The following is a 71,046-nucleotide window of genomic DNA, read 5'->3' as shown; positions in this document are numbered from 1 at the left end:
TGTGCAAGCGCTCCTACTACAAGGACAGTGGCAAGAGCTTCCCGCAGCCTGGGCCAGGCAGCATGTCCTCTTTGCTGGCATGTGCTGAGGACAGATAGGAAGGGGCATCACAGCAGCCCCCACTACTGTGGCCGCTTCGCCCACATGGGTGCAGCTAACTCAATTAAAGAGCGTGTCGGGTTAGTGGAGGTGTCAGTTCAAATCCTCGTCTCCCCAGCAGACCAGGAACCCGCAGAGGAGCGAGCTGTGTTCTCCTCATTCAATTAAGCAATTAGGCTCCCTCTCAGCATCTGCAGCCTCTCAGCCTGTGAACACCCTTGGGTCTCTCCCATCTTTAACTGAAGGCTCACATGCCCACGCACGCACGCACACACACACTCAAAGGCACACACTCTTTTGCATCCTGAAGCCGTTGGCTTGCAAACTCCCTCTCTTGCTTCCTCATCGTGGCCAGTTTATCATTTCCAACTCTCTGCACCTTATACTCTCCCCACGGCCCCCATGACTCCCATGGCCTGGTTCTATCCCCGAGCCCCCTCACTTTCCAGCCACCACCCTTGCATCTCACACCCAGCACAGCTCACACCAACTGTCCTCCAACATGAACCACTCCCTCTCCCACCTGGTCCATGGTTCCTCCACCCACCCAGGTCATCATGGCAGGTCTGAGCCAAGTAAGATAAGGTGGGGAAACTGAGGCCCAGAGAGGGGAAAAGCTTTGCCTAAAATCACTCAAGACTTTACCCAAATCCCAACGCTGGGTCTGCCGTGGTTCTTCTGTTGGTTTTTGGTGCTCACAGATGTCAGCTCCCAGGCTGAGTATAGTTGTCAGCTCATATGGTATTGGGGTGCATCACAACTTCATGGAACTGTGGGGTTCCTCTGGTTAGAGGAGGCTGTGTGGGTGTGGCCCATGCAGCAGTCTGGCCCAGGTAGATCTGCCCAACCAAAGCCCTCAAGGGAGGATAAAACTCTTCCCCTAAAGACCACCAGTTCCCCGGTGGGGTAGTTAACCTGGCTGGCTGCTTCAAGAAGTGGGGATACCAATGTGAGCAAGCAAGTGAGAAAGCACAGTGCTAGGGTTTTTCCCAAAGACCCCACTCCCACCACTGAGCCAGCCAAGGACGGGTCATATTCTGAGCTGATATGTACCCAAAACAGTGAGGGTCAGAGACATGGGGCCTGGGCTTCAATCCCAGTTCTACCACTAAGAGTTTCTCGAGCCTCAGTTTCCCCTACTGAGAAGACAAATGGATTCAGTGATAATCTGGGATGTGCAGGCTCTTTACCTTTTTTAACTTACATAACTGCCCTCTTCCCTCTGCACTTGGCCTGTGCACCTGATGGCCTACCCGAACGGTTAGCATCCACTGGGATGGAGGTCAGGCTCCTCATGGGGTCATCACAGACTGGAGCCTCCTTCATGGAAGCCCTTGCCCTTCTCACTGCCTCTCCAGCTTTCAGTTTACTGTCCAGGTATTGTGCTCCCCACTTAACCAATAGGACTATGGGTAACTGAGCCTGCGGTCCTCCCTCTGGCTTCCTTGCACCCCGCCCACCTCTCTGTAAAGAGTCCTTTATTAAGCTCTCTTCATTACACCATCTTGCGGGCACCATCTGTCTTTGCTGAGCCTTGCCTGACTCATGCAGTCCTCTCCAGCTCTCTGCTCCTGGTCCCTTGTTAACTCAAGCTGTCAATCTGGAGGAAAGTGGTGAGCCTGGATCCCCAGGAGGGAACTGGCCTGTGGGGACCATTCTGGACTAAAGGTTCTGCTTCAGGGCCAGGCCTCGGGGGGCGTGGGTTTAAAGGGCCATATTTAAGGGACCTGAATCTGCACAGTGGCCGACCTGAGCATCCCTTTGTAGCTTGAACAGTTTTTCTGCACCCCACTGGCCTCACAGCATCCTCATCTTAGAGGGAGGCCAACATACCTACTGAGCATCCAGTACTGGGCATCAGCTTCCCATCCAGACTCTTAGGAGCCGGCTCACCATCCCCACAGGGGAATGGACCCTGGACCGTCCACAAGCTGACCAGCCAAACCCACACCCTCTGCCCTTCTCTTCTGCAGCTGCTCTGTCTATGCGGAGAAAAATGCTGAAATTTACTGACGATGCCAGTTAGCACAAAACAAAGCAAACAGACAAAAATCAAGTCCAAACCATGGGGCACAGTGCTGGCAGGAGCCCCCCACCCCACCACGAGGCATGTCAGGATCAGTTGGGACTCTGTTGCTGGCCAGTCAGCTAAGGCTATTGGCGGCTGCTCACGGAAGGGAGGCAGAATTAAGTAAAATACAGTCAGAAATAATTGGCCCATCAGAGAGAGGCAGGAAAAAGCCACTGAAAAGCAACTTATCAAGGAATCAATGAAGAAGGTCTAAGGGCTGAAGACAAACCTTCTAGAAGCATTTCTCTAGGTTTAAATGACCATTTCCTCTCTGAGGTGCCCCAAACAAGCCAAATGCTTCCTTATTGATTCTTTGATAAGATGGTGCAATTCACTTCTACAAATACTTAATGAGAACTTATTGTGTGACTGCATTTGAGCTTGGAGCCCTGGGAGAGCGGACCTGAATTTGGGAAGGGCTAGTTCCTTCCCTTTCTTCTCCCTTCCCTCCATATTCCTTCCACTCCCCACCTTCTGTATGGGAGGCTGCTTTGGATATATACATATGTTCTTCCAGAAAACTTCTCTGACTCCTGACCTATAGGCCCAGGGTAGCTGGAGGCTGCAGGGGAGACAGGCCAGAGGTTGGGCTGTCGTTGGCGAGAAAGGTAAGTGGCCTGACCCAGGCTGGTCGTGGTCAGCAGGTGGGCACAGGAAGGGGCTGGAGAGTCGCTGTGGGGAGTGCAGGTTCTAGGCTGAGGGACAGGGAGTCCAGCCCTGGCTGGGGCAGGGACAGGTGAAGCCCTTGGGGAGACTTGAGAGGGAGACCTCTGGGAGGCAGTGGGGCTAGCACCCAGGCCTGGTTTTGGGGTAATAAAGACAGAGAGAGCTGGATTTCAGGGCAGGGAGAAAGAAGGAAAGAGAAAATGTGAAACCGAGGATGGGGAAAGAGAACATGGTCAGCTCAGGAAGCAGCCTCACTGTCCCCCAAGTTCTGTGACTGATGTCATGAAGAGAAGGCCACCCTCAGTTTTAAATCCAATCCTGCTCCTGTGTACAGTCCATAGGCTTCTCTCTCTCTCTCCCTTTCTTCCTCTCTCTTCCTTCCTTCCTTCCTTCTTTCCTTCTTTCTTTTGAATCAGGCTAGCTATTAGCCTAGGCTAGCCTTAACCTTGAAATCCTCCTGCCTCTACCTCCACAGTGCTGGAATTACAAGCATGAGCTACCATACCCAGCTCAATGGTTTTTTTGACCTGACCTTTGATAGGGAACCTGAAGTTTCCTCAAAAGACTTTTAATGATCAACTTGTGTAGTCTTCCTGGTGGGGTGCTATGTCCTAACATTCTTGTCCTGTTCTGTAATTCCTTGCTGTGTGACCCAGAGAGAATCACTCACCCTCTCTGGGCCCCAGCACCCAGCTCTGTGACTGACAGGGGAGCTCCCACAGCTGGAAGGGGAGGAAGAACAGATATTTCTGTGCAGGGATCAAGTTAAAACACATCATAAAGAGACTACAGTTGAGTTTGGGTTCCAAGCAGCACAGTGTGTGTGTGAGGTGGGGAACAGGGGTCAGCTCAGGCCAGGTGTCCCTGTTGTCCATCCCTGGCTGGAGCCTGGCTGCAGACAACTAGGTAGGGCCTCCTGGAGGTGCAGAGAGCGTCGCCATAGGAACAGGCTCGCACAGTGCAGTTCAGCGGAGCCAGACGCTTGGGGGAGGTGGCAGTGGGGGTGCTGGTTGTGATCCAATGCAACTACTCCCCACATTCATAGTGTAATCATGGGGACCCCTGATCTGCAGGGAACTAGGTGGACACTGCTGCAGCTTTGGGGGCTCTTCCTTCCCAAAGGCCATTCTGGGAAGGGGGTCAGCAACCTTTGGAAACCAAAGATTAGAGGTGGCAAGAGGACAGTGGTAGAAAGGACCATGCGACTGTGACCAGTTGCTAGGACACAGAATCTTTCCGAGGGGCCCCTGGTAACCCTCAGAGAACACTTTGTGTCTCATTCATTTATTCATTAATTCACTTAATCCATGAGCAGCTCGTGGGCAGGGCTGCAGGCCCCGACTTCTTCAGGGCACAGAGCTGAACTTGATACTTCTGGACTTACTGGGGTTAGGCACACGTGAGAAATCAGTTAACACCAGGTGGGAATATGTGCTCGTGTGGAAGATGATGCCTCTGGGTTCACTCACTTCTGGTCCTGAGCCAGGACCCACGGAGGGCAGGCTGGTAAGGGGCTGGGGATGGCTAGTGCTGAGGAAAAAGTAGCAAGTTTGTGCTGTCTCCTCTATCTGTCCTACTCCTCTCCATGGGAACAGGGATGGGGCCACAGCTTACTTCTTTTCAGGAGATCCCTAATACCTCAGACACAGTAGCACACTGAAAACATTACAGTATTTTGAATATAACTGAATGAAAATGGAAGTGCTTCCTTACAAATAAGAGAATGTAGTACGCAAACATCTTAAATTCCTTGAGAGCTGTGTTTTCACAGCCTTAAACTTGACAGAGCTTTCTGCCAACACCATACACTCACGCTCCCTTTTATAGACACAGACATGGAGAGGCAGCCCAGTTATGGTTCTGCCCTGGTCACCCAAAAGCGCCTGGTTTTGGGTCAGGATAAGGACTCTCCTTGCAAGGACTGTGGGCTTGACAAGGTGATTCTTATCTGTGATTAAAGGCGGGGTTTCTGCGTGATTGCTGGGGCCCTTTGCCCTGGGCCCCTTTGCTGTGAGGCTGAAGGGCTCAACTTCCCCCTGGGAAGGTGAGTGGGTGGCGATCCCCGGGATGGGTGTGTGGGTGGCTTGGCCTGATTCCCAAGACTCAGCATCAAGTCTGGGCATGACACATTTGTAGGTTGACCCTGGTATGTGAAAAGGGGGATCTGTGTTCTTTGGACTCTATTTGCTGTGGCAGAGGAGGTTGTAGCAACTTCAAGAATAGTTAAGACAGATTAACTTAGTTTGCATGGTCCCTCAGCCTCATTCTTTACCATGCTAATTCTGCCTTAACCAACTGGACAACCTACACTTGGTTGGTTGGTTTGTTTGAGATGGGGTCTCCCTATGCTGTCCAGGCTGGCCTCAGTTTCCCAAGTATTTGGATTGCAGACATCCTGCCTGGCTTGCAGCTTACACTCTAACCATCACACTGGTGTGCACGGGCACACACTCAGTCCCTCTCTCCTATGTCCATGCCTGCATACAGCTGTTCTGCCCCCTCCCCCCCCACAAGGCCCTTCCCATAGGAGCATCACTCTGCAGAAGTCCTATGCATCCTGCCCTCATCCCAAACCCCGTCCCCCACGTGCTCTAGCCCCCTTGCCTGCCCCTCCCCCAGCGCTCACACCCCCTTGGCCTCAGAGGTGGATAAGTGTTAGATCTCCCCTTGAACCCTCTGAGATGGGGTACCACCTTGGGATCCATCACTGCACCTCCTCCTGAGGTCCCTGGCAGAGCCCCAGGCACACAGTAGGGGCTCAGCCAATGCTGGACAGATGAAAGACTACATTTAAGGAGGTGAGCCTCCGTTTTACGGAAAATTAACTTCTGAGAATTTCTGATGAATGAAGAATTACTGTAGTCTTTGCCAAAGCCTGCATGAACAAGCGAAGTGATGAAAAGACTCCTTTTTCCTCTAGTCCCCCACTTCCTCCCTCCTGGTTGGGGGTGAGTTTACCTACAAGGTGTGGGGGTGGGGCAAGGAGTCACTATTAACCCTTCCAGAGACCCTAAGAGCTCCCCACATGCAGCATGACTCAGTGGCTTCCTTTGAGAGGATAATTTGATGACGTGGACCATTAGACTCGTGAACTTGACATCCACGTCGATTCCAATGGTGAGGACGGAAGTGAGAAATCTATTTTTGAATCTTATCATCGATGATGAGAAATTGGTGGCGTTTGGGAGAGGTGCCACCCTGCAGAAACCAACACTAAATATGGACACAGCTCCAAGAGTTTCCGTGCGCTCTCTGGTGTTTTTCCGTTGAAGCCCAGCTCTTTCTCCTCTGCATCACGCACAGACCTGTTCTGGGGACCAGGGATGCGTATGCATGCGGGCTCTGCACCCCTCTGCACCACCCCCCTGCAGCCCTGGAGCACTCTGCAGTGGGTCTGGGGCTGTCACAAGCTCGCCAGGCCCCACGCACGGGGCCCACCCGGGGTGTGCACCTCCGAGGCCATGTTCCCTGCTGGTTGAGCAAGCTGCCACTTGAGACTGAAGAGTCTTCCTTGTGATTGAACTTGAAACCATATCGTCATGTTCTTGAGCCTAACTGTATCTGGTGTTTGCATAAAGCCTTCACAGCGAGCAAGGTGGCTGAATCACCCCCTCCCACCCTAAGAGGGGACGCTGGGCTTTGAGTTCCTCAGGGCCCCATTCACTTTACCACTTTTCTCAGCAGAGAGCTCAGTAGTTGGATTGGAGTCGGCCCCGGGTTCGAATTCCAGCTCTGCTTGCTACTCCCTAGCCGAAGGCACCTGGAAGTCTTTTTAGTCTCAGGTGCTCAGCTGTGAAATGGCCTTGTAGCCTTGAGTGGCCCACGTTATAAGGAGCTCTGGTGAGCTGGTCTAAACTGGAATCTAAATGGAAGAAGTCTGAGGGAGGCAGTGCCTGTGAGCCCTTGGGGGTTCAGCTGCTGCTGGCTGACTGCTGGGTGCAGTTCCAGGACTCTAATAGGCACTGCCTCTCTGAGGAAGGACCCCATTTTGGGAAGAATAGCAGACAGGGTGTATGGTGTGTGGGAAGAAGGACAAAGAAGTCTGTGAGACCTCACTGGGCCTCAGTTTCCCTGTCTGTACAATGTCCCACTCACTAGGATTGGATCAGTGGGGACTCAGACACCTCCAGAAAAACCACAACTCAGGTTTCCAGACACCTTTTCCCTAACACCCAGTGTAACAGAAACAAAGCTTCTAGAACAGGGAAATTCTGAATGTCAGCATGATGGGGCAAAGAGGAAGGCAGGGTGTCCAGGTGGGGTGAAGTCCCCCAGCTGCCCTGCCCCCATTGTGCACTCCAGGAGAAACTTGCCTCAGACTTCCCTCTAGCTCCATCCTGCTGAGCTTCCCTGATCAGCAATTTTGTCTTTAATCAAGGGCCAAGTGATCTGGTGCAGGCTGGGGGTGGGGGGAGTAGGGGGTGGGTGATAGGGTTTGGAGAAGGAGGATGGGGGAGGGAGCGAGCCTGAGGGTTTTCTGGTTCCCTCAGAAAACTTTCACCCATCCCCAGCTCTTTTGCTGGGCTTCTGTGGGCCTCTGAGCAGATTCTACTTGCTTTCTTCCCCTGCAGCCTGGGGCTGGGGGCTGCAAACAGAGTCATTAGCAAGGAAACCAGCTCCAAGGAAAGAAGCCCAGGCGCAGTGTTCCAATGAGACCCAATAGTTGGCGGGTCTACTTCCTGCTATGTCACCACGTCACCACACCATGCTGTGGTGGGGTGGGCAGAGCATTTTCCAGAAAGGGGCTGCTGGCCTCCCTCTGTAGTCTGAGGCAGCTGCACAGGTTCTCTGTATGAGGAGGGAGGACACACAGACAGAGGAGGGGGCCGTGACTTTGCAGCCCCTAGGATTTGATGCAAACAACAGACTATGCCGACTTCTCCCCCAGGGACTGGATTGGCATTTTCATGCTTTCTGTGCAGCCTTGGAGTCTGTGACAGTCCCCAACCTCCCCTCCCTAATGCTCCTAAGCTACCCTTTCTCAGCATAGGCTTGCTACAAAGAAATCTTCAGCCTACAGAATTTAACAACTGCTTTATTGAGACCAGAGCAAACAACATAAAGCCCCTTGGCCTGTAGGTCCTGCCAGAGGGAAGTCCCTTCCTACCTCTAGCAGTAGCCCTGCCAGTGGCTCACGAAGTGGGCCCAGGTCAATAGGCCTTTACCTGCTCTCCTTTCAGACCCCTCTAGATGGCTGGGACAGAAGCCCATGTCTCTGTGGAGAAAGGGCTGGAATGGGCTGTGGTCTGGCCTCTTAAGCACAGAGCTTTTCTGCTTATAAAACCCAAGTTCCCTTTGGGGACAAGTAGGTCATCCCTGCACATAGTCAAGAAAACAGGGCTCAGAGAAGGAACTGACTGGCCCTGGGCCCGCAGCAGGCACAGGATGTAGCTGGGATTACAGAGGACATGCCCCTCAGCCAAGGTAGTGGCCTTTCAGTTGAAGCCTGTGACATTTGTACTCTGACTCTCTTGAGTGAGGATGTCCCCCCCCTTTCCAAAACTGGGGAGGGAGGAGGCAGGAAGGAACCTGAGTGGGGAAGAAGGAGTCTAGGTGGGGCAGCACACTGCCATTGGGGCCCCTTCCTGCTTTATGTAGTCCCCAACTTCTCCATATGACTTGGACAGGATCCTGGGGAGCCCTCACCCAGGGTGGCCCAGCCCCAAGATCCTTGGCCCTTCTCAGCTTCTGGCTGAAAAGCCAGCCATCCCAATCTGCCCATGGGATAAATGTGGAGGCTGAGATCAGGGACCTCAAAAGGAGGGAAGAGAGGAGGGAGGGCCAAGGAGACCTTCGTGATCAGTGCAGTGCCCAATGGATGGAACCTCACGGAATGGGTCTGAGGGCCACTGTCTCCCTCTCATTCTATCGAGGGGCCTTGGGCGAAAGACCTACTACGCCGGACTCAGTTTACTAACTTGAGGAAGAGGTTTGGGAAAGACAGTGGGGCCACAGAGATGCAGGGGCTAGTGGTGGGCACCCTGACTGTCCCTCCAGCCTGGCCCCAAATCACTCCTAACAACCCCCACTCATCTAGGTCTTCTGGGGGGAATGTCAGGGAAAGGACTTGTTCCACAGGGTGCTTCGGTTTCCCTCCAGCCTCCTCAGAGCACAGCCAACCCAGAGCAGCCTTGCGTCCATCCCCAATTTGCCTTCCAGAAGTACTAGCCCTGGGGGCTCCACTGGTGGGCCTTTCCACACCTATCCCTTAAGATGGCAAATGTGTCCTCAAACCTGCCAGGGTACAGTCATATGGTTCCCCCAAAGTACTCACCCCCAGGTTCAAAGAAGCAAAGACACCTTCCTCCTTACTGTGGAGAAGAGGAGGCTGTGACTGGGCAGGCACCAGCTCACTGCACTGCACCTGGGATCTATATGCAAATTAATCTATGCAAATTAATCATCCATGGATGACCCATCCTGAAATCCTGACCTCCTTCCCTGAGAGGTTAAAAGATGACTTTAGTCTCCCCCTCCCTCTCCCTCCCTGTCTTTCTGAGCATCTTGGGGGAGAGGGCTCTGTCCAAGCCATGGTCTAATCCAAGACTGGGGGCTGGTGGGGAGGGGCAATGCCTGGGAAGGCCCCTTCTCCAGGAGCTCAATAAAGGGGGCAAGTATCTGGCTGGGTTAGCGCCTCCCCTCTACCAGCCACCGGCTGTAAGCATCCCAGTGGGTCTGGAATACTGCCGAGTGCCTGGTGTGCAACTGTGTGTAAGCGTGAGTGTATTTGTGAGGTTGTCAACACGTATCACTGTGGACAAAGAAGGCTTCGAGTTTGTGTGTGTGTGTGTGTGTTGGGTGATTTTGAATGTTTCTCTAAGCACGTGACCAAGAATCTATGATTTGTGCTTTGGGGACTACGTAAAGGTGCTTGCAGATATCAGGTTGTACTTGTTGGAGAGAGTGTATGTGTTTATGTTCCAGTGTGACTAAGGCCCAGGCTGTGACACTGGCATGCGTGGGTGTTCCTGAATACGCAGGGCGTCAGTGCAGTTGCAGGCGTAGTGTGTTTGGGTGTGCATGTGCTCTGTTCGTGCTTCTGTGTGAAGTAGGACGTGACCGCATGTGCGGAGGATGCCCTAGGTTTTACAGCTGTATATCCGCTTCCTCGTGTCTGTGACAGGCCTGAGGTGCTGGGGGGTCGTGACCCGTGCCCCTTCAGTGGTGTGTTTGGGTTGCAGGGTGTGTCAGGGTTGTGGGGTGGGTGTCCCAACAAGTACGTCCTCACTCCCCGACCCCTCAATGGCCGGGAGTACCGAGGGCATAACGCTTTTCTTAGCTGCTTTCCTGGGTGCGTGTGTGGTCATGTGCGTCTTCCATGTCTTCGTAGTGTGCATTTGGGTTCTTCTCGGCTTATGACTCGAGGCACGCGTGCTCGGGACATTGGCAATGGGTGTCCTAGTGTTTTTGTGAGCGTCTCTGTATTCCGAGTGTGTGCTTGCGTTTTCCTGGGGGTCTGCAGCCTGACACGGGCTCCATTCCTGCCACTTGTCCTAAGCGGGCCTGCGTGGGCACGCCCGTGTACTGTCCTGTTGGGGAACGTGTGCTAATCGTGCGCAGGTACCCGTCTAGCCAAGAGTGCGCTGGGGTGCGTGAGCGGGCTTCCGGGCGCCGCAGTAGTGGGGGGCGGCCCTGCGAGGGGCGGGGGTCACCGGGACTGGCCGGCGCCGGCCCCGTGCGCACAAGGCGGGGGCGGGGGCGGGGGCCGCGCGGAGGGGGGGGGGAGGCGGTACGAAAAGGGCGGCGCGCGCGGCGGCGGCGGCAGCTCCTCGGCGGCGGCGGTGGAGAGCAGTGCGCAGCCCGGTGCAGCCCTGGCTTTCCCCTCGCCGCGCGCCCGCGCCCCCTTCAGCGTCCGCAACCAGAAGCCCAGCGCAGCTCCAGGAGCCGGATCTGCGCCCGCGCCGCTCCCGGGACCGCGACCCCGGCCGCCCCGCGATGACCGCGACCGAAGCCCTCCTGCGCGTCCTCTTGCTCCTGCTGGCTACCGGCCACAGCACTCATGGTGAGACCCCCGGCGGCCTGGCTCGCGCCCCCTCTGGGGAAGCCTGCGATGCCCCGCCAGCCGCCCCGTGCCCCGCGCGCCCCGTCCCAAGCGCCCCAACTCCCGCTCGCCTGTCCCGCCTAACCCTAAGCCTCGCGCGGTGCCTGCCTTACCTTCCCCGCCACCCTTGCGTGCCAAGCCCGGCCCTGGGGTCCCCAGGGGGCAGGGGAGGTGTGGGACCCCAGCCCCTATCAACCCTGCAGAAGTGGCGTTCGGAGGGGTGTCGTTGCGCGGATTAAGGAGGTATGAAAAAAACGAGGCGATGCTGGGAGGTCTTGTGTAAAAATGCTCTGGGGTGCAACTTTGGGGGTGTCCCTGAGTGCGTTTTCGGGAATAGGTTTGGGGGACCCTGGAGGGCTGACTTTGCCGTAGCCCCCAATTCCCAACAGGAGCACAGTCTGAGCCCTTCCTGCGTGGCGCGTTTATCTAGGTGAGGGGCTGCGACGCTTCTGTCTGCAGCGGCCATCTGTTTCTGGCAGCGGGAGAGTTGCCCCCTTCCCGCAGCGCCCCCCCCCAACTGCGCCAGTGCTGGCAGAGGGGCTGTCTGGAAGGCTGGTTGAGTAAATGCATACAGTAGGTGCCTATTAAAGCGTCCCTTAACAGTGTTGGAATCTCAGCCGCTCTGCAAAGCTCTTGCGTCGTTCTTTTACCTTGAAGTGCGGGGTAGGGGGATGGGGGAGATCTGACTTGATTGCTTGGTTTAACTGGGATTAACCTAAAAAAAAAAATCCAGACGTTTTACCTGTGACCCGGCCAGGTGAACCTGTCTGGGTTTTCCCAGAGCTGAACACCTCAAAATCTGCTCCCCCTTTTATCTCTCTTTGTAAAACTAAGGATTTGACTGAATGCCTAAAGGTCAAAGGTTTTCCCTGTTACTCTCCCCATCCCCACTTTTAGAGGATTGGAGGTTTCCTATTTTCTATGGGAAAAAGGTGTCTGTGTTGATTTTAGGGAAGAAAGAGTGTACTGTGGTCATCCCATAGCTAGGAACATGGCAGGGCATTTTTATCCATCCACAGATGAGAGGTGCCTACTGTGTGCCACATCGGTAGGACCCAAGAGGGTCATATTACCCATCTGGGGGGGGGCAGTTGGTCATTTGAGAGATGATGGGCTTTGCCTTGCTCCCAGGGCCTTGTGGGGTGAATTGTGTAACCTTTTTTTTGTGCCTCAGGAGCTGAATGCTTCCCGGCCTGCGACCCTAAAAATGGATTCTGTGAGGATGACAATGTTTGCAGGTAATGGACGCAGCTCGTGGGGCTGGGGCAGAGTAATGGGGAGTTGGGTGAAAAATGGATGCCTTGGCCACAAAACTGCGTCACAGCTTCCTCACTCCTGCAGAAAACTGGTGGGGGGAGAGAGGAGAAGAAAGGAGGTGGGGGGGGGGTGGAGAGCCTGGTGCAGGGTGAGACCACTGCGGTCCACTGCGGCAAAATGCAGTTCTCCTGTGCTCTTGGGGTCCCCTCTGTGCCTGCCCCTCAGTGCGTTCTCTGAGTTTTCTGTTCAAGTGATTGGTGTTTGCTTCCAGGACCCCTGGCCTGCCACTATATAGAGACCCCCAAGGGCTGCTGGTTCTACAGAAAGCAGCCTGCCTTAGCCCTCTCCGAACCCCTTCCCCTCTCATATGTCCCCATCTTTCTCCCTGTCCCCCCACCCCCTACAGGTGCCAGCCTGGTTGGCAGGGTCCCCTGTGTGACCAGTGTGTGACCTCTCCTGGCTGCGTTAATGGACTCTGCGAAGAACCCTGGCAGTGCATTTGCAAGGACGGCTGGGATGGGAAACTCTGCGACATAGGTGGGGACTCGCCCTTACCTGCCATCACACCATCACTCTGCTCTCTGACCTCCCCCAACCGCATATGCCTCCCCTCCCCTTTGGGCAGGACTTTTTGGGGCACAACTAGGGCCCTTTCTTGTAAGGGTCTGTCTGTGTGTATGTGTACTCCCTGCTGGTGCTGAATACCTACTCAAAGGTAGGGACTTAATTTTGCTCACCTCTGCATCCCTAGCACATTCAGAGATGGGGGTAGGGGGGCTCGGGGCTGCCTGTTGAATAAAGTGTCACAAAATAAACACACACCACACACATTGCCAAGTGGAGCAGTGGGACCACAGACTCAGGTGACCTATGTAGATCCCTGAAGTACTGAGATGGGAAAGGGTCTGGAGATTGGGGATCTCAGGACTTAGATGCCAGAAAAGAAGGGGAGCAAACAAACAAATGGGAGAGGGTGGTGCTAAGCGTGGTGGTGGTGGTGGTGGTGGTGGTGGTGGGGAGCAGGAGCTGAGTGAGGACAGGGCTGGGGGGGGTTAGGTGTGAGAAAGGCTGAGGGTGGGAGAGGCTGAGAAAGGGTTAAAGTGCAGATTGGTGTTAGCTGTTGATTTCATTAATTTATTCGATCTTTGTCATTCATTCCTCCCACCCCCTCAGCAATTGAGAGCTAGCTTTGTCAGGCTGCAAAAAATGTTCATCGCAACCCCCGTTCTCATTTGGCAAAACCTGCCCCAAAGTCCAGGCAAACTGACTTCTAGAATAATCTCCCAGCAGTAGCCTCTCTCCCCAACATTAACAAAGACCGTAGGTACAAATAGGGAAACTGAGGCCCAGAGAAGCAAAAGGGGCTTCCATCTTAAATTGTCTCTGGTCCTTACTCCCCCTCCCCCTAATACGGTGCAAGATTCCTTCTGTAACTGACTCATGCTCACTCAGGGCCACAGCTCTGCAACCCCTCCGAGCAGCAGCAGCAGCTCTGAGCTGCTTGGGCATCCAGGACATCCCAGAAAAGCCACCTTTTGGGATCAGGGATAGGCTTTTAGCCTGAAGCCTACCCTCTTTGGTAACTAAACACAGAACACCACTGCTGGAGTTTTCCAGACAAAAGACTGTCTCCACAAGGCCCTCGGTATATTCTCTCCCCACCAGGTTGACAAAGGCTGCCTGCCTGGGGATGGATGGAGAGTCTGGGGTCCGGCAAGAGAATAGCTGCTGGGTAATTTCGCAAGCCGAGGACACAGCTGCTGTCCCAGCATAGACCCCCCCCCCCCACCAGCCTTCTTCTTGCAGCAGCTGAATGCACCCCAGCTTTGGGGTCTGAGGCTCAGAAGAGCTGGTACTCAGCTCACCAGGCCTGGCATTTTAGGGAAAGGAGCAGGGCCAGGCCAGGGGTGGCCGCACCTCTTTAGGTTAAATTTAAGATTTTGAGTGACAGGAGAGCCAGGGGCAGAGAATTAGGGGCCGGCAGTGGTGGCTTGGTGTGCTAATGCTTTGCCGGTGCTATCCCAGAAAGATAAATCCTCTTTATGTTTCCTGGCTCCCATGGAGAGCCCATCAGCGTGGTGCTCAGGCTTTCCCTAGTTGATGGATTGCAGTCTCCCCTCCACCAGGGCGAGGATCTCTTTGAAAAAGGGAAAATATCTACACACTGGAGGGATCCTCCTCCCCTCCAGCCTGTCCCCCTACCCCTAGGGCTGCCTTCACTTGCTGAGTCTCTAGCCTGCCTGGGCTTTTTACAGTACAAGTTATAGAAAACCCTCAGGGATCAGCTAGGGATAGCCATTCCTTTTGTAAGGAGGGAAACTGAGGCACAGAGTAGGGAGTAGCTGAACTGTGCTGTCACATAGCAGCAGATTGGAACAGCCACTGGAAAGATCCCTTCCTGGCCCTGCTGGGGGTCTCCTTCATCAGAGAACACCTGACCTAGACCCCTTTGTTCAATTCATCCCAGGCTTGCTGATCCCGAATAACGAATAACGGAGTGAGTGTAACAGGAGGTATTAAAAGACAGTGGAAATATACCAGTGTTCATGGAAACCCACATGGACAGGAGAGTGCTGAATAATAGTTCTAATTTTCCAGCCTTCAAATGATCCTTTTATCCTGGACCCCTTTAGTTCAGAACCTGACAGTAGAAAGATCACAGGGTGGGAGACGCAATGCTGGGGCTAAATCACACCCCAGAAGGATGTTTGGGGGAAAAGTGTAAAGAGCGTGTGTGTGTGTGTGTGTGTGTGTGTGTGTGTGTGTGTGTTTCCAAGTGTCAAGTGTCAGTCTGGCCTAGATCCCCCGTGGTAAAGACTCCCCTCTCCCTAAGCATGGTAAGCCGGGTGGGAGGAGACAGGCCTTAGGGTATCTCAGCTTGCCTCGCTGTTTTTAGTGAGGGGCATGGTGTCTGCAGTAAAGGTCATGAGCAATTGCAGCACTTAAGGGGTGCCAGGACAAGGGTGCAGCTGTCTGTGTTGAATGTTGGTGACTGTTGCTTTCTGACGTGTGACGTGACACAAGTAAACTACTTTAGTTTCCCAACCCTCAGCTTATTCACGTCCTGGTTTTGGGGGGCTGGGGAAGTCACTGTACCTTCTTACTGTGAACCCCACTTGATAGCCACAAGCAGAGCCATTTGGGGTCCCTTTCACATTGGCCTTTGGAGGGAAAGCTAAGGTCTGTTTTTTCTCTGCCCACCCCCGCCCCCAGGTGTCCAGGCTTGCACCTCAACCCCCTGTGCCAACAACGGAACCTGCATGAACCTCAGTGATGGTGACTATGAGTGCTCCTGCATCCCTGGGTACTCTGGAAAGGACTGCCAGAAAAAGGATGGGCCCTGTGTGATCAATGGGTAAATATCTTTCCTCACCCTGTGGGATCAAATCAATGCTGCTTTTGAGGTCTGCTTCTCACCCCTAAAGATCCTTTCAGCCTGACCCTGTTGGACCTGTCCATGACAAAAGAAGTAAGTGCTCCTGGCAACCCCGGGCAGTGGGGGGGATGCTGCTCTGATGGGCCATTATGAAGGGAGGAATGCATCATTTCCATAATTTTTCAAATGATCCTGAAGGCAATTTCATATTCCCCTGGTGTTGCCAAGTCCTGATGTGTGTGAATAACAGTAGATTGGGGTAGGGAAAGAAACTCAGAGCTGCATTAATTTTTGTAAAGGCAACATGGTGAGGGATCAGAGTTCAGCAGAGCCAGGGTGTTTGTGAAACCCATTTACCATGTTGCAGGGGGCTGTTGGTTTGGGGACCTTGTGGGCACTGCAGTTGAATTTTGTGGGATGTCTGGGGAGGGAGCTGCCAGGTTGAGGAGGTGAGGAGAGAGGGGAGGGGGCTCCAGGACTCCTGGCCAAGCAGAACTTTCTAGCAGCTCAGCCACAGAAGGTCCTTAGGTCCTTATGTGTATAGCTGTGCAGAGCCCTGTACTTCTCACCCTTGGATGGGTCTTACACTGAGGCCAGAGGGGATGGCCACAGAGGCAGAGTCCAACTTCAAGAACCCAAAGGAGGGAACTCAGTCCTGGGTTACAGCTGGGGGCTATGGTGTCCTTCCAAAATGAGCTCATCTTGCCTCTGCTTCTAAGATGGCAAAGAGAACCCAGGAACCTGCAGAAGCTGCAAACAAACATGACCTTGCACTCTAAAGATTAGTATATAGAAGGGGGTCAGTCTAAGAGGTGACAACTGAAGCCTATTGCTACTTATTGGCAAGAAGGAAAAACAAACAAAAAATCAGATGAAACCTTTAAAATACTTTGCTGTTTTCACTAAGAGACTTGAATCAGTCTGTCAAAATAGAGCCCCAGGTCCGTGAAATTCCTTCAGAGCTCAGCTGCAACTCAGCCTGGGCCCCTGAGCAGCAATGCTGATTTCTTGTGTTTACAGCCCCTTTCTTCCCTGGAGTTTGGGCATTTATCAGATGACAAAGGGCTTGCTCCTTTAACAGCACTTACATTAAATGCTCCATGTGCTCTGGTTTGCAAGCTGCACTTGGGTGAATGGCCCACTGTTAAACAGCCCCTAACAGACACCGCATGCCAGCATAGACAGAACCCATATTTCTTTCACTCGGAGAGTCCCCAAGGGCTTCCTTCACAATAGCCAGTAGTCCCACTCCTCTGGAAATAAAAATAATAATGGGGGTGGGGTGGGTTGAAGACATAACCTCCAGCAAGGGCAGCAGATCCATCTGGGAAATTGTGAGAGATGCTCCTCCCTGCTTGGTTCTGCCTCAGCAGCCTGGGGTCTGAGCTAAGGGAGGAGTCTTGCTCCAGACTTGAACTGTCACTTGATGATTCCTCTGCCAGGCTCAGTTTCCCCATCTGCCTAGTGACTAACCATCAGTCTTCTGTTCTGGCCAGTGAGATGAAGTAAGAGGTGGGAGAGGATGTGGGCTTCCCGGTATGGGAGGTCAGGTGCATTCCATATTGGCATCATGATAGGGTGAGGTGTGTACCCCATCCTTGAGCCCTCACAGTCAGAGTTTTAGTCCCAGGTGTGTTCCTGGCTGGCATTCTCCAGGTGCATTCCCTCACCTGACCTGTTGGGAGCACCGCCCTTTTCACCTTGCAACAAGAGGAGCCAAACCTCTGCCTCTCCCTCCCTCCCCCTGCAGCCCTGTCCTAGCCCAGCCCCCAGGGCCCTTTACCTTGTCCATTGTGTTGCAGTTCTCCCTGCCAGCATGGAGGCACCTGCGTGGATGACGAGGGCCAGGCTTCCCACGCCTCCTGCTTGTGCCCCCCTGGCTTCTCAGGCAACTTCTGCGAGATCGTGGCCAACAGCTGCACCCCCAACCCGTGTGAGAATGCCGGGGTCTGCACCGACATCGGGGGCGACTTCCGCTGCCGCTGCCCAGCTGGCTTCATCGACAAGACTTGCAGCCGCTCCGTGACCAACTGTGCCAGCAGCCCATGCCAGAACGGGGGCACCTGCCTGCAGCACACCCAGGTGAGCTACGAGTGTCTGTGCAAGCCCCCGTTCACGGGTCCCACCTGCGTGAAGAAGCGTGGGGCGAGCCCCCCGCAGGTCACCCACCTGCCCAGCAGCTACGGGCTCACCTACCGCTTGACCCCCGGGGTGCACGAGCTGCCAGTGCCGCAGCCCGAGCACCGCATCCTCAAGGTATCCATGAAAGAGCTCAACAAGAGTACCCCTCTCCTCACCGAGGGCCAGGCCATCTGCTTCACCATCCTCGGCGTGCTCACCAGCCTGGTGGTGCTGGGCACCGTGGGCATCGTCTTTCTCAACAAGTGTGAGGCCTGGGTGTCCAACCTGCGCTACAACCACATGCTACGCAAGAAGAAGAACCTGCTGCTTCAGTACAACAGTGGCGAGGAGCTGGCGGTCAACATCATCTTCCCGGAGAAGATCGACATGACCACCTTCAGCAAGGAGGCTGGCGAGGAGGAGATCTAGGCAGCGTTCCCATGGGCCCCTCTATATTCTCGGGGTTCCGCAGAGCTCACTATACGCGGTCTGTGCTAATCTTTGTGGTGGAGCTTGCTATCTTTTGTGTTGAATCTGGTGAACGCTATGCTTACATATATTGTCTTTGTGTTGCTGTGTGACAAACGCTATGCTAAAAGAATCCTCTTTCTCTCTTATTAATGCATGATCACAAATAACAATGAGAATAATAAGAATTTCATCTTTAAACAAGTAAAAGAAATAAGTATGTTATTCTAAACTCTAAATATCAAATATCAAAAAAATAATCAAAAGACAAAAAAAAAACAAGGTAACAGAACCAGGACTCTGGTGCCCGACGCCTCTCTTCCAGGGGTCTCGGCTACAGGGTCCTTGCTGAAACCGCAATGAGTTCTGAGCATGACCACCCACTGTGAAAGGGCTAAAATCTCTTTCGTTCGTTAATTCTCACACGCCACATCTGACTTGCACTCACATCCAGCCTCACATCGCAACCCTTAGATCTTTCCAATTGCTTTGCGACTTTACAGAGTGCAGTGGCTGTGTGATAAGCAGAGAGAGCCCCAGGTTGGCTGCGTGGGGGGGGGTTGGGACTTTGTCTCAGCCCTGCCATTAACTCGCTGTGTGATCCTTGGCGAGTCCCCATCCCAACCCTGGGCCCACCTTCTCACCCCTCTCAAGGAGGGGTTTGAACACCCACCATCTAGGTCCTCTCTGGCTCCAAATTTCAGAATTAGGAACGAGGGGTATGTACCAAAACACCTCCTGACCCTAAGATTAAGGATCTGATGGAGACTCAGTCTCATCCTGGGATCCGAAAGGTCTTGGCCTATCCTGGAGGCACACTTGATATTGAAATTGATACTAAAAAAAAAATTTTTTTTCAAAGTGGAGAGCCTCCTGGCTCACTTCCCTTTGGGAAAAATTGGCCCCTTTGAGTCATAATGTGCCATCTGGAGCTGCCACTTGGGCAGCAAGTCCCCAACCCCAACCCCACTCCAAACCCCAATACTATGCCTGCCTCCTACTCTATAGATTAGAGATGTCTTTTGAGACTTAACTGCACCTTGAACCACAAGTGCCCCTGGCAAAATCTGAGCAAGCAGCACCGCCCTCACCAAGGTTTTCACAGGGTTTAGTGGAAATTGTTGCTTGTGGGGCATTTTCTTGTTCTATGGCAAAAGTGGTATAAGACCTGGCCCACGCAGCCATGGATTTACCTTTGTGTTGCTGAGTTGATAATTCTCAGATCCTGAAAGACCTAACCAGCTTCTGAATTTTGAATTTGACTTATTTTTTTAAAAGAGAGCATCTATCTTTTGCAGAAATGGGAAGGGGATAAGCTCTGTGTAGCTGCCCAGTACTGTTTAGGTTGGGCAGCTACACAGCCCTTGGGTACCACTTAGGAATATTTTGCTGCTTAAATGATCTGGATAAGAATCTATAGTCTTAGCTTTTTAAAGTATGACCTGCCATTTTTACCTTGCTCCAAGTATTACCTGCAAGTCATCACCTTCATCATCTACCATCATTCAAATCACAGTCACACCACACAACTTCAGTCATTCGCCCATTGGTCCTGTGCGTCACCGTCTTTACAGATCATTGACTTCATCAACCCCCAACCGATACCCTGGGTCCCTTGTCATCTTCTCATTTCAACTCAAAGCCCGACTCAAAGCCTGACTAGCATTGCCCCCAAATTACCTACCCTCTCAGTTACCATCATGAGTCTTTGTCTATCATCACTCAAGCCCCTCCCCTCTCTGGTTACCCCAAGTCCCTGATCATCCACCCCCTGCCAAGTCCCTTCTACCCACGCCCCTCCCAGAGTCACCCTGAAATCCCTCCCCCTTTTACCCATCTCCTCCCCACCCTCATCCCCACAGTTCCCCTTAAGTCTCCAAACTCCAGCCACCTTCCATATCCTCACTGCCAAACCCCTCCCACCTCCAAGGCTCCTCCCCCTCTCCATAGGTCCTCCCTCCCCTCCTCACCCCAGCCCTCCCACCTCCCTGTCCCCAATCTCTGAGAACCCTCCCCCCAGGCCCTCATCCTTCTCCACACTACAAGTCGTCATCGCATCTCATTTTGAATTTGTTTGAAGAAAAAAAATACAAAAAAAGAATTGTTGGCATGTGTCAGGCGGGCGTCTGGTACACCCTCTGGCCTCTCTCAGCGTGAGACCTTGACCGAGACCGCTAACGATTCTGTTCCTCAGTTTCCCCAACGTGAAATTCTAAGATTGGACGAAACAATCAAGTTCTCTACTCCATTTTTTCTTTTCACTCTATGTGTTGTAGAGAATAGCCGAGTCCCCTGACGACAAAGAGGTCCGGCTATTTATCCTTGACAACTCCTCATCCTTTCACGGATTCATCATCCACCATTCATCTGATCAGGGAGCATTTCCAAGCACCTGCTGAGTGTAAGGCAGTGTGCGGGGAGCTGCGGGAAGCGCAGGCTGAGGGGGACAGTCTGGGAGGGGAGGGGACACGCAGGTGTCTCCAGGGTTTGCCAAGCGCAGTGCAGGTAAAATGCCGTGGGAGTGGAGAGTCCTGAACAGACTCCTCCCTTAGAGTGCCACCCTCACTTCCCCACGTGACAAACCATCTCTTACCAGCACACGATGAGGCCGCCCCACCCAAATTCCACAGCGTCCACCTGCACGCACCCACAGTGCGGTCAGAGCAGCGCTAGCAGCCTCGCCACGGTCTTCACGTACGCAGATATGGTCCATTCCATGTCCTTATGGCTTAACCAGATCTGCTGAGAGTGTCGGTATTTTTGACTGCCCATTCACACTTCGTGTGTTTGGTGTAGTGTGTAGTTTACGAAAAAAAAAACAAACAAACGGAGAAGCTCAAAGACAGCGGTTTGAGACATGTTCACTAATTCGGTCCCAAATTAAGAGAGGAGGAGGAGGAGGAGTTATAATTCTGTAACCAAAATGTTAAAAATGTCCTTAGCGCTCTTTTTAGCTTTTCCGTTTACTTCAGCACCAGACATGCAAAAAACCTTGTTTATTGAAAAATAAACAATAAGGGCTTCACTTAAAAACGGCTGTTTCTTCGATTTATTGTGTGTCTGATACAGTTGCTCCTTCTGGTGATAGCCTTAGACTCAGGCCTGGGACGTCAGGGGCCCTTGCTTTTGAGGGCCCTACCTTGGCCCAAATCCAGCTCTTCATACATGACCCGGGGACCCAAGGGCTAAGAGGTGAACCCACGGGCCCCTGGACATGGTCTCCCCTTCAGGACCACACTCTGGGAACTTGGAATCTGGGAATTTCCTGCCCAGAGAGCCCTGAGACCACCAGCAAGGCCTGAGGGCCCTTGACCCTGACTTCCTCCTTAAGTGGCTATTTGTGGGTGGCATGGCATGTGTATGGAGCTGGAATGGGGTGGGGGGCTGGGAGTCCACAAGTGACCACGTGAGTTCATGCACAGCCTCAGCATAAGCTGAAGGACAGGTCCTCCCAGGCACCAAGTTTGGGGTCAGAATTGGAGTCTGAGGACTCCGCACAGGCCTTCCAGGATTCATAGAGGGTGGAAGGTGGTTGCAAAGGTGAAGGGAGAGAATGCAGGTATGGGGTAGCTAGTCAGAGGGCCCTGGGCCTGTTAACGTTTCCATGGTTGATATATGGGCCCCAGTCATACTCCTATTTCAGGCTCTGAACATATTGGGGTGACATGCCTATCTTCTAGTCCCAGGGCTGTGGGGGCCTCATACCTGTGCAGTCAGTTCAGTAAGCCCACCCCTCTGAGTTCTCACATGGTGCCCACCACCCTCCCCCCTTCCTCCGGGCCAGCCAGTCTTAGGGACTGAGGACCTTGGCCTTGTGCTGAGGAGGTGGGGAGGTGGTCCTTAGTCTGAGGTCCCATCTCCACCTCCTTCCATGACCTATTCTTCCTGTTTCAGACTCTTCTTGGTAGATTGTTGCCACCACCCACCCAGCTGCCCAGGGACCTGGTGCCCATAAGACTCGTCCTCCTCCATAGCCCACCCCTCCCAACTCCTTCCAACCTTGGTCCCATGATGAGGGGTTCAGGCCCCCTCTTCCCTCTGTGTGTCTCTGGTCTTCCTGCCCTGGCCCACTCCACACTGAACCCCATGCAACAGAGATGAGGGTAGAGACAGAAGAGTAGAGAAAACCTCAGACACCAAAACCTATAAGAAAATAATAAGGTAATACTGAGTTGATAAATGTAGAAACTTTTATGTAACAGATGAGTTTTGTAGGAAAATATCAATCCCCAAATTCCTCAATGTAGCCACAGGAATAGTGCAATAACCAAGGTCAACCTGTCCTGGAGTTCTCAACATTCAACTCTTTGAAGGGGCAAGAAATGTCCAGGCTAGGGACACTGATGCAGAACAAGGAGGAAAAAACAAGAATCCTCTAAGTCAGGTGGCAAAGCTGGGACAACCAAATGCTGAATCAAAGGGAACCAAAGGAATCACTCTCCTTACCCAAGCAGCAAAAATCTTCTCAGCAGAAGCAGTCACATTTTTAAAAACTTCATGATCAAGTAGACCACTTTGTGGGAAAGAAAGTTTAATTGAATTTTAGTAGATGTATTAATGGACAGTGGATGCTGGAGTGGGCTGGGAAGGAGGCAGCAGTGAAAGTAGGTCACAGTTGGGGACCTGGGAGAAGAAACCCAGATGAAAGGTGCAGTGGTCTCTGAGGCCCCAAGCTGCCAAAGGGCTAGAGGCAGAGCCCAGGGCCTGGGACAGAGGGACCTTGCTGCAAGGGGCTTTGCATTCTACCTACAGCTTGGGGAACCACTTTGGAAAATCTCCAGGGCTTGAGCTTGGATCTTAAGCATTCCTCTAAGGCCTGTGTGTTAGAGGATGCATGGAGCTATCAGGAGGTGGTGAACCTGCAAGAGATGGGGCCTAGTGGAAAGTCCTCAGGTCACTGGGTGTGTGCCTTTGAAGGGAATCGTGGGACCCCACTCTCCCCTTACATTTCCTCATCTCTCTCCCCTTCCTTTCTACCACCTTCTCCTCCTCCCCCTCCTCCTCCTCTCTTCTTCCTCCTCCTGCTCCTCCTCCCCTCCTGCTCCTCCCCCTCCTCTCTTCTTCCTCCTCCTGCTCCTCTTCCTCTCTTCTTCCTCCTCCTGCTCCTCCTCCCCTCCTGCTCCTCCTCCTCCCCTCCTCTCTTCTTCCTTCTTCTGCTCCTCTTCCTCCTCCTGGTCCTCCTCCTCCTCCCCTCCTCTCTTCTTCCTCCTCCTCCTCCCCTCCTCTCTTCTTCCTCCTCCTCCTCCCTTCCTCTCTTCTTCCTCCTCCTCCTCCTGCTCCTCTTCCTCCTCCTGGTCCTCCTCCTCCTCCTCTCCTCTCTTCTTCCTCCTCCTCCTCCTCCTGCTCCTCCTCCTCCTCTTCCTCCTTCTTGTCTTCCTCTTCCTCCCCCTCCTCCTCTTCTCTTCTTCCTCCTCCTGCTCCTCCTCCCCTCCTGCTCCTCCCCCTCCTCTTCCCCTCCACCTCCTCCTGCTCCTCCTCCTCCTCTTCCTCCTCCTTCTTGTCTTCCTCTTCCTCCTCCTCCCCTCCTCTCTTCTTCCTTCTCCTGCTCCTCTTCCTCTCTTCTTCCTCCTCCTGCTCCTCCTCCCCTCCTGCTCCTCCTCCTCCTGCTCCTCCTCCCCTCCTCTCTTCTTCCTCCTCCTGCTCCTCCTTCCCTCCTGCTCCTCCCCGTCCTCTTCCCCTCTACCTCCTCCTGCTCTTCCTCCTCCTCTTCCTCCTCCTTCTTGTCTTCCTCTTCCTCCTCCTCCCCTCCTCCTCCTCTCTTCTTCCTCCTCCTGCTCCTCCTCCCCTCCTGCTCCTCCTCCCCTCCTCTCTTCTTCCTCCTCCTCCTCCTGCTCTTCTTCCTCCTCCTGGTCCTCCTCCTCCTCCTCTCCTCTCTTCTTCCTCCTCCTCCTGCTCCTCCTCCTCTTCCTCCTCCTTCTTGTCTTCCTCTTCCTCCCCCTCCTCCTCCTCTCTTCTTCCTCCTCCTGCTCCTCTTCCTCTCTTCTTCCTCCTCCTGCTCCTCCTCCCCTCCTGCTCCTCCTCCTCCTCTTCCTCCTCCTTCTTGTCTTCCTCTTCCTCCTCCTCCCCCTCCTCCTCCTCTCTTCTTCCTCTTCCTGTTCCTCCTCCTGCTCCTCATCTTCCTCCTCCTCCTTGTTCTTTCTTCCTCTTCCTTCTCCTTCTTCCTCCCTCTCTCTCCCCCTCCTTCTCTCTCTGCCATGTGATTCTTCCCTGATAGGCTGACTGACCACAAACTAAAACCTCTGAAACAGTGAACCAAAATAAACCTTTGCTTTTTATAAGTTAACTATCTTAGGAATTTGTTACAGTGACAAAAAGCTGAAGAACTCATCAAGCAGAGGAAGGGATACTGAGCAGCACCTGAACAGATGGATGGAAGGTTCTAGAAGGAGAGCTGAGAAGGCAGGAGGAAGGGGATCTGTCTGGGACGGGGAATAAAGAGGAAGCTGGGTCCCCTTGGGTTGGCCCCTGTGATCAGGAGCCAGTCCAGGCCCTTAACATAAAGCTGGCACCTGGGCCTGGAGGTGCCCGTTAAGTGACTAACACACGACTGCTTGTAGGCTCATGCATGACTTGTTTTTCTTTCCTTTTCTTTTTCATTGGCATAAGTTAAATTGTACATAGTGATGGGTTTCATTGTGCTATTCCCATACATGCATATGATATACCTGCATTGTCTTCATTCCCTCTTCTCCTTCTTCTCACTTCCCCTCCCACCTTCCTAGCAGTCCCCTTTTTGCTTTCATTACTTTGGGTCTTTTGCTTTGTTTTGTTTTCCCCTAGCTTCCACAAATGATAGAAAACAGGTGATACTTGTCTTTGTGGGACAGGTTTATTTCACTTAACAACATAATTTCATTCTTCCTTATGACTGAATAAAACTCTGCTGTACATGTATACCATGTTACCCATTCATCCACTGCTGGCATCTAGCCTGATTTTATAATTTGGCTATTGTGAGTAGTGCTGTAATAAACATGGGTATACAGGTATCTCTGGAGTAAGCTGATTTTGATTCTTTTGGATGCAGACCCAGAAGTTGGTATGCTTATATCATATGGAAGTTCTGTTTTTAATTTTTTGGGGGAAATTCCATGCTGATTTCCATAGTGGCTAGACTAATTTACATTCTCACCAACAGCCCTTCTGACTGGGGTGTGGTAGAATCTCAATGTAGTTTTGATTTTGTATTTCCCTGAAGGCTAAGGATACCTCCCAAATATATATTTCCATACATTCACTGGCTCTTGGTACTTCTTCATTTGACCATTTGTTGATTAGATTATTTGTTGTTTTGGTCTTTAGTATTTTTGAGTTCTTTATATATTCTGGATATCAACCCCCTGTCAAATGACTATCTGATGAAGATTTTCTCCTATCCTGTAGGCTGTCCCTTCACTTTCTTGATTGTTTCTTTTGTTGTACAGAAGCTTTTTAATTTGACACAATCCCATTTGTCAATTCTTGCTCTTATTTCCTAAGCCATTGGAGTCTGATTCAAAGTATCCTATGCCTGTATCTTGAAGTGTTTTTCCTGTAGTAGTTTTAAAGTTGAAGGTCTTACATTAAGGTGTTTGACCCATTTTGAGTTGATTTTGTACAAAGTGAGCAATAGGGGTAGTCCTTTACAAGTGGATATCCAGTTTTTCCCAGCACCACTTGTTAAAGAGGCTGTCTTTTTTTCCACCATCTTTTTGGTATCTTTGTTGAGAATCTGATGGGAGTACCTGCTTGAGCTTATTTCTGGGTCTTCTATTCCATTGGTCTAAGTGTCTGTTTTCATATGGCTGGCGTTCTTCAGTGACTCTCTCATACTGCTGAAAAAGACATTGCCCTCCATATCACCCCAGCAAGGACCTCGCTTAATTAAACCCACATCTGCTCACAGGAAGGAGGAAGTCCAGCTCCAAGTCATAGTTAGGGAGGAGGAGAGAAAATCCCTGCTAATTCAGGACTACTGTCTGCTCAGCTCACTGAGCAGTGTGTTTGGCTGTGCGTGCTGCTGCTCCATAGCTGTGACAAAGACGCAAACACAAGAGTTGAGCAAATTGCAACCCAGAAACAGGTCAGTAGAAAAAGCAAATGATGCCAATTTGATAGATGTCAGAGGGAATTTGATAAAATACATTCCTTTTTTTGTTTTTATTTTTTGGAGGTAATGGGGTTTGAACTCAGGGCCTCACACTTGCTAGGCAGGGGATCTACCACTTGAGCCACTCCACCAGTCTAAAATATATTCCTAATTTTTTTAAAAAAGTGTTAGTGGACTAGAAAAAAGTATGTATCTCCTAACTGTCGTAAAGATCTTCTATTCTAAATTAGTGTTCAGGAACTTACTGATGGATACAACAAAGAGCAAGTAAACTCAGGTGCTAAACAGCAGTGAAGGGCACTGCATTTGAACCTGGAGAGACCTGGCTTTACATTTTGGCTCTGTCCCTTGGGCCGCCTAAGGTCTTCATGTTTGCTTCCTCATGTGCAAAAGAGCAGACCTGAAAGTAATTACTATTACCATTGTCCTAGTGCTTCTAGCCAATGGGAGAAGACAAGAAAAAGCAAAACAAGAGGCATGGCTGTTGCCAGGGAGATTAATGGCTACTGCTATTGTTTGCCAAGAAACTCAGGAAGAAGTAACACAAAAAAGTCAGTAACATAGGACACATATTCCACAGAGGCAAAAACCTGGGTACTGATAACAACCCGTTACAAATGTAAAGGTGTGCAAATTAAGAGTCAATACTAGCTGGGTGCCAGTGGCTCACGCCTGTAATCCTAGCTACTAGGAGGTTCGAAATGAGCCAACAGTTCAAGAGACCCTACCTTGAAAAATCCTTCACAAAAATAGGGCTGGTGGAATGGTTCAAGGTGAAGGCCCTGAGTTCAAGCCCCAGTACACACACACACACACACACACACACACAAAGACTCAGTATTATAGTTTTGAATCATCCCTCAAATTAATTTGTAAGTTTAATGTTACCTATTTGCTATCTATTAGCTAGCTTGACAATACAATTCTGAAGTTTATCTGAAGAAATGAAACAGTGAGAATAAGTAAGACACAAAGTAAGACACAAAATAAGTAAGACAACTCACATCGTTGGATATTAAAACAAAAAGCTAGCCCGTAAAAGTGGTGTGGCTCAGTTCTGGCACAGAGCCAACAGTTCGAAGTGTTTTTCTGAATGGGGGAATAAGTGAGTGAACATGTTAATGATAGCATTTGAAGGAATCTTGCCTACTTATTTGCAAGTGTGGAAACAGAGGCCAAAAGAATGACGAGTCTAAGATTCTCAACTGAGGGCAACTGTTTCCCCAGGAGACATTTGGAGAATGTCTGGAGACATTCTGTATCATCAAAGCTGCACACGTGCTACTGGTACTCTACGAGTAGAGGCTGGGGAGGCTACCAAATAGCCTACAAAACTTAGGATGGCCCCACAGCAGAGAATTATCCTGGTTCAAGGGCTGGGGGTGTATAACTCAAGTGGTAGAGTGCTTGCTTACCAAGTGGAAGACCCTGAGTTCAATCCTCAATACCACCAAAAAAAAAAAATGCCCAAAGGAATGTAGGTGAACATACAAGAGAGAAACCTGCACACCCATGTTTACTGCAGCTCTCTTTACAACAGCCAAGCTATGGAATCAGCACAGACGATCAACAACCAATAAATGGGTAAAGAAAACATGGCATATATGCACAATGGAGTATTCAGCCACCAGAAGAATGAAATTATGTCATTTGCAGGAAAATGGATGGAACTGGAGATCATCGTGTTGAGAGAGATACTTGTCAGATAGACAAATATATGTTTTCTCTCATGTGTGAAATTTACATCTAAAAATATGACATAATTGCAAAAAAATTATAATTGCAAAAGGGGGATTGTTTGGGGGGAACCAATGGCAGAGGGGAGACGAGGGGGTTAAAAGGGGGTGCGTATGATCAAGGTACATTATACATATGTATGAAAATAGCATAATGAAACCCACTAAAAACTGTCAAAAGGGGAGGGAGGATTTAAGAAAGAGTAACTACTCCAGGTGCCGGTGGCTCACACCTGTAATCCTGGCTACTCAGGAGGCAGAGATCAGGAGGACTGCAGTTCGAAGCCAGTCTGGCCAAATAGTTCCCAAGACTATCTCAAAAAAATCCTTCACAAAAAAGTTTTGGTGGAGTGGCTTAAGGTGTAGTCCCTGAATTCAAGCCCTAGAACCACACACACACAAACACACACACACAAAGACACACACAAAAGTAACGGGGTGAATTTGATCAAAGTACATTACATGCACATGTGGAAATAACAATGAGACCTCTTTGTTCAATCAGTATGCATGAATAAAAATGTGGAAAAAATAACTAGACTGCCTCAAATGCCAATGATGCCTATATTGAAAGAGCCTGGAGTGAGGAGATGGAGCAGATGAGACTTAACAAGAGCACATACTCAATCCTGTAATCCTAGCTATTTGGGAAACAGATCAGGAGGATCCTGGTTTGAGGCCAGCCGAGGCAAATAGTTAATGGGACAACCCCCCCATCTCCAAAATAACCACAGCAAAATGGACTGGAAGCATGGCTCAAACAATAGAGTGTATGCTTTGAAAATGCAAAGCACTGGGTTCAAACTCCAGTACCACACACACACACGAACACATGCACACACAAAAGAGCAAGAGCACACAATCAAGTCAGGCATGGCACTGACACCATGTGTCATGCATCTGCAACACATGGGTAGGCACTAATGTCTTCTAGAGTTGCAGATGACAAAATTGGGGATCAGATAAGTAGGAACACATGCCCGAGATCACCCACCCAGAAAGAGGTAGGGCTAAGCCCCATCCAAATGCTGTGTCAATTTATTCTCGCTACCTGTTTCTGCCTTCTGGTTTTAAAAACAATTCTAAAAGTGCTGCAGTGTAGCTCTGCAGCAGAGCACCTGCCTAGCAAGCACAGGGCCCTGGGTTCCATCCCCAGCACTGCAAGAAAATAGAAAAGCAATTCATTGCCCAATTTCCTTAGCATTATGAGCTTCACTGGGAGCTTCTGAGAAACAGATAATCTAAGGCTGCATCACTTCCTGCAGGTCATTGATAAAAGCGGAGTTCAACAAGGTTCCTTCCATCTTGATCATTTCAGGTGGAGCGTCTGCGCTCACCTTCTGTCCCCTCCACCCACCCCTGCAGAGCAGCCCACTGTACCGCAGAGGCCCCCTGACCCTGGTAATGCCAAGCAGAGTCACTATGTCTTTTTTACCAAACTGATAAGGGCAAAATCAGACCCTTTGCTGCAATTAACAGCAATCATCACAGTCACAGTTAATAGCGATCCCAACAAATGCTGCTATTTAAATGTGGCAGCATTGCACTCAGCACTTTATTCCTAGCTTATCAGTCTTTTTCAGTGCTTACGGGATACTGGCTCTGAGCTAACATGAAATCCTGGAGACTCCAAGCATTGCTGTGGTTCTCGAGACAGAGCAGGGTCTTCCAGAAGTCAGGTAATAGGTGGGATCTTATTTGGATCTGTCTCACAATGGGCTCAGTGTTTCCCCCAATACACCAAGTGGTTATCTTCCTGACTCTGGACTTAATAATTGGAGTGGAGACACTCAGCAACTGTCAGAATCCTCTCAATGATTCTTTGGCCCATGGAGTGAAGTAAGTACGGTAGGAACGACCAAATCCAAGCTGCTAGAACTGCCTCTGTCTATGCAAATAATACACTAAAAGTAGTACTGTATTCCTGGAGGATGACAATGTGTTCCTGCTATGGTGTAGATGTAGTTTATCCTCCAAGAGTTCTTGTGAGAGGAGTTTGGTCCCCAGTGGTGGCATTGGGGTGGTGGAAACTTAGTAGTTACCTCTCACGTGTAGTTCCGCTGTGATGCCATCCACCATGTTGTAATGTAACCAGAAGACTCTCACCAGAGGCTGAACTGATGAAGACTTCAATCTGGGACTTCCAGCTTCCCAAACTATGAGTTAAATAGAGCTTTTTAAAAAAATAAGTTGTCCAACCCCAGGCATTTTGTTGTAGCAAGAGAAAACAGACTAATCCAGTGCCATCCAATTCACCTGTTTGGCCTGAGTGTGTGTGTGTGCAGATGAATCTTGGATAATGACAATGAATTATTAAAAATTTAGAGTTGGGGGTCTGGTTCAATGGTAGAGCAAGCACAAAGCCTTGAGTTCAAATTCTAGTACCATAAAAAATTTAATCAGCAGCTGATCAAGATGGGGCTCCAGTTTGGAGCTCACGCACATATCTCCTGACACTTGGCATATAGCTTCAAGTTGGTGAAGGCTTTGTCAATCCTGGCTTTAGTAAAGACCACAAAGAAAGTTTACTTCCAAACTGTATTGTTGGCAAAGCCAGCAACACATCATCACCACCTGCCTCAGGGTATATCCCCTCACCAGCACTCTGACACAGTCTACTCCCCAGGACTCTGATTGTCTCTCCCTTACACAGGACGTCCTGCTGGCTCACCACTCTGCTGATTGCACGTGGTAAGCGGGACACTGCTAAGACACTGCATGCTACAGGGTGAGAAATAAATCCCGCAAAAATTCAGGAGCCTTCTTCCTCAGTGAACATCCTAGGAGGGCACCTTAAAGTATCCTTCCAAGGTGAAGAACAAATCACTTCATCCGGGACCTCCTACCCACGTGAAAGAAACCCCAGCTTCTAGGGAACTTCTCTTGATTTTAGAAAGAACCCATACCTCCTCTGAGCATGCTACCCTGACCCAATTTATTGAGTGACCTAAAAACTTGCCAATTTTGAGTGGGACCCAGAAGAAGAGAAGGTTCTATAGCAGGACCAGGCTGTCCTGAAAGCTGCTCTGCTAGTTGGGCCACATGGTTCAGTAGATGCACAGGTGTCTGAAGTGGCAGTGGCAGGCAGGGACACTTTTAGGAGCTTTGGAAGATCCTCCCTCATCTGTGACTCGCAGTGCAGACCGTAGGATTTTGGAATAACATCCTACTATCTTGTCCTTGAAAGCCATTGGGAAACCACTTCTGATTTACTAGTAGCTTCCACAGAGACCAAACTCTTGACTGTGGACAACCAAACTACCATGATACCTGAGCTGTCCACATCATGGACTAAGTGTACCTGACCCATACATCCTGCCCTCAAGCTGGGTGGACATGGTAACACTCCATCCTCATGTGGAAGCTGTGTGTATACTGTCAGCATCCAGAAAATCCTAAGGCAAAAGTAAGCTGCACAAGGAGGAGTGACCCAGGTCCTCAGAGTCCCCATTCTTTGCCTCCTTGCTTTCTCTCCATCAGCCTGTAGTGATAGCCTCAGGTGAGGTCCCCGGTGCAGCTCCCCGAGGAAGAAGAATTTGAATCCTGGCTTTTAGTGAATTCTGCATGGAACAGCCCCAAAGCCCAGGAGTGAAGGGGGGAAGTCTACCAAGGGCCAGAATTTTGGTTGTTCATTTTGTCCAGAGGAGAGATAGCCAGAGATACAGATTCTATTGATTTGGGGGCTATGACTGAGAGGTCAGGAAACTGGAAAGATTACAGTTGAAAACTTGGTGAGGGTGATGGACTTTCTATACATGTTTAAGAAGGGGCCTGGGGCAAGAAGGAGAATAATGGAGGGGATGAACCAAACCAGTACAATAAATGTATATATGGAAATGTCACAACAAAACCTCCTATATAACTATCATATACTACTAAAAGAAAAAAAGAAAAGAAAATGGTGAGAAAGTCTGAGGAAGAAGTAAGTGGATAGACCCCTACAAATTGCACAGAATGAGCAATGTTTGTGTCCCCCAGGAATTGTCACCAAAAGACATCAAAGGGTGATCTCAGCAGAGGAAGACTTTATTAATCAGGTGGATAGGATGACCTGTCATGTGAATATCAGATGGCTTTCATTCTTTGTCACATGGGCTCATGAACAAAACATCTCTTTGGAAAGGATGGGTGTTAGGCATGGTCTGATCCCCCAGGCCACTGCTGAGAGCTCAATTTGCCAACAGCGGAGACCATCACATCCAGAGAGGGTAATGCTCTGTAGGGAGATCAGTCAATTACCTGAAGGCGGATTGGTCATGTTGTAGCACTTCCATCACAGAGAAGACAGTGTTTAGTCCAGAAGACTGTGTTCCTCTGGAAAGAGATATGTACTCTGCTTTCCCTGCCTTCAATGCTTCTGCGAAAAGGAACAACCATGGACCCTGCAAGTGCCTCCATTGTCAACACAAGTATTCTATGAAGTTGGAAGCTAAGATTGTTTCCTGGCCACTGAATCAACAACAAAGAAGGGGTTTGCTGGGCTGGCTGCAGTGATTGATTCTGGTCCTTCCTCATCAAGGAGAAATTGAATTGCTATTACATATTGAGGGTAAGGAGAGTACGTTTGGAATGTCAGAGATTCCTATTTCTTATTGTCTGTGTTTTCTTTCTCTCTTATCTCTTTATCATCTAGCATAAATGTTGTAATAGTCATTAACTTTCTTTTTCAGTATTTAAGGGGGAGTGCAACTGACATCGACCAGTGAACATCACCAAAGAAAAAAGAAGAGGGACTATGAATCCTCTTCTGGGGAAAGGGAAAGTGTTTTTTAACACCTATTAATTGTGTAATGGGTGAGAGTGAGATGTTGTCTAATATGCAGACACATGGCTTTATGCATATTTTTCATAATTTGGAGAATAAGTATGGCTTAAGGAGATGTACAGGGGTGCCAAGTTGACAAGGGTTGGACATGGTGGATTTGTAATGTGTCAGCTTGGCTTGGTTGAACTTTTACCCAGAATTTCCTTTCTGGTAGTTTCTGGTTAGGGTGGACACAGTGCAGATCCTGGGTGATTTGGAGGGTGAAGGGAAGCCACAGCTATTTGATATCTTCCACAGGTGGCTGCTGGCCAGCCAACCTGCCTCATGGGTATGAGACTATGTCCAGCCCACAACTGCTCACCTTCACCTGGGTCTTCCCCTCTGCTCTTTGGATTCTGAGCCAGGTGCTCTGCTCAGCTCTGTGACAGAATACCAGGAATTCTGCAGAATGGTCATGCCACCAACTGCAGAGGAAAGAGAACCAACCTGGGTCTGCTTGTCCCGGGGAGGTCTTGGCTCCACTGTGGATGTTACCTGCTCTTGATTTCCCCACCTTCCTCTCCCACTGGCCTGCCTTGTGTTCTTCAAGCTCCAGCTTCCAGTGGGAGCACAACAGACTTTCAGAGACTGTCTACTAGCCCCGCAAGTGTGTGTGAGGTCAAGTTCCTGGAACAAAGCACATGCCTGTTCTGCTTCTAAGCAGCTTCCCTCCTCTGGTCCACTTCCCAAGCTAGTGCTCCCAACTGCTGTGCTATTTAGACCAGCCATTAAAGTGGTTATTGGAAGAGCCCATGTGCTCTACCATGTGACAGGGTTTTACCTTCATGCCCTTAGGGAATGTGTCCTTGCCCCCTCTGGATGCAGTGTCCAGAGCTGGTGCTGGGGACACATCACACTCAATCCACGATCTGAGATTCTTTCCAGCATAGATCTTAAAAATGCCATGCAATTGTCAGAAGTTATTGTCAAAGTCCCAGAGGTCACAATCTTGTGCAAGCAACATTTTTCATCATTTTAGACACTGTTATCCAAAGGGTTTCATTATCCATTCATAAAAGAGTTGCCCTCAACTTTAACATCTGTCATTTAGCTTTTTTGGTTTTGTTTTGTACCACTCTTCTCTTCCTGCTGGCTGCTAGGAAAATGGAGAAGGAAGATTGAGTCACAGTAATTGTTGGGCATAATTTGTATGATTGTACCAAATGAGTGAAATTGCAATTGTTGCAGGCTGGGATCTCCTGCAAGTAGACTCTCGAGTGGAGATTTATGTGTAAGGAATTTGTTGACAGATATTCTTGAGACCACACCTCTGTAGGGGAGCCAAGGAACCCAGAAGGGACATGGAGATGAACTGAATTGTCATTTAGTTGCAACAAAGATCCAGGTGACCCTACATGGAGCTGTAGAGCAACATGGCTTCTCAGAATTGGCCCACACTGGGTCAATTCTGCCTCCACTCTGACCAGTTATGGGATATGGATTTCCCCAGAAAAGGAGCCTTGGATTGGGCAAGGAGGCTGCCTTCAGCTGAGGACATAGTACAAGGAGAGGTGGGGGTCAGCTTACAACACTCAGCAGCTGGGAAATGCACATTTCAGTCTCAAATAGTGGAGACTACAGTCTACTCCATGTGCTGCATAGAATAATTTTTTGGAGTGACCCTTTGGACATTCCAGTTTCTCTGGACCTCCTTTTCTGGGGGAAACTCAACCACAGCTGATCTTGAGACCATGGCAGACACTCATGGCTCCCATTTTTGCCACCCATCCTGAGGGTTTTCTGTATGTTGTACCCACAGTGACCTAGGTGACTCTTATGGTAAAATAATCCAGAACTCATCCCAGAGAGGTCTGAAGCCTCAGTTACCAAACAGTACTCTGATCATGGTCATGACACTTACCCATGTACAATCAAATTAGGCAAAGTATACTAAAAAGTGCCAAGAAAATAACCAGGGTGCCAAATGTGTTCCTTCTTATCTTTATCATTTAACAGAAACCTATTTCTTCCTGATGACAAGGTCAAATTCTCCTGCCCAAGTGGTGGCTCCTTCCCTTGTCTACTGATCCCTAGTATGATGGCCATAATTGAGCCTAAAGCTTAATGGGCAGAAAGGTGGAAGGAGAACCTCAGCAAATTCCATCTCAATGATAAAATTGGATGTGATTGCCACAAACAACCATTTCAGAACTCTGGAAACTCACCAAAGCATATAACAAATTGAAAGACAGTTATTCAATAAAAACTACCGAGCCTTGGTTTGTAAAGGCTGTGCCATTTTGATTGTGGAGCTGCTCCATCAGCCTCTGCATAAACTCTGAAGAGTCATGGCCATGAGACTCACAAGTCTTGCTGCTGCTGGAGGGGCTGATCTAATTTGGAGCCCCACAGCAAAGTGCCATGTCTGGGGATACTGTCAAAAGTAATTGTCATCTCTGTAACAAACAATTCAAGAAGGCCAAAATCATAGCAGCCTAAGGCTGTGATAATGACTTGGGGAGGCAGCATCCAGCCAAAAATTAGAGAGGGTGGGGGAAGGGAGGAAGAGAGAGAGAGAGAGAGAGAGAGAACTGGAAAATGAAATAGGCATATGGGGGTTGGTACAACCCCACCTATCATATTCCTGGGTTCTGGAAGGCTATGCATCATTCTGGACATATCAGAGGGGCCCTAGCTGTCTACCTGTCCCTGGGTGGCCAAGCAGCCTTGCATAAGCACAAAAGTAAAAGCTGGGACAGCTGGGCACCAGTAGCTCAAGCCTGTAATCCTAGTTACTTGGGAGATTGTGGTTTGAGGCCAGCCCAGACAAATAGTTCTTGAGATCCCATCTCCAAAATAAGCTGAGCAAAATGGACTAGAGATGTGACTCATGTGGTAGGAGTGTCTGTTTTGCAAGTGTGAAGCCTTGAGTTCAAACCTCAGTCCCACCAGAAAAAAAAAAAAGCTGGGACAGATGTGCAAACTGTGAAACTGTGAATGTATGTCTCACCATACCAGAGGGCAGATGCTACTGGTTCAGGTAGTTAAGCAAAACTTCTGATAGCTGTTGGTTAACTACAAAGTTATTCGTGCCCAGGGCCAACCTATAAAGTGCTAGGTTTAAAAATGAAGCCAAAAAATATTTTTAAAGGAAGCATGGATTTCAGTGTTTGCTCAGTGGAGAGGAACTAGATTCTAAGTAATTCATCCATCTGGCTAGGTATGGTGTTGCATTCCTGTAATGTAAGTACTTGGGAGACTGAGGTATGAGGATTAGCCTGGGGTACGTAGCAAATTGCAGACCATCCATGTGTAGAATGATACCTGTCAAAGAAAGAAAGAAAGAAAGGAAAAAAGGGAGAAAGAAAGACAGAAAGAAAGAAAGAGAAAGAAAAGAAAATTAGCTGGGCACCAGTGGCTCACGACTGTAATCCTAGTTACTCAGGAGACACAGATCAGGAGATTATGGTTCAAAGCCAGTCCAAGGAAATGGTTCTTGAGACCCTATTTGGAAAAAACCCTTCACAAAAAAGGACTTGTGGAGTGGCTCAAGGTGTAGGTCCTGGGTTCAAGCTCTGGTACCACAAAAAAAAAAAAAAAGAAAAGAAAAAAAAATTCATCCAGGAAAGTCTCTAGATAAACAAGTAAACACAGCAATAATCCTTGGTGGAGGCAGATCAGAATCCAGATTTGTTATAATATTTATCAAAGATGTCCAGCTTCTAAAAATAATTGTGAAACATATAAAGAAACAGGGAACTGTAGTTATGCCCAGGAGGACCCAGGAGGAGAAGTAGTCAATAGAACCCATCTCTTTGACTTGGTAGGTAATGACTTAAAATCAGCCAGGCACTGGTGGCACACACCTATAATCTTAACTACTTGAGAGGCTGAGATCAGGAAGATCACTGTTCTAGGTCAGCCCAGGCAAACAGTTTGTGAGACTTCATCTCCAAAAATAACCAGAGCAAAATGGGCTGGAGTCATGGCTCAAGTGGTAGAGTGCCTGCTTTGTAAGTGTGAAGCCCCAAGTTCAAACCCCAGTCCCACCAAACAAAAAAATCCAGCTATCATAAATGTATTATAAAGGATGTCATGTTTAAAGAACGAAAGCAAAGTAAAATAGCAATCACTTATCAAATATAGAATGTAAACAACAGATGCAAAGTATCCGAAGAACTATACAGAATTTCTGGAGTTGAAAAATATCATAACTGAAATGAACGTGCAGTAGAGGGACTCCACAGCATATTTGAGCTGGGAGGAGCTCCAGTAAGCACAAAGATAAAGTAATGGAAATTGACTGAACAGAACGTCTCAGAGACCTGTAGGACACCATCATGAGAAAAGGGCAATTTTTTTGAAGGAATAATAGCTAAAAATCTCTCAAATTTGATGTAAAAATATAAATATGCACATATAATAAGCTTAACAAGTAGAATGTCTTAATCTGTTTGGGCTACTTTAACAAAAGGCCATAAACTGGGTAGATTAAAAATAACAGAAAGTTTTTACAGTTCTAGAGGTTGAGAAATCCAAAATCAAGGGCAAGCAGATTCAATTTGGTGAGTCTAGTTCATAGATGGTGTCTTGTCACTGGCTCATAGATCATAATTCACATGGTAAAGGGGTGAACATGCTCCCTTGGGCATTTTTTTTTTTTAGTACTAGGAATGAAACTCAGGGCCTTATGCGTACTAGGTTAGCGCTTTACCACTGAGCTGTATCCCCAGCCCTTCTTGGGCCATTTTATAAAGGCTCTAGTCCTGTTCACAAAGGGCTCTGCCTTCATGACCTAATCCTGTCACCATAGTACCAAGGTACCATCTTCAAACACCATCACCTTGTAGTTAGAATTTCAGCCAATGAATTTTGGGAAAGGGGAGCAAATATTCACACAATAGAATAGGCTAAACCTAAAGAAATCCCCTCCTAGATGCATCATAATCAAAGATCATGGCAACCCATGCTGTCAGAGAAAGTCTTAAAAGCAGCAACAGTAAAGTGACTCATCATGTACAATGAGTACCACAGATACAACTGACTTATCCTCAGAAACAATGGGGCTGAAAACAATGCTATCACATATTCAAAGTGCTAAAACAATAAGCTTGTCAATCAGGAATTTTATATCCAGTGAAATTATCCTTCAAATGTGACAAGGAAACAGATAAGGACTGAAAGAATCTATTGCTAACAGACATTACTGCCTTACAAAGCAATCTAAATAAAGTCCTCAGTCTACAAAAAAATGACACCAGATGGAAACGTGACTCTATGTGAAAAAATAGAGCACCTGTAGAGATTATTATACAGGCAAATAGAAAAGGTATCATAAACGTATCTTTATACTTGTCATCTCTTAATCGAGGTAAAACACAACTGCATAAAGCAATAATTATAAAACCATATTGTTGGGTTTAAAGCAAGCACACCAATATGTAATTTGTGACACTATGAGCACGCAGGAGACGGCTGGAAAGGAAGGTTTTTTTGGAGCAAAGCTTCTATATCCCGTTGGAATTAAGTTACTATTACTCTTAAATAGATTGTTTTAAATTTAGATGCATATTGTAATTCCCAGAATTACCACTACAAAAATACTTTTTGTGGTGCTGTGAAGTCAATTCCAGGTCCTCATGCATGCTAGGTAAGAACTCTATTACTAAGTTACATCCCCAACCTGATTTTGTTCTTTTCTTTTCTTTCTGCTTGTGGTGCTAGGGATTGAATCCCAGGCTTCCTGCTTTCAAAGCAGATGCTCTACTGCTTGAGCCACACCTCCAGTCCATTTTACTCTGGTTATTTTGGAGATAAGGCCTCCCAAAGTATTTGCCTGGGATGGCCTCAAACCACTATCCTCCCAATCTCAGTCTCCCAAGTAGCTAGGACTACAAGCGTGCCTGCCTCAAGCCCTGAGTTTTTAAAATAGAGCAAAAAAAAGGAAATAGAACACTAGAAAATGTCTACTTCACACCAAAGATTATAGTAGCATTGAAAAGAGAAACAAAAAGACATGAAAAATATGGAAAACAAAATAGCAAAATGTCAGATGTAAATGTAACAGTATCAATAATTCCTTTAAGTATAAATAAATACTCAAACCAAAAGGTAGAAATTAGCTGGGCACTGGTGGCTCACACCTGTAATCCTAGCTACTTTGGAGGCTGAGATCAGGAGGATCATGACTCTGAGCCAGTTTGAGCAAATAGTTCACAAGACCTCATCTCCAAAATAACCAGAGCAAAATGCACTGGAGGTGTGGCTCAAGCAGTAGAGTGTCTGCTTTGCGAGTGTGAAGCCCTGAGCTCAAAGACACAAAGAAGTTGGATAGTTTGAAATGAAAGTGTAAGATCTACCAAGAAAAGAGTACAGTAAAAGAACTAGAGCAGGGGTTGAGGATGTAGGTCACTGGTGGAAGGTGTGTTTAGCGAGTCCTAGTTTAATCTCCAGCACACCACTAAAAATGAAAAGAAAAATAAAGAACTGGAGTGGTGAGTAGTCAGAATAATATCAAAGAACTAGACTTTCAAGACCAAAAACAGTTACAAATGACAGAGAAGGAGACATTTTGTAAGATGAAAGTGTCAGTTCACCAACAGGACAAAAAGATAAGCTATTTTGTACTGCAGATTTAGTTTAGCAGTAGAGCTCTTGCTTAGCAAAAAAGGTGCTAAACTTTTATGCAGTCAATGACAGAGCTTCAAAAGACACTAAACAAAACCTGGCATAAATCAGAAAATAGGTAACTTCCCACCTGTAGTGGATATTAACAGTCCCTTATTACAATATGAATGTGCCTCCCTCCAAATTCACATGTTGAAACTCAATAACAAGCTGGGCAAAATGGTGCAACCTATAGTTCCAGCTGGTTAATCAGGAGGCAGAGATGTGAGGATCACTTAAGACCAGGAGTTTGAGGCCAGCCTGAACAACAAAGTGAGATCCTATTAAAAAAATCAATCAATCAATCAAACAAACAAAATCCCCAACCTCCTAATTGTTAATATGATGGCAGGAGTGGGGGGTGTGGGATGATTAAGTCAGGAGGTGGAGTACTCATGGATCAGATTAATGACTACATAAGAGATATCTGCCCTTATCTCTAATTTTGTTGTAGAGAGAGTATAAGCAATAATAGGAAGGAACAAGGGTTTTTGCTGGTTGAGATAAGGATAGCTATACAGGGAGTTGACTCACATTGATTTCCTGAGCATGGGTGTTACCTTCTAGGTTAATTCTTCTTGAACTAACCTTTTCTCTAGTTCCTGGTCCCCTTCTCCTATTGGCCTCAGTTGCTTTAAAGTATCTGCTTTAGTTTCTCTGCATTGAGGGCAACAAATGCTAGCTAGATTTCTGGGTGTCTTACCTATCCTCACCCCTCCCTTGTGTGCTCTCGCTTTTATCATGTGCTCAAAGTCCAATCCCCTTGTTGTGTTTGCCCTTGATCTAATGTCCACATATGAGGGAGAACATACGATTTTTGGTCTTTTGGGCCAGGCTAACCTCACTCAGAATGATGTTCTCCAATTCCATCCATTTACCAGCGAATGATAACATTTCGTTCTTCTTCATGGCTGCATAAAATTCCATTGTGTATAGATACCACATTTTCTTAATCCATTAGTCAGTAGTGGGGCATCTTGGCTGTTTCCATAACTTGGCTATTGTGAATAGTGCTGCAATAAACATGGGTGTGCAGGTGCCTCTGGAGTAACATGTGTCACAGTCTTTTGGGTATATCCCCAAGAGTGGTATTGCTGGATCAAATGGGAGATTACTTTTGGGAGTATAGACATTTTTATTATGTTGATTCTACCAATCCATGAGCATGGGAGATCTCTCCACTTTCTATAGTCTTCCTCAGTCTCTTTCTTCAGAAGTGTATAGTTTTCCTTGTAGAGGTCATTCACATCCTTTGTTAGGTTTACACCTACGTATTTTTTTTTTGAGGCTATTGTAAATGGAATTGTTTTCATATATTCTTTTTCAGTTTGTTCATTATTAGTGTATAGAAATGCTAATGATTTTTCTATGTTGATTTTATATCCTGCTACCTTGCTATAGCTATTGATGGTGTCTAGGAGCTTCTGGGTAGAGTTTTTTGGGTCTTTAAGGTATAGGATCATGTCGTCTGCAAATAGGGATATTTTGACAGTTTCTTTACCTATTTGTATTCCTTTTATTCCTTCTTCTTGCCTAATTGCTCTGGCTAGGAATTCCAGTACTATGTTGAATAGGAGTGGAGATAGTGGGCATCCTTGTCTAGTTCCTGATTTTAGAGGGAATGGTTTCAGTTTTTCTCCATTAAGTATAATGCTGGCTGTAGGTCTGTCATATATAGCTTTTATAATGTTGGGGTACTTTCCTTCTATTCCTAGTTTTCTTAGAGCTTTTATCATGAAATGGTGTTGGATCTTATCAAAGGCCTTTTCTGCATCTATTGAGATGATCAAGTGGTTTTTGTCTTTGCTTCTGTTAATGTGGTTTATTATGTTTATTGATTTTCGTATGTTGAACCACCTCTGCATTTCTGGGATGAAGCCTACTTGGTCGTGATGAATAATCTTTTTGATGTGTTGTTGAATTCAGTTTGCCATTATTTTGTTGAGGATTTTTGCATCAATGTTCATTAAGGAGATTGGCCTATAGTTCTCCTTTTTGGAGGTGTCTTTGCCTGGTTTTGGGATAAGTGTAATACTGGCTTCATAAAATGTGTTAGGCAGTTTTCCTTCCCTTTCTATTTCATGGAACAGTTTAAGGAGGGCTGGTATCAGTTCTTCATAAAGGTCTAATAGAATTCAGCAGAGAATCCATCAGGTCCTGGACTTTTCTTTTTGGGAGACTCTTGATTGCTGCTTCAATTTCATTTTGTGTTATAGATCTATTCAAGTCATTAATTTCCTGTTGGTTCAGTTTTGGATGGTCATATGTATCTAGAAATCTGTCCATTTCTTTAAGATTTTCAAATTTATTTGAATATAGGTTCTCGAAGTAGTCTCCAATGATTTCCTGGATTTCCATGGTGTTTGTTGTTATCTCCCCTTTTGCATTCCTGATTCTACTAATTTGGGTTTTTTCTCTCCTCATTGTAGTCAGGTTTGCCAGGGGTCTGTCGATCTTGTTTATTTTTTCAAAGAACCAACTTTTTGTTTCATTAATTCTTTGTATGGGTTTTTTTTTTTTTGGTTTCTATTTCATTGATTTCAGCTCTTATTTTTATTATTTCTCTCCTATTTGTTTTGGGATTTGCTTATTCTTGTTTTTCTAGGAGTTTGAAATATATCATTAGGTCATTGATTTGAGATCTTTCAGTCTTTTTAATATATGCACTAATGGCTATAAACTTTCCTCTCAGGACTGCCTTTGCTGTGTCCCATAGATTCCGGTAGGTTGTGTTTTCATTTTCATTAACTTCCAGGAACTTTTTAATTTCCTCTTTTATTTCATCGATGGTCCATTGTTCATTAAGCAATGAGTTACTTAGTTTCCAGCTCTTTGCATGTTTTTTGTCTTTACTTTTGTTGTTGAGTTCTAGTGTTACTGCATTGTGATCAGATAGAATGCATTGTATAATTTCTATTTTCTTATATTTGCTGAGGCTTGCTTTGTGCCCTAGGATATGATCTATTTTTGAGAAGGTTCCATGGGCAGCTGAGAAGAATGTATATTGTGTAGAATTGGATGAAATGTTCTATAGACATCAACTAGGTCCATTTGATCTATTGTATATTTTAGATCTAGGATTTCTTTATTGATTTTTTGTTTGGATGACCTACCTATGATGATAATGGGGTGTTATCACCATGGGGTAACTCCCACAACCACTGTGTTGGAGTTAATATATGCTTTTAGGTCCTTCAGGGTATGTTTGATGAAACTGGCTGTGTTGACATTGGGTGCATATAGGTTGATAATTGTTATTTCCTCTTGGTCTATTTCCCCTTTTAGTAGTATGGATTGTCCTTCTTTATCTCATTTGATCAATGTAGGTTTGAAGTCTACTTTGTCAGAGATAAGTATTGCTACTCCTGCCTGTTCTCAGGGGCCATTGGCTTGGTAAATCTTCTTCCAGCCTTTCATCTTAAGCCTATGCTTATTTCTGTCAATTAGATGGGTCTCCTATAAGCAACAAATTGTTGGATCTTCCTTTTTAATCCAGTTCATCAAACGGTGCCTTTTGATGGTGGAATTAAATCCACTAACATTAAGTGTTAGTACTGATAGATATGTGGTGATTCCTGTCATTTAGTTGTCTTAGTTGTTTGAAGGTTTGATTGTGTGTGCCTAAGTTGAGGTTACTCTCTACTTTCTTGCTTTTTCTTTTCCTGTAGTTTGGTGCTGCCTGCCCTTTCATGGTTATGTTGGATTTCACCTTCTGTGTGCAGAAGCCCTTGAAAAATCTTTTGTAGTGGTGGCTTTGTGGTCACATATTGTTTTAGTTTTTGCTTATCATGGAAGACTTTTATTGCTCCATCTATTTTGAATGATAGTTTTGCTTGGTAGAATATCCTAGGGTTGAAGTTATTTTCATTCAGTTCCCAGAAGATCTCACCCCAAGCTCTTCTTGCTTTTAAAGTTTCTGTTGAGAAGTCTGCTGTGATTTTGATGGGTTTTCCTTTGTATGTTATTTGTTTTTTCTCTCTTACAGCTTTCAATATTCTTTCTCAGGTCTCTGTATTTGTTGTTTTAATGATAATATGCCATGGGGTAGATCTATTTTGGTCTGGTCTGTTTGGTGTTCTGGAGGCCTCTTGCATCTGTATGGGAATAAATTTCTCTAGATTTGGGAAATTTTCTGTTATTATTTTGTTGAATATATTTTGCATTCCCTTTGCTTGCACTCTTCTCTTTCTCCAGTGCCCATGATTCTCAGGTTTGGTCTTTTGATGGAGTCAATGAGGTCTTGCATTTTCTTTGCACAGGTCTTGAGCTGTTTAACTAACAGTTCTTTGGTTTTTCCTTTAATTACCATTTCATCTTTGAGTTCTGAGATTCTGTCTTCTGTTTGTTCTATTCTGCTGGATTGGCCTTCCATTTTGTTTTGCAGTTCTGTTTCATTCTTTTTTCTGAGGTTTTTCCATATCCTGGGTCATTTCCTCTTTAATGTTGTCTATTTTTGTCCTGAATTCATTTATCTCTTTATTAATTGTGTCCTTTATTTCACTGTGGTGTTTATACAGTGCTTCTATGGTTTCCTTTATTTCTTCTTTTGCTTTTTCAAATTCTCTATTTTTGTTGTCTTGGAATTTCTTGAGTGTCTCCTGTATGTTTGGTTGACCATATCCAGTATCATCTCTATAAAATTCTCATTGATTACCTGTAGTATTTCTAGATTATTCTTGTGGGCTTCATTGGGTTCTTTGGCATAGTTTATCTTCATTTTGTTGGGGTCTGGGTCTGAGTATCTGTTTTCTTCATTTCCCTCTGGTTCCTGTACTAACTTTTTGCTGTGGGAAAACTGGTTTCCCTGTTTTTTTTTGTCTTCCCATCATTGCCCTTGGTGTTGTTATTGTCCCTGTACTGTGTACAATTAAGTATTTTCTAGCTTGTAATAATAACAATGGTGATATTTAGAATGGAAGGGTGAGAGGAGAGGGAAAGTAAAGAAGTTAAAGAAAGAGGGAAAAACAAGTGAACAAACAAAAAAACCAAAACAAATAAACAAACAAATGAAAGTTTCAAAGATATAAACAGGGAGAGATAGTGTACTAATCAACAGTAAGCCGAACAGGCATTAGAGAGACAGAGAGAGGATTGAGAAAAAATAAATAAATAAATAAATAAAAAATTCAAAAATTAAAAATCTCCAAGTTCAAATGCAATAAAGTTTCAGTCTTAATAATTTTGGTGTTGGTCCCTCAGCCTCCAATCCTGGTGATGGTGTCTCAGAAGTAGTTCTGTCGTTGTCTCATCAAAGGGGAAAAAAACCAAATCAAACAAAAGAAAACGAAATAAAAACACCACAAAGTGTCCCAAGTTCAAATGCAATACAGTTTCAGTAAGTTTTTCAGCATTTAGGTGTAGTTCGGTTGTTGTCTCATCAAAGGTAGGGAAAAAAAAAGTCTGGAGACAGTTCTGTGAATGGCTATCTGAGGCTGTTGCTCACCTGCCTGTTGCTGTCAGCCTGCTGTTGCTGGAGGCGTTATTTATGCAGATCTCTGGGGTGAGCTTAACACTCACCTGGCCCCACAGGCTTTGTTTACTCAGAGTTCTCCTGTGCGCGAGCCACTGCTACAAGCTTTCCCCTTTCCAAGCACACTGGGGGAGGTGACACTGCACCTGCTTTCTCAGGCCTGCGTGTTTATTTACAGTTCACATGGGAAGTGGGTCTTCCCCCCTCTCCTGTGGAGTTTTCCTCCCACTGCCACTGTTACAAGCTTTCCCACTCCTGGTTGCTGGGCATGTGCCGCTGCTCCTGCCTTCTCCAGCCAGCTGGAGAGGGATTTCCCCTCCCCCTGCTTTGGTGCTCAGGGTGCCCTGCCCTCTTTGCTACGTGTCTTTTTTGTTATTATTTCTTATTATTCAGGTTTTTTTCCTCTTTTTTCCTTGGGTGGGGGTCAGTCTGTCCAGGGGGCTATGCTGATCTGGCCCAGTGTTGTCTGTGGGAGAACCGCGTGTCGCTTAGCTCACCTTGTCCACATCTTCCCAAGCCGTCTGGGCACTGCCATCTGGCAGTGGTGCAGGAGCCCTCTGGTTTCTCCATTTAATGTGAAGTGGAGATGCTCTGCGCAGGCTGGAGGTGTGGAGGAGTCAAAGTTTTGCCTCTTCTCGGTGGTTTTTCCTGTAAGGCGTATATCCAGTGTCTCTCCAAGATTTTACTTTAGAAGGCACGCCTTCTGCTTCCTCCCTCTAGCCACCATCTTGGAATCTCTAGGACATCCCTTTCAATAAATAATAGGACAGGTACATAGAAAGAAAACCAAACCACACTGTCATCCACTTTACCTAATAACTCTCTAGAACTCTCTGCCCAACAAAGGCAGAACACACATTCTCCCCAAGTAGATGCATTCTCTGGATTAGAGCATGTAATGGGTCATAAAACATTTCTGAGTGAATTTTTAAAAACAGAAATCATAAAAAGTATATTCTTAATCATAGTGGAACCAAATTGGAAAAACAACAGACAGTCATGGAATTAAAAGTATTTAAAATTGAATGAGACAAAAAACCCACCACATACAACATGTCCTGGATGCAGTAGAGGAGAAGTTCTAGGTGCCTATGTTAGAAGAGAAAGTTGTTTGTTCTTTCACTAGAGAATCTAGGAAAAGAAGAGCAAACTAAGCCTAAAACATGCAGAAAGGAGGAACTAGTACAGACTAGAGTGGAAAGAGTTCATAGCAAAGATAGTAGGAGGACCACCAAAACCAGAAGCTTGTTCTTTGGAAAGATCAACAGAATAGAAAAACCCTTAGCTAATTTGGTCAAGAAAAAGGAGAGAGTGTGGAGATGGCCAAAATCAGTTATGAAAGAAGGACACAACCTCTGACCCCTAAGAAGTAAAAAAGTTTTAAAGGAATACAATCAACAACTTTGTCCCAGAAAATTAGGCAACTGAGGAAATGGGTAAATTTCTAGAAGGACATAAGTCACCCAATTCACTCTGGAAGAAATAGAAAACTGAATGTAGTTATGATGAGGGGGAGGGAGACGGGGAGAGAGAGAGGAAGAAAGAGAGAGAGGGAAGGAAAGGGAGAGGGAGAGAGAGAAGGAGGGTGACAGAGAGAGAGAGAAGAGAGAAGAGAGAGAGAGAGAGAGAGAGAGAGAGAGATTGGTAATTCAAAGTCCTCCCATGAAATCAACAAATTTTATGGCACATAAGGGATCAAGGATAAAAACCACATGATCACTTCAACAGATGCAAAAAAGCCTTTGGCAAAATTCAGCATCCTTTCATGATAAAAGCTCTGAAGAACCGAGAATAGAAGGAATGTACCTTAACATGATAAAGGCTGTATGTGACAAACCTACAGACATTATCACACCAAATGGAGAAAAACTGAAACCATTTCCTGTAAAGTCAGGAACAAGACAAGGGTGTCCACTCTCCCTACTCTTATTCAATATAATACTGGAATCCCTAGCCAGAGCAATAAGGCAAGAGAAAAAAATATAAAAGGGATTCAGATAGGGAAGTCAAATTATCCTCATTTTCAGATGATATGATTCTATATGTAAAAGACCCTAAAGATTACACCAAAATACTCCTAGATCTGATAAACACTTTTGGCAACATAGCTGCATATAAAATCAACATACAAAAATCAGTAGCTTGCTTAGCAGTGCAAGGTCCTGAGTTCAACCCCCAGTACCAAAATAATAAAGAAAAAAAAAAAACCCCAAACAGTAGCTTTTCCATATACCAACAATGAACAGGCTGAGAAAGAAATCCGGAAAATAATCTCATTCACAGTAGCCTCAAAAACAAACAAACTAACAAAAAAATCCAACACACACACACACACACACAAAACAAAACAAAAGAAATAAAAGGCCCTAGGTATGAACTTAGCCAAGGAGGTGGAAGATCTCTCCAGTGAAAACTATAAAACTTTGAGGAAAGAAATTGAAAAGACACCAGAAGATGGAAGATACCAGAAGATGTTCATGGATTGGAAGAATTGATATTAATATTGTAAAAATTAGGAATTGAAAGTAATCTACATATTCAACACAGTATCCATCGAAATTTCAATGTCATTCTTCACAGAAATAGAAAAACCAATAGTAAAATTCACATAGAAACATAAAAGACCCTGAATACCAAAAGCATTCCAGAGCAAAAAGAGCAATGCTGGAGATATCACAATACTAGACTTCAAATTATACTACAGAGCCATAGTAACAAAAGCAGCGTGGTTCTGGCACAAAAAAAGACATGAAGACCAATGGGACAAAGGACTCAAATAAAACCACACAACTGCAGCATCCTTTGACAAACAACCCAAAGATGTACACTGGAGGAGAGATAGCTTTTTCAACAAATGGTTGAAATGGCTGGGAAAACTGGCGATCTACATGCCGAAGTTGGAAACTAGACCCCTATCTCTCACCCTGTACCAAAATCAACTCTAAATGGATCAAAGATCTTTACATAAGACCTGAAACATTGAAACTACTACGGGAAAAAAATAAGGAAAACTCTGGAAGAGACAGGAATAAGTAACTATTTTCTGAATGGGGTTCCAATTGCCCAGGAAATAAGAGCAAGAACTGATAAATGGGATGGAATCAAATTAAAAAGTCTCTGCACTTCAAAAGAAACAGTTACCAGAATCAAGAGACAACCCACACAATGGGAGAAAATCTTTGCTAGTTATAGAAGAGATGAGGGATTAATATCCAGACTATACAAAGAGGTCAAAAAACTAAACAGCAACAGAACAAACAGTCCAATTAATAAATGGGCAAATGAATTGAATAGACAGTTCTCAGAAGAAGAAACACACACAGCTAATAAATGCATGCAGATATGTTCAGCAACCTTAGCCATAAATGACATTGAAATCAAAAGTACAGTGAGGGTCCACCTTATCCCAGTCAAAATGGCTATCACCAAGAGAACAAACAAAAGGGCCGGCAGAGTGACTCAAGTGGTAGAGCACCTGCCTAACAAGTGTGAGGTCCTGAGTTCAAACCCAGTACCACAATAAAAAAGAAAAAGAAAACAACAAATGCTGGCAGTGATGTGGGGATAAAGGAACCCTCATATACTGTTGGTTGGAATGTAAACTAGTGCAACAACTATGGAAATGAGGATGAAGATTCCTCAAAAACCCAGAAATAGTCTGACCTTCTGACTCTGCCATACCATTTCTGGGCATGTATATGAAGGAGTGTAAATCAACATACAAGAGAGATACCTGCATATATCCACATTTATTGTAGCTCTCTTCATAAGAGCCAAAAAGTAGGTTCAGCCAAGGTGCCTAACAACTGACGAATGGATAAAGAAAATAGGGTATACATGCATGGACTATTACTCAGCCATAAAGAAAAAATGTCACTTGCAGGAAAATGGATGGAACTGGCAACCATCGTGCTGAGTAAGATAAGTGAAACTCAAAAGATCAAATCTTACATGTTCTAGCTCATTTGTGGAACCTACACAAAAAACGATGATGCTGATGGGTCACAAATGTATATGGGAGACTTTTCCCAGCAGAGGGGAGAGGGGAAGCAAAGGATGCTGAGAGGTGAGGACCTATACTACATCTATCCGTAAGAGGACGACATAATGAAACCCACAAACACTGTTTGAAAAGGAGAGGTTGGGGATGGGTCAATGGATATGTAATGCAGGGGTGAACTTTTAAAATGTATGTATGGAATTACCACAATGCAATCTGCTCATATTATTAATGTATAATAATTCAAAAATAAAATAAAATAAAAATTTTAAAGGTTTTTCCACAAGTCAAGCAGTGGTATATCATATCTGTAATCCCAGCTACTTCTGAGACTGAGATCCAGAGAATCATGGTTCGAGGCTAGCTTGGAAAAACATTCTCCAGATTCCATCTCAATGGGAAAAAAAGCTGGGTATGGTGGCGTGGAACTTGTCATCCCAGAGAGGGCAGGAAGCTTACAATAGGAGGATCTATAAGTGAGACCTTATCTCCAAAATAACCAGAGCAAAAAGCAGTGAAGTTGTGGCTCAAGCAGGACCTTGCAAGCAAAAAGGTCTGAGTTCAAACCCCAGCACCATCACAAACAAAACAAAACAAGTGAACAAACAAAAAACAAATGTCCTCTCACAAAGAAAAGTCCAGCCCAGATAACTTCACTCATGGATTCTGCTGAATGTTTAAAGAAATAATATCAGTATTTCACAAACTTCCAGAAAATAGAGGAGGAAGGAACACTTGTTAACTCGTTGTGTATGTGTGTGTGGTGCTGGGATTTGAACTGAGGGTCTTCACCTTGAGCCGCTCCACTGGCCTTTTTTTTTTTTTTTTTTTGTGGTGGGTATTTTGAGAGAGTCTCTCAAACTATTTGCCCAGGTTGGCTTTAAACTGTGATCCTCCTGATCTCTGCCCTCTGAGTAGCTAGGATTACAGGTGTGAGCTTGAAAGCTATTATCTCACTGAGGTCAATATTATGCTAGACCCAAAGCTAGGCAAAGATAATGTAAGAGAATAAGAGTAGAGATCAATACACATCATGTGCACAGAAGAAAAAATGCCTAATAAAATGTTACTTAAGTGGATTCAGCAACATATAAAAGCATGGCCAAGTGCAATTTGTCCCAGAATGTGGGCTGGATTACCATCCCCAAATCAGGGCTGGAGGAGTGGTACGAGTGGTAGAGCACCTGCCTAGCCAGTGTGAGGCCATGAGTTCAAAATCCCCAAATAAATTAATGTAATGAACTGTATTACAATACAGTTAAATACAATAATGAACAAAACCCACTACTTGACCATCTCAATAGACATAGAAAATACATTTGAGAAAATTCAATACGCATTCATGACAAAAAACAAATCCAAAATAGACAGGAACTTCATCAACCTGATCAAGAGAGGCTTACAAAAATTCTGTGCTTAATGTCTCGGTGAAAGACAGGGTGTCTCCTCAGGATTAGGAAGAAGGCAAGGAATTTCACTCCTAGCTGGGAGCCAGTGGCTCACGTCTATAACTCTAGCTTCTTGAGAGGCTGACATGACAGGGATTGTGGTTCAAGGTCAGCCTCAGAAAATAGTTCTTGAGACTCTATGTCCAAAAAATCCAGAGCAAAATGGACTGGAGGTGTGGTTGAAGTGGTAGAATGCCTGCTTTGCAAGTGCAAAGTTCTGAGTTCAAACCCCAGTCCCACCAAAAAAAAAAAATTCACTCCTGCCACTTTTATTCTGTTTTGTGTGTGGGTTGGGGAGGGAAAGTGGCTCTGTAGTACAGCACTTGCCTGGTATGCACAAGGTCCTGGATTCAATTCCTGAAACTGCAAAACAAGCAACCAAAACCAAAACAAATAAAATGAAACATTGTACTGGAGGTGTTAGACCAACCAGATGTGATAAAGACGTCCATATTAGAAAAGAAGTAAAACTGTCTTTATCCACATGGTGTGGTTTGTATGAAGAAAATCCTACGAGTCCATGAAAATGATACTTTATTTTTTTTGATAGCACTGGTGTTTGAACTTAGGGCCTCATGCCTGGAAAGCAGGCACACTACCACTTGAGCCACACTTCCAGTCCAGTTTTTTTTTTCATTATTACACTTAATAAACACATTTGGCAAGGATATAGATACCAGATCAATATACAAAACCAGGTAGCATTTCCACATGTTAGCAATAAGCAGTGTGAAAAGGAATTAAGAAGGCAGTTCTATTCAACAGCACCAAAAAAGAATAAAATACTTAGGAATAAATTTAATAAAAGGAGAGCAAGACTTGTACACTGAGAACCATAAAACTGCTGCAGAAAATTAAAGAGTATATAAATAAATGGATTAGAAGAATCAATATTGTTAAGACGGTAATTCTCCCTAAATTGATCTATAGAGCAAATACACCCTCTATCAAAATCCCAGCAGGCTTTTTCACAGAAATTGACAAGCTGATCTTAAAATTTGTATGGAAATGAAAAGACCCAGAATAGCAAAACCAATTTTGAAAAAACAAAACAAAACAAAAAGGAAGGACTTTCATTTCCCAGTTCCCAAAGTTACTTTATAGCTTTGGTAATGAAGGCAGCATTAGATCAACAGAATGGACATGCAGATCAGTGGGACAGAGCCAAGCCCTGTGTCTATGGTCAAGGTTGCCATACCAAGGTGCCAAGGCTGCTCAATGAGGCAAGGATAGGTTTTTTTCTTGGGAGGGTGGGACTGAGGTTTGAACTCAGGGCCTCATGTTTGCTAGGCAGAAGCTCTACCACTTGAGTCATTCTGTCAGCTCCAAGGATAGGTTCTTCAACAATGGTTGGACAACTGAATCTCCACCTGCAGAAGGATGAACTTGACTTCATACCATTCACAAAAACAATTTACTCAGAATGGGCTATAGCTCTCAATAGAGGAGCTAATGCTGTAAAACTCTCAGAGTTCACCTTAGGTTAAGCAAAGGTTCTTAGACTCAATACCAAAAGCACCAGATTTAAAGGGAAAAATGGTTAAATTGGGCTTCATCAAAATTAAACCTTTTTTTCACCTCAAAAGATGCCACTAGGAAAATGAAAAGATAAGTCACAGACTGAGAGAAAATATTTGCAAATCATCTATCTGAGAAAGGACTTGCATCCAGAATATATAGAGAACTCAACAAGATAAACACCCATATTTTTAAAAAATGGGCAAGAGATTTGAGCAAACAGTTCACCAAAGAAGATAAACAAATTACTAATATGCACTTGATGAGATGCTCGATGTCGTTAGTCATTAGGGAAATGCAAACTAAAACCACAACGAGATGCCACTTCACCCACTAGAATTGCTATCATTGAAGAGAGGCAATAACAAATGGTAGTTAGGATTTGGAGAAGTGGGCTTCCTCATCCATGGTCGGTAGAAATATAAAATGTAATGGCTACTTTGGAAAATGGTTTGCCTTTTTCTAAAAGAAAAACATGGCTGGGGGTGTAGCTCAGTGGTATAGCATGTGTTTCATATGCACGAGGCCCTGGGTTCATTCCCTAGCATCAAAAAATAGAAAGACAGAGCCGGGCACTGGTGGCTTACGCCTGTAATCCTAGCTACTGAGAAGGCAGAGATCAGGAGAATTGCAGTTCAAAGCCAGCCTGGGCAAATATTTTGCCAGATCCTATGTAAAAAAAATCCATCACAAAAAAGGGCTGGTAGAGTGACTTGAGATGTAGGCCCTGAGTTCAAACCCCAGTATCACAAAAAATATAGATGATAGATAGATAGATAGATAGACAGACAGATAAATAGATAGATGATAGGTAGATAGACAGATAAATAATAGATAATAGATAGATAGATGATAGGTAGATAGATAAATAGATGGATAATAGATAGATGATAGGTAGATAGATAGATAAATAGATAATAGATGAGAGGTAGATAGATAAATAGATAGATAATAGATAGATAGATGAGAGGTAGATAATAATAGATAGATAGTAGATAGGTGGATGAGAGGTAGATAGACAGAAACTTAAACAAAAATTTACTAATTTACCCAATAGTTCCTAGGTATCTAAGAAAAGTAAAACTTAATTCCACACAAAACTTTCATGAAAATGTTCATAGCAGCTTAATGAATTAATTAATTTGGCAGCACTAGAGTTTGAACTCAGGGCCTTATGCTTGCTAGGCAGTTGCTATACTATTTGAGCCTCAGCCCCAGCCCACAGCAGCTCAATTTATAAGAGTCAAAAAAGTAGAAACAACTCAGATGTCCATCAACTGTGAATGGCTAAACAACAACAACAACAAAGGCCTGTCCAGCTAGCTAAGGGAATACTATTCATCCATAAAAAAGAGTAGAGTACTGATGCATGCTACAATGTGGATGAACTTCAAAAATATGGTAGATAAAGGAAGCCAGACACAAAAGGGGATACACTGTGTGATTCAACTTATATGAAATGTCCAGAAAAGGCACGTATGGACAGACAGAAAGTAGGTTTGTAGTTATCTGGGGCTGGCGGTTGGAAGGGAAACTGAAAGCAAATGCAGAGGAAGGATCTTACTGAAATGATGGAAATATCCTAAAACTGGATCATGATGATGGTTGTAAAGCTTAGTAAGTTTATTGAAAATCATTGACTTGCCTATGGGTGAATTTTTATGAAGCAATGAAGTGGTTAAAATAAAGTGCAATGAGACTCTTTCTGTGTTGCCTGGCAAAAAATTCCCCTTTGAGAATGAGATTGCAAATTCTCCCAACAGGTCACAGGAAGGACTAGAAGCAGAGCCATTCCTGTTTCTGCTCCTCGTTTCCTGGACCTATAGATTTTACCCTTTAGGGGCAGCACACCACACCATGGTCATCGAGTTTGGGTGCACATATCTTAGAGGATAGCACCCATACTTGCAAACTGTCATCTGCAAGTGGTGTCTCAGCTGTGCCTACCACACAACATTCCATCTGTCGGTCCAGCAGCTTAAATTTAAGCGTAATGGCGGTGGTGGAATCAGCAGGCCCTGCTATGATGTGCACTACTGTTCCTCCTTTGCTTGACTCTGTGTGAGATCCCATGTTGGTGGTTCCAAAACTGTAATCTCTAGAGGGTTTGAAGTGGATGGGACAATGATAGGAAGCTGGCTGACACTCTGTGTCCAGGAAAGGCAAAACTTTTCCCCAGTGTGAAGTGTCAGCTTGGACAGGCCAAGCAGATTGATCTCCACAACATGAATGGGTCTCTTGCAATCAGGTGAGGGTTGGAATAGACATGACAGGTTTCCCTGAGCAAAAGGGGAGTCTCCAGTAGATTGCTTTCCAGACTTCTGCATCATAGCCATGCTGGGTCTCCATGCTGCTGGGCACACTGTAGACTTGAACTTGTCAACCTTCATAATTACTTGAGCAAATTCCTTATACTAAATCTCTTTCTGCATCACACACCTTTTGCTTCTGTTTCTCTGGAGAACTCTAATACACTGAATATGTGTCAACTTGAGTTAAGAAGAACTATTTCTTCTCCAGAGTGTTGGGGGGATCCATTGTAAGTCTCCTCAAAGGATAGCCATCTCAGAATCTCAGGGTAGGTCTCTCGATGGCAGGTGACATTTGACCAGTCCCTGAGGCCATATCAGCCTTGCTCAGTGAGTGGGAGGCCGTGCTGCTGGGTCCATGGTAATGGCAGCCACAGACCAACAGTGGCCAATGGCAGAGGGTGGCTGAAATCAGCTGACCAAGTCATGTTGTTGACAGCTCTGGTTTGAATAGCTTCTCAAGAAATGTTGAAATTTCATGGCCTTGTTACAGTGTTTAAGAGGTGACTCGGCCATGAGGGCTCTGCCTTACTGAATGGGTTAACACCCTCATAATGAGAGCAATTAGTTATTGCAAGAATGGTTCCTGGGGGCTAGAGGAGTGGCTTCAAACTTTGCCTAGAAGTGTGAGGTCCTGAGTTCAAACCCCTGTACTGCCTCCTCCCAGCAAAAAAAAAAAAAAAAAGGAAAGAAAGAAAAAGAAAAAGAAAAAAGAAATGCACTTAAAAGAGTGGGTTCCTGACAAAAAGGAGATCTTGGCCTGATTTCCTCTGCCTTGTCCAAGTTCACTTGCCCTTCTGCCATATTGTAATGTAGCAAGAAGACCCTCACGAGATGTGGCCTTCCATCTTGAATTTCCCAACCTCCAGAACTATGAGCCAGTCTGTGGTGTTCTGTAGCACCAGCAGAAAATGGACCAAGTATTCTCCTCAGCTGTACATGGCTTCTTTCATCCTGGGCACTCTCAGGTTGGCAGTATGGTGCTCTCACATGCCAGGCCCTCTCCTAATGCCTGCCCACCTGCTTATTTCTCATATCTCCTCCTCTTCAGCCCCCTGACCTGTCTCTCTCAAGGCCCTTGAGGAGCCAGCTAAGCCATTAGCCACTGCTGAAGAACCCACATGTGTTCTAACCGTGGGCCATTGTCTTTCTATAGCTGTAGAGAGAGGTCCACCGCTTGGGTGCTGCCCTTGGGGAGGATGTTGTCTCATGGTGGCAGTGACTAATAGGACATGGATAAGAAGTCAAAGACTGTTAGCTTCCGCCTGCCTCACCCAGAGCCATTGGGTGAGCAATGCAGCTACTCTGAAGAGTCTTTGTTGGATAGACCACATGGAGAGACCACAGAGATGCCCAAGGAGCACAGCTGTTCCAGTTCCCGTCTGTTGGTCTCCCCAGCCAGACACACTAGTGAGTGAGATTTCAGGTGATTCCAGCTCCAGCAGGGACCTCGCCATGTGGGATCTGCTGAGATTGAGACTCCAACCTCTTTTAAAGCCCTGTGATACTTATAATTAAGTCCTAGGCTAGAGCCTTAGCTTTTTTCTGCCCTCCAGCTGCAAGAGATGAGAGTCTCTAATTTATATGAGGTTAAGGAGACCCTCTGGTTATCTTAATTAGCTTTTAATTGGTGATTAACCACCCTCAGTCTTTGATTGTCTTCCTCCAATGCTGCAGTTGCCCCCAGCAACAGTCATCCAGCTCCACAGGCCACCTGATGAAAATTTCCCTAGTTTTTTCCAATACCCGATCCATTGGGCTCTCCTAAATGTTCTCTCCCATTGGTCTTAATTGCACTTCTACCCCATGCCAGGGACAATCAATGCACCCCTACTACCAGTGACAGAGTCCTCATTGCCAGCCATCTGGTGGCTGAGCCAGCTCCAAAATCCCCTTTCAGAGATTCTTGGACCACTACTGGTACCATCTGTTGCAGGTTGGGTTCTTTGGCATTTGGTTTCTGATATAAAATTTTGCATTAAGGTAGAGAAGAGTCCTTGAGACCAATCTATTAGGACAGGGGCTGAAGCAAGTAGGATATGGCAGAAAAAGTTGGGCAGCAATGGTGTCACAATGGTTCAGTCAATCCTGGGCTCTGGAGCTGGGATGACACATCAGAATTGTCCTACACTGGGGAGAGGGTGCTGAGCCTGTGGCCCCCATAGCTACTACTGTGATGTGTGGGCAGCCCCCAGTAAGGGAGTGTGCATTTGAGTGAGGCTGGTCTTTTTAGATGAGGACCATTCCCATAGAGGAATCAGCCAAGAGCTGTAAGTCAACAGCCTGTAGCAGGTGGGGAAGGATGCACATCTGAGATTGGTTGAAATTCAAGCTTGGAGTCTAAGATAGAGACCTAAGATATATTTGGGTAATTTCCTGGAAATCCCAGAAGAAACAGTGGTCAAAAGATTGCCATCTTGGTCATTAATCTTATTGAGCTCTGTACGCCATGTTTTGAAAGGTTGAAGTTTGCAGTTGTAAGGAAGAGATTTTGTTGTAATGATGTGAAAAATAAAAGTCTCAAAGTCCCACATCTAGGTGTCCCTAAGCAGAAAGAAATAGGAATGCTCTTTGGCTGGGAGCATGGCTCAAGTAAAAGAGTGCTTGCCTGACAAGCATGAGGCCCCAAATTCAAACCACAGTACCACCAAAAAAAGAAATAAAAAGTAATATTGTACGCATTATGTTTATCAAGCTCTGTATTCATTTGTTTATTAGTGAACACTTGTAAGCACCCACAGGTATCAGACGCTGTATGATGAGTGGAAAATATGCTCCCCGCTGTGTTATTTTGACGACTCAACATCCTGGTTTTGGGAAATCAGTTTTGGTGGAACTGTCAACAACAGATCCCTGCTCCCTCTACAACTGGGTAATCAAAATACTACTTCCCAGAAATGGTTCCATGCCCTAAGCTGCAAGTCCATGCCCATGTGCTGGTGTAGGGATGCAGGAGAAAACAGTCCCCTTCCATTTTCATTATTAATCTGGTTTAATATCAACATAGGGATCCTGGGGAAAGCATCTATAGTGTGTGTGGTGGTGGGGATAGGGGAGCAGAAATAAAAAGGAAAGAAAGGCCGGGCACCGGTGGCTCATGCCTGCAATCCTTGCTACTTGGGAGATTGAGGTCAGAAGGACCTCTGTTTGAGGCCAGCCAGGCAAATAGTTTGTGAGACCCCATTTCCAATATAACCAGGGCAAAATGGACTGTAGATGTGGCCAAAGTAGTAGACTGCCTACTTACTTTGCCAAGCGTAAAGCCCTGAGTTCAAATATCCTCCCACAAAAAGGAAAGAGAGTCGGGGGAGAGAAGAAGAGAAAGAAGAGGAGAAAGAAGAGGAGAAAGAGAAGGAGGAAGAGGAGAAAAAAGAAATAGGTTTAAGCCCTTGGATTTCACACTTTAAATTCTTGAATTCTCTTTCTTCCTTAAGCTAGTTTGTGTTGCGTTCTTGTTACCTGTAATAAGAATTCTCGCTGGAGTTCCACACTAGGTCTGCAGCTGATCCCAGCTGTTGGCTCCATGTATAGCATACAACTTCCAGTTAACCAGGAGCTCTCAGGTACCTGATCTCTGCCCTGCCCCTCCCACCCCCGTGGGGTAGAGCTGTAATGCATTTGTCTGCTTTTACAGATATGGACACAGGCTTTACAAGTTTAAGTGAGATTTAAGAAATGTGATGTATGGAGCCGGGCACTGGTGGCTCATGCCTGTAATCTTAGCTACTTTGGGTCAGGAAGATTGCAGTTCAAAGCCAGCCTGGACAAATAGTTCTGGAGACCCTATCTTAAAAATAACCAACACAAAAAGGGGATGACAGAGTGGCTCAAGTGGTAGAGTGCCTGCCTAACAAGCATGAGGCCCTGAGTTCAAACTCCAGAACTGCCAAAAGCAAATAAAGAGAGAGAAAGAGAGAGAGAGAGAAAGAGAGAGAGGGAGAGAGAGAGAGAGAAAGAGAGAGGAGAGAGAAATATTATGACGGATGGGAAATAGTGTTATAAGCAGGGAAGTACTGTTCGTAGGGGATCTGTTGTCACTTGCAAAACTGGGCACCTTGCTCAAGATGCAATCTGTGTACTTGAGTTTCAGAGCATGGCATTGGGTGTGCCTCAAAGGCAGGGATTGGGTTTTCTACTGTCCAAGAGCTGAGACGGGCTGGCACAGTTCGGGCATTTATCAAAATCATTCTGACTCTACTGAGTTGTTGGAGTCCAGTTATTGCCTGGGAACAGGGGTGAGAACCTGCAGTTAGAAGTGGTCACCAGATGGGCAGAAATGGAGGCAGAGAGGAAGGATAGAGGCTGTATGCTAGGGTGTCACACTCCATGTGTCTGTGAGCCTGACCCTTCACTCCATCCTCCCCCTGTGAAACAAGAGGGGGTTGCCATGGGTGCTGGTTCTGTCCTGATCTCCTTGGCTCTCACTACTCCCAGGGACATGGGCCAAAAGGCTCTGTGCTGTGCTGGACGCATTTCCTGGCTATTGGGGAATGTGAGAGAGGCTGGGACTTTGGGGAGAAAATAGCATCAGAATGTTCCTCCCCTTGCTCCTCCAATGGGACATCTCTGAGTCACCTTCCATACTGTCTCCTTGGGGTCCCCAGTGGGATGGAGCCTCACTCCATCCATGGATGCTCACAGTGTGCGGGGAGAGGGGAAAGCTGGCTTCTTCTGTCCAGTGAATGAGCTGTCCTTTGGACCCTTTTGAAGCAGAGTGCCAAGGCTCTTCAGAAAAGGGGGATCAGTTGACTGTGTACAAAATGAGGAGAGAAGTGTGTGTGTGTGTGTGGGTGGGGGACTGGAATGACTGACACAGGGCCAGTCCCTCTTCCAGATCTGCTTGATTCTTTCTGGCTTCATTCTCAGACCAAACTTCCTACTCCTTACCCAACCTTGGGTCAGACCCTTCCAGCTTCGATGTCCGTCTGATATCACAGTGCTAGCAGTGTGAGTGGATGACTGGCTGGGGTTGTGGACCTCTAAGAACCGTCCCCTACTCCAGAAGCAGGGCATCCCCTGGATGGCAGGACCCCATCACTGGGGTTTGCTGCCCTGCATACTGAAGGACTCAGAGTGGGGAGGGTTGATTTCCTGGAAGGAATAGGAAGGGGCTGAGCGTGCAAAGGCACCCAATGTCCACCCTAGCCTCTTCTGGCTTGAGCGTTTGCTCCCTTGCCTGCCCATTGACTAGTTCATTGAGTAAACATTTACCCAGCGAGCTGGCCTGTGTGAGACCAATGGAAATACACAGTGCACACAATCTAGTTGAAGACTGATGTACATGTGGAGGCAGCAGAACAGCAGAACAAACAGCCTTGGGCTCCATCACTTCCTGGGCACAGGTTGTTTGAACCTCTGATTTCCCAACCTTCAGATGGACAGTGACACATAAAGGAAAAGTTTCCATTTCTGTGCCCTTCCCTGCAGCAGGTGCTCAGCTCCTGTCCCCATTTTCTTCCCTTGGAACAATTTTTTTTTTTGGTGGTGTTGTTTTGATTTTGAAACGAACAGGGACAGGGTGTAAGTAAGATTTCCAAGTGGGTTGCATGGGGTACAGGGTGGCCTCTCTTGGGGACTTGTGAAGGTTTTCTGAGTGATGTGCCTCCAGCTCTGGCTCAATCCTGGGAAGTGCTGCTCTTCCCTGGGGTTGACAAGACTGCCTGCCACCGTGCTAATGAAGGTCCTGCTGAGCTCAAGTGTGTGTGTGTTGGGGGCTGGAGGGGGACACAGGCCTCCTCAGTACTCTACAGTTCACTCACTGCTCGCCAGGTTTTTTCTCCCCTTTGAAAATAACGAGCCAGTTCCGAGGTGCTCTGTTCTCATCAGAAGAAAATGAGACAGTCTTTCCACCCAGGCTTTAAAAAGAGCTCTGGGCCTCCTGTCCAGACACCCTTGAGTAAAAGGGAAAGAAAGAAATTGGTGAAATGTGGAATAATTTGAAGAAATTAGACCTGCTTTGTCCAAGATTAAGGATAACTCTTAATTAAACAGCCCAATCTTTCTTGCTGAGGGAAAAATCACTTCAGTCCTTAATTTTCTCAAGCATCCCCCTAAGGACGTGTGTGCAAAGGCTTCTGGGGATGTTTATTAGGTCATTTTGTTATAATCACTGGCACTGAGCTTGTCAGGAGACATTGCAGATCTTTTGGCGAATTCTCAATCAGCCACTTTAAAAGCTTGTCCAGAACCTTCTCCAGAAGTTCCCCAGAGAGGAAATTTCCATTTCTCTCTTTTCCTTTGGATACATCCAGCCCAGGAAGGCCCAGAACTGGGTCCTCACATGGTGGGGTGGTCAGAGACCCCTAAGTCCCCAACTCCAGGAAAGCATGGGAAGAGGACTGCCAAGGGCTGGGAGGAGCCCAAGAGCAGAAAGAGGGGAAGAACATTCCAGAAGTTCCCAAAGGAAGGAACAGGAAGCCCTTGGAGTGATGTGGCATTAAGACAGGCATCTCTGAGGAGGTGGCATGTTTGCAGAGATGAAGGATGGGAGGCAATGAGGTGGAGCGGGAGTGGCCTGGAGAGGAGGCTGGGGTGAGGCTCCAGCAAGTTCAACAACAGAGCTATTGTAGAGAGCTTGGGATGAAGGCAGAGAGGGCGAGAGTGAGGTGAAAAGTGAGTGGGGCTATATCGTGTGCAGTCTTGCAGGCTCGTTGGGACTTGAGGTTTTATTCCTGGGGTCTTATGCAGGGCAGTGACATGCTCCAATGCAGGTCTCAAAGTGCCCTGACAGCTGGGAGGAGCCCATGAGGAAGGAGTCCAGTGGGCTACCGCTGGAGCCCTGGGTGGGGATGGAAGGACATGGAGGCTTGGACTGGTCGCAGTTCCCCTGAGTCATATGAAATTGTCACATTGGAGGGCAGTGGAGGGGGGAGGCAAAAGTTTACCTCTGCCCTTATTTTGGGGGGATGGAGTGGGGGTTGGCTGGGTCTGAGAGTTAAATCGACATAAGACAGCTCAATAAGTGCAAAGCGTGCACATTTCTTTCACACAAATTTTTACATGGTGTGGGAGCCTGGCAGGGACATGAAGACCCAGAGATGAAGTTAACTTGGAACACACTACTCGGTTGGGCTATGAAAGTGTGACAAAGCGAAGGAGCTCCGGCTCAGTGGTTGACTATGTGGAGAAGTATCTCCGACAAGGGTCAGCCTCACACGGTCTTGCAGAATTCCTTCAGCCTGTTTCCAACCATGACAGTAAAGTAGTGCCCACTTCTGGTGGAGGGACGACATCTTTCACCTGGGAACACGATCTCCTGCTTTGAAGAAACAGGAGGAAGAGCGATTTTCTTGCTCTTACTGCTTTTTAGGTCCCATTAACTCAAACTGGTCAGAATGCCAGGAAAGTATGTTCTTAACCCCTTCATTAGTGATGACAGGAGGTTGAACCTAATATTAGGATATGAATGAAAGTGTTTGGTTGATGAGTAGATGTGGGTGAAGATAACCCACAAAGGGTGTTGTAACAACTGGAGATGAGTAACAGAGGGGAGCTGGAACACACACAGCCCCCAAAGGGGAAGGGAAAATGTGATCCTAGTGTCCAGAAGGGGCAGGAGGGATCCTGACTGGACTAGGATGCCCAAGGAAAGGGAAGAGGGAAGATTCAGCCCCTGCACTCCCTCCCTCTGGCTCTTGCCTCTATGGACCAAAGCCAACCAGAATAGACAGAGTTGGACAACCTAGTGCCCAGGGTCCAGCCTTCAAGGATGCAGAGTGGATGGGCAGGGGCAAGTGGAGACCATCAGGTGAGGGCAACTGGTTCTTCTCCAGTTTATCTTACCTTATCCTGCCTTTTTCACTGTTCCGCCCTTCAGAGTGCCTGTCTGAGAGGAAGGTTACACCACCACGCAGCTGTCCTTCCTGAGGGAGAAGTCTCACTGTGGGAGAAAGTCAACCAAGCTGTATAGCGTACTCTGTGAAGGTCCTCTTGAGTTCTAAGGTTGCTGCCACCAGTGGTACCAGGCATGAGCACAGCTCAGACCCCAGGCTGGGGAGGCTGCACTAGTGTTCCCCACTTCCCTCCATACTTTGCTGTGTGTCCCAGGAAGAGAGGCTCATGAAGTTGACTCATTTATTCCCTCTGCTTGGGGTTGCCATCTGTGAACAACCCCAATGGGGAGGTCACTGTTTCTTTCTGCAGGGGGAGGGGGTTTCCATACACCTGTCACCCTCTCCACCTGGAACTCTTCCATCTGTCCCACTTTGTTGGACCCACAGCTAAGGCTGGCCATTCCTATACCTTCCTAAATTGTCCTTTCAGTATCCCATTCTCCTAGTATGTGTATCCTTCCCAGGAGGAACCTGATCCTGGTCAATACAATGACTGTGGATGCTTTGGTTTGATTTTGGTTTTTGAAATGGGGTCTTCCTATGTGGGCCATTGTACTTGCTAGGCAGTCACACTTCCAGCCAGACTGTGGCATTCAATGAGGTGGAATGTGCTTGTAGGGACTGCACTGCAACCAGTGTGGAGGGAGATGCAGCCTTGGGCACTGGATGGGAGAGGCACATCTTCCCCTCACTGGGGAGGAGAAGCCAGCATCATGCAGACAGGGTATTCTCTGTGCATCCCCATGACATAGACACACTGGGAGAGGCAGGCGAGTAGGGCAGAAGAATGGGAAGAAGCAGGGTCAAGGTGTCCCTCTGCTCACTGAGAAGACCATCCTTCCCAGAGGAGTGGGGCAGCAGGTCAGGGAGGGTCCCTGGGAACCTGCAGATCAGGAGAGACAGAGCTGGGGGCCGGGGCTCTGTCCAGCTCCTGACCAGCTGCCACTTCTCAGGCTGTCAATCTCCCTTGACAGGCCTGGGATTAAGTTTGCCTACTCAAACCACCCGCCCTCCCATCTCAGCAGGTCTGGAGCCCTGGGACACAGCAGACTAGCCAGTCCATGCTGCCAAAACCATCTGGGCCCACTTAGGCCTGTGGTGGGAAGTGGGGCAGAGGCGCCCTGGCCTGTGAGGTTCTACGTGGGGAGCAGAGGGTGTCCTGCGGTTTACGGGATGTCCCGCCCTGGCAGGGCCTCCACACGATGGCAGCATGTTTGTACTGAAGTCTGCTGGGCTGCTCTACTGGGCTGGGACCCAGCACTGCCCTGGGCTCTCTGGCCCTGCTCCCTGTTTTGGAGGCTGCCACTGTGGAGGCATCCCTGGTGCTGACTAGGGGACCTTTGCATCTCTAGCCGCTCCTGGTTCTGTGGACCCACATGGAACTCCCAGGCTGCAGGTCTTTCCTGTAGGGTGCTCCCCCAAGATGGGCAGGAGGAAGGTGCAGGGGCTCTAGTGCCTAGCAGAGCTGGGAGACTCTTCACATCACCTAACCCCAGGCTGGCCTGATGCTCCTCTTTTCAGGTCCAAGAGTGCTGGCCAGGGCTGCCCACAGCTTGGGTATCTCCTTGTGGGGAATGGTATATTGGAGAGTACAATTTGGGGGACTGGTCCAGGGAAAGGCAGCAGATTCACCTATAGAGCAGAGCTCCACCTGGAGCACAGGTGAAGGGAAAGATGAAGCTGCAATCTGCTTCCACCGTCTTTCTCCCTTGCTTGTCCCCCCACAGGCTTCAGCACCTTCTCAGTCTCCAACAGCTACATGCCCTCCCCACTCCCCACTTTGTTTCTCTGCCTCTGTTTCTTCACTCACAAATTCTTGTTATTGTGAGCTTTATTATTCCCCGCAAGAAGATCAGAACCCAGCACCAAGATCAGAACCTTCTGTAGCCTTGGCTTTGCTGTAGTAGGAAGGTGAACTCAACCCAGTGCCTGCCAGGGTGTGGCAGGGCTTGGTGGATTTTAGTGAATCTGGTGGAACAGTGGCTCAGGTGTTGGGGAGTGGTGGGGGTGGCCTCTGTGTCCCCAGCCAGTACTGAGTGGGTGGGGAGAAGAGGGGGACCACAAGTACTTTAATAGCTCATGCAGACACCTAGAACGACACTGGAGACCTCACTGGGGGTGGTCCTGTCCCTGATAGCAATATGCTCAGGCAGAACCAGTTTTGTCCCTGGTAGATATTGGGCAATACCTTCTTAAAATTTAGGTTTTTTGGAGCTCAATAATGTTATTTTTTTATTAAGCATTTTTTTCTAATTAAAGAACCCTACATAGGAATTTTGGAAAATCCAGGCAAGTATTAAGAAGAAAATAAAATTTATAATTCCACTATTCCAAGATAACCACTATTAACAATTTAGTGGATTTCATTCATATAATTTCTTTGCAAGTATAGTTTTATATTTTTGCTATGTAACACACTATATTAATAGTTGTTTTTCTGTTGTTGGTACTGGGGTTTGAACTCAGGGCTTCATGCTTGCTAGGCAGGCACTGTACTGCTTGAGCCACGCCTCCAGCACTATAATTTTAACATAACATTGTATCATAAGCATTTACTACAAATACTACATATGCAGTGTTGTTTTTGTTTCCTTTTTTGCACTTATCATACACATTCTTCACTGAAATCATTTAATAACTGTCATTTAAAAATGTGCTCTTGTCAGAAGCCAGAGGCTCACGCCTGTAATCCTAACTATTCAGGAGGCAGACATCAGGAGGATTGTGGTTTGAAGCCAACCTGGGGCAAATTTTCAAGAAAGGGGCAAAGTTTGTGAGCCCCTATCTTGAAAATACCCAACAGAAAACAGGGCCGGTGGAGTGGCTCAAGTGATAGAGTGCCTACCTAGCAACCATGAGGCCCTGAGTTCAAACCCTCGTAGTGCCAAAAATAAATAAATAAAAAATTTTAAATGTGCTCTTTTATTGGCTGTTTAGATATTTTCTACCTTGTGGGGGGCCATGGTGCTGCCAGGATGTAGTGAGAGAAGGCTGTTGCACTCCCCACAATGTACAGACAGTTCCCACCACAAAGAATGACACAGGCCTAATTGTCACCAGAGCCATGGGTGAGCTCCACAGATCTAGACCCAGCAGGTGTGTGGGATCTTTAAGGATCTTTGCTGTGCCTGGAGTTCCCCCCACTCCCGACCCCACATACTTTTTTTTTTTTTAACCTCAGGGACTCAACCTCCCAATCTTAAGATCCCAAGTTTTCTCCCCACCTCCTGGGCATCTAGCCACTCCGTTCTCTTCTGTGGAGCCTACAGTAGGTCATGAATGCATTGTGAAGGCGCTTGGATCCCCAGCTGCCTGGGCAGCTCCTGCAAACTCTCTGGGCTCAGTTTCCCTTTCTATAAAAGGAGATGGCTGGGGTCAAGGCCCTGGAGATGAGCCCAGCTTATTGCTTACAGATATCAGCTGGGTGGAGGCGAGCTGTCAAACACATCAGCCCCCAGCCATGGGAAACATGTGCTCTGTTGATCCAGGGGCCCCTCTCAGGAATGAACTCTGTGAGTTCTTCCCGCCTTATTGGTAACTACCAAGCATAAACAGGACACCAGGAATGTTTAAATGCTGGGTCAGTCTGTTCCAGAAGATGCCGTACATACATCAAGGCTATTTTGAGGTGGCAGCAGGCCCTGTAGGAGGCCAATGAGGGGGCTCTATGGCGATCTGGTTACAGCCATGTGTAGGGACAGCAAATGCCACCATTCCTGTCCAGTGATCTAAGAGTATTGACAGAAGGCTCATGACCTACGTGCAGTGTCCTTGCTGTAGGTAGGCCCAGGACAAGAATGGAGGAGGGAGTGGGAGGGTGCAGCTGGCAGAGCTCTTAGGAACTGTTCATTAAGCTGTATCCTGACAAACCGGACCCACAGAAGCCTGGCAAAGACCCCGAGACAGCCACTAGGGGCTTTGATGGGGTGGCGGGGAGGGGGGAATATAGGGCCAGGCCTACTGGAGTTCCCAGGTCAAGGCTTTCCTGGGGGCCTCCCAGTGCCTCAGCTGGGTGAAAGCAGAGAGCAGGAAGCCTTCTACCCTCTGAGGAGGTCAAGTGAGAGACGTTTGCATGAAGAGGGTCTCAGTGCCCCTTTTTCCCAGGAGGCCTGGCCCTGGTGTAGTCCCGATTCTAGGCCACTGCTTCCTGGACACTCTTTGGTGCTCCCTCCACACAGCGCTCATCTGCCCTTCACAAAAGAGGAGAGACCCTCCTGTGTCCAGCCCCTGTTCTTCTGTGGGGACTGGGGTCCCAGAGGAGGTTTTTCCTTCTTCCCCCAGGCTGGTGGAGACCCCTAGGAGGGTATGGAGTCAGCACATTTCCATGTGGATTAGGATGGGAGGGGAGACAGGCACCACATGCTCAGAGCAGGCTGGGGGGCTGGGGCAGACATCTTGTCGCTGTGACTCTCCCTGCATGGCCTCGTCCTCTCCCTGACAGGACTTCAGCTTTCCTGAGGACCCAGGAGGGCAGCTGGTAGGTGAGGCAGCATTTTGTGCTCATTGTCCAGCCGACAGAGAAAGTGTGTGCAGAGTCTAGTGTTCTAAGGTGACCCTGGGGGTAATGGTGCAGGACCCTGTGTTTGTGGTCCAGGCCTGTGACCCAAGCCTTTCCCTTCTTCTCTGCCCGGGGCCTCTGTTTGCAGGATCCTTTTCCCCCCAACTCTGTGACTTGGTGCCTTCCTTTTCTCCAATTAAGGGTGTCAAATTGTCCATATCCTCTTTTTCACCATGTGGGGCCACCCAGGAGAGGATGGAACCAGGGCAGAACCATGCAGTTCTACCCCTTCCCTCCTGTGCTCTGTTCCTGCAGCCCAGAGGGGAAGTGCATTGCTCCCACCTTGCTCTGGTGACCTCTTCCCCCACACCCATCAGCTTTTTCCTTTGCATCTGAAGGATGGTTCCCTTTGGTTTTCCTACTGTGTTCCCATGCAAGCAGGGTTCAGGGAAGAACGGGAGGTTGGACTGGGTGTCTCCTTCCCATTCTGGAGAGGCAATCAGTTAGGGAAGAGGTCCCTGACCCCCCTCATGAAGGCTGTGCCCCTCTTTTCCACCCAGAGCCAGGGTTGAGGTACTTTGTCATCTATTTTAACTTGGTTGACAAACACCAGACTTAAACAGGTCTGTAGTTTGGAGAGGAAAATGTCTAAATGTTTCAGTTTGCTCCATTCGATTGAAGCCAAAGAAGTCATGAGCTTACTTTTTCCACCTCCAGCCCTCCTGGAAGAAAGTGGACGTTCAAGTGTGGCTGTGATGTAGAACACCGCCTGTTCTCCAGGCTCCTGGAATGGCTAGGCTCAGAGCATAAAAAAAGATCCTGACATTCTGTGTCCTCTTGACTTGTCCCAAAGTAGCACCTCTTGGCGGGGAGTATCGCCTTGTAAGGCAGGTAGCGGGCATAGGCCAGGGAGTGTGTGGTCAGGTTGTGGAGGACAGGGACAGTCATAAACAGCACAAGGGATTTAACTCTGGCTTGAGGAACATTTTGGAATGGGGAGGCATGAGGCCATGGCGCCAAGGGAGGGAGAGGTGTTGGTGTGTTTTTCGAATGCCAGGACTATAATTAAGGGGTGAGAAGATTCATGCTAACCCGTAACCAAGGCTGCAGGAGAAATCATGAAATCCAATAGCCCCACGAGTCTGGATTTGGAACCTCATGTGGCCTTAGCTTTGAAGCCTATTTCAGAGCTCAGCACATTCATCACGGGGTGCTGGGGCTCTGACAGAGTCAGGTGGCATGTGGCCGTCTCATGGTGCCCAAAGTAGTTCTCACACCACCTGTTTCAGGACTACCTCAAAAAACTTGGAGGGACTTTCCAGAGAACGCCTGTGTGCATGTGTGGGGCGGTGGGGGAGGGTCTCCTCTTCTCCTCTGAACACAGGGCTTTCCAAGGGCATAGGCTGGGGTATGAGGAAAAGTTCTAGAAGAACACACCAGGGTGGAGAAAAACGTTGTGTAGATATGCCCATGGGGGTGAGGGGTGTGGGGGGGCTCCCATCGCTTGGCAGGAGTTAAAATGTGGCCTCTGAGGGTGCTTCCCTGCCAGCTGTGACTCCAGGGAAGGTGTGGGAAGGTGTATGGAGTGTGCTTATCTTTCTCTCTACCTGTCTGTATGTTGGACATGTTTCACCATTGAAAAGATTTTTAAAAAGTTGGTCCTGGAGTTCTGTGCATTCCACAGTGCCCCTTGGGCCTGTGATCCTCAATTCTTCCAGTGGACTCCCGCGAGGCAGACCTCCTGCCTCTCCCCACCATCTCTGACCACATCCTCCTAGACCAGTGATTCCTGGAGAATCCACACAGACAGACTTGGTTGTGGCCAAGCCATGTGGTCATCCTGTTGCCTCAGGCGTTGGCCAACATCCTTTCTTAGAAAGCCATGGGGTTGGTGTCTCCCCCCCACCCGAAATGAGGGCGTGGCTTGCCTCACATGGCCACCACTCCCTCCTGAGTTGCTTCTGGGGAAGAAATGGAGTCCTGTGGTCCTCTCCAGGCTGACTAGAGCAGGAACTGAGCCCAGGATGTTGCTTGCCTTTAAATGAGCCCACTTTGGTCAACAGATGAGAACATTCGAGCCAAGCCTGGATGAGGCCGGTGCTGCCCACTGAGATCCATGTTGCTAGTTGGGGCAGGCAAAAGCATGAACTTGCAAAGTCTCAGCTTAATTCCTGGCGCTCGGAAGTCCACCTCCTTCCTGAGGCTGGTGGTGACTGTGCTAATCAGCTAGGCCACGAGGCAATTAAACATGACCGCGTGGGGAGCCCTGCCAGCCCAGCATCACTATGGCTGCCTTGAGCTGCTCTCTGGGCACAAGGCTCTCTCAGAGATACTTGCTTCATGTCTGGAAGTGGACTCGCCTCTTTGAGGGCAAGAAGAGCCCCATTCTTACCATGCTATAAATGGAGGGCAAGAGGCTGGGCCACATCAAGGTGTCCCTTACCCTGGAGCCTCAGCAGGGCACCAAAGGCCTCGAAGCTAAGAGGATGCCTCAGTCTGGTTGCTTCTTAGTACCTTGGCTCTCTTTGGGCCTAACTGTCACCTCTGCTGGCCTAGAGTCCCCCTGTCCCTGACACACCCAAAGCCAGTTCCGTGGCTGGAGACTTGTTTCCCAAATGGTACCAGTCTGGCCACAAAGCAGTCCACCCTCTAATCCTGACCCTAATCAACGCAGTTGTTCGGTACTGGGGACCCCACTCATGGTCTCATAAGCTATGACTAGAGAGAAGCTTTGACTGAGTTCTGCCCCTGCTGTCAGAGAGAAGTGTTCCCAGAGAGAAGACTACTCTTTGGGAGGCCTCTGAGTCCTTTCAGCACCTTCTCTTGACATCTTTTCTTTTTTTTTTTTGGTGGCACTGGTGGCCTACCACTTGAATCACCCCCAACAGCCCTTGTTTGTGATGTTTTTTTTCAAGATAGGGTCTCCTGAACTATTTGCCTGGGCTGGCTTTGAACCACAATCCTCCTGATCTCTGCTTCCTGAGTAGCTAGGATTACAGGCACACAGCTTCTCTTTGACTTTTGATCATGGCTAAGGAAAAGGTCCAGTGTCCCTTCCTAGCAGAGGTCTCCTTACCCCCAGCCTCAGTCAGAATCCCTTTCTTTCCCTTCTTCCCCCCAACCCCTTTCGTCCCCTCCCTTTTCTCCTCTTCTTCCTTTTTTTTTTAATCAAAGCATTAAAAACATCCAAAAATGTGCACCCGCTGATGGATTGTCTCAAAATGAACACACCCTTGCGGGCCTCTGGGGGCTGCTCAGAGGGCCTCATGGCCCATGTCTCCCCCTCTTGTTGTACCTAATCCCTCCTCTTATGGTACCCAGCAAGCTGAGGGCTGCGAGTTCTGAGGGTTAGAAATAACGGAAACAGAGAGGACCACACGGAGGCTGAGGGGTAAGCTAGCCCTAGCATTTCTTCCTCCTTCACTGAGTGTGGATAAATATCCATGTTGTCTCATGGCCAGGCCTGCGGAGGATTCGAAAAGAGACAGAACATGCTCCAACCCAGGCAAGGTGCTGAGCAGACATGACCAGGTGGGGTAGGCATGTTTTTGAGGCACCTTGGGAGGGGGCGTTGCCCTAGAGGAGAGGGTGTAAGGTTGGATTGGAGGGCACTGGGGTGCAGGTGGAGCCCTGGTGGGAGGGGCCAGGGTGGGTCAGTACAGAGGGAGCTCATATTTTGATTTTTTTTTAATTTTAGGGTGTTTAAAATTTTGTTAAAATAGTTATACATCATTTGACAACAAAGATAGGTTCTGAGAAACACGTCATGCATTAGATGATCTTGTCATTGTGTAAGCCTTACAGAGGGTATCTGTACCAGCCCAGATGGTTGCACGCCTAGGCTGTGTGATAACAGCCTGTAGCTTCTCCCAGGTGACTGCAGCATAATGGGAGATCATTGTGTCCCCAAGCACATCTAAAGTTTGAGTAAAATACTAGGTGATAGGCTGGGGTATAGCTCAGTGGTAGAGTGTTGGCCCAGCATGCATAAGACCCTGGCACTGCAAAAAACAAAAATTCAAAAACCCAAAAATCTTTGGTATCTGAGAATAGTTTTAGCCCTATTAGAATCTCATAGGATCTCTGTCATGTATTTGGCCCACTACTGACAGTCACTGTTGGGTGACACATGGCTATAGACATAACATAAAGCTGACTGTTCTAACCATGTACTGAGCACAGTCACCTTGTTGTGCAACCGTCCCTGCAATCCATCTCCAGAACGTTTTCATTATCCCAAACAGAAACACTATCCCCGTTAAACACTAACTTCTTCCCCCAGCCCCTGGCAACAACCATTCTGTTTTCTGTCTCTATGAATTTGACTCCCCGAGATACGTCATATAAGTGGAATCATACAGAATTTGTCCTTTTGTGTCTGGTTTATTTCACTCAGCACCATGTCCTCAAGTTTCATCTGTGTTGCAGCATGTGTCAGAAGTCCCTTCCTTTTTAAGGCTGAATAACATCTCTTTGTCCCTGTTTACCACGTTTTGTTTATCCTTTGTGTCCACTGATGGACACTTGGGTCCATTCCACCTTTTGGCTGCTATGGATCATACTGCTAAGAACATGGGTGTACAAGTGTCTTGCTTTCTCTTGGGTACATGCCCAGAAGTGGAATTGCTGGATTACCA

General features: G+C 47.2%; 1 protein-coding gene across 3 annotated transcripts; it reads left to right on the top strand.

Annotated features, from left to right (window-relative positions):
• Window positions 1-10,604: 10,604 nt before the first annotated feature.
• Window positions 10,605-18,188, top strand: Dlk1 (delta like non-canonical Notch ligand 1). Of its 3 annotated transcripts, none has more exons than XM_074067150.1 (6): window positions 10,605-10,838; window positions 12,052-12,115; window positions 12,541-12,671; window positions 15,348-15,489; window positions 17,313-17,592; window positions 17,818-18,188. In XM_074067150.1, the coding sequence occupies exons 1-6, from the start codon at window positions 10,772-10,774 to the stop codon at window positions 18,058-18,060; spliced, it is 927 nt and encodes a 308-aa protein (XP_073923251.1). In that variant the 5' UTR covers window positions 10,605-10,771; the 3' UTR covers window positions 18,061-18,188. The 3 variants fall into 3 exon arrangements, with proteins under 3 accessions (XP_073923251.1, XP_020044072.1, XP_020044070.1); XM_020188483.2 differs by having other exon boundaries at window positions 17,812-18,188; XM_020188481.2 differs by having other exon boundaries at window positions 17,313-18,188.
• Window positions 18,189-71,046: the final 52,858 nt, after the last annotated feature.

The sequence above is a fragment of the Castor canadensis genome, chromosome 3 (assembly GCF_047511655.1).
Source record: "Castor canadensis chromosome 3, mCasCan1.hap1v2, whole genome shotgun sequence".
NCBI lineage: Eukaryota > Metazoa > Chordata > Mammalia > Rodentia > Castoridae > Castor > Castor canadensis.
The sequence above is the reverse complement of the archived record's forward strand: the minus strand, read 5'-3'. Positions and strand labels throughout refer to the sequence as shown.

Bases quoted from the DNA above. Each gene is read 5' to 3' on its own strand.
- Dlk1 (XM_020188481.2), top strand. From the start codon at position 10,772: ATGACCGCGACCGAAGCCCTCCTGCGCGTCCTCTTGCTCCTGCTGGCT. The intron at 10,839-12,051 runs GTGAGACCCCCG...TTTGTGCCTCAG, and splicing joins TACCGGCCACAGCACTCATG to GAGCTGAATGCTTCCCGGCC. The intron at 12,672-15,347 runs GTGGGGACTCGC...CCCCGCCCCCAG, and splicing joins TGGGAAACTCTGCGACATAG to GTGTCCAGGCTTGCACCTCA.